Source organism: Oryza glaberrima, chromosome 12, assembly GCF_000147395.1.
Source record: "Oryza glaberrima chromosome 12, OglaRS2, whole genome shotgun sequence".
NCBI lineage: Eukaryota > Viridiplantae > Streptophyta > Magnoliopsida > Poales > Poaceae > Oryza > Oryza glaberrima.
Genome location: NC_068337.1, coordinates 13,061,861 through 13,133,949, shown reverse-complemented (window position 1 = coordinate 13,133,949; position 72,089 = coordinate 13,061,861). Strand labels below are relative to the sequence as shown.

Sequence of the window (72,089 nt, the reverse complement as noted above, 5' to 3'; positions counted from 1 at the left end):
TCGCCGGCGACGAGTTCTTGATGGTGAAAAATTTGCCGTCACCCTACTGCAGATACTGGGCCGGTTTCTTGTATTTCGCCGGCGTCAACTTCGGCCTGACGTTCGTCGCCGCCATGCTCTGCGTCGTCTTCGCCCCGACCGCCGCCGGCCCCGGCATCCCGGAGATCAAGGCCTACCTCAACGGCGTCGACACGCCCAATATGTTCGGCGCGCCGCAGCTCATTGTCAAGGTCACAAAAAAAAAATGTCACACTTCTCCAACGTGTCGGAACAACATTTTTTTTTCGATTACACGGCAGACGCACACACACTGACGAGTAGAAAAAAATGTATGATCATCGCAGATCATCGGTAGCATCTGCGCGGTGTCGTCGGGGCTGGATCTCGGGAAGGAAGGGCCACTGGTGCACATCGGCGCGTGCCTGGCGAACTTGCTGAGCCAGGGCGGCTCCGGCCGGCACCGCCTCCGGTGGCGGTGGCTGCGCTACTTCGACAACGACCGCGACCGGCGCGACCTGATCACCTGCGGCGCGTCGTCGGGCGTGTGCGCGGCGTTCCGGGCGCCCGTCGGCGGCGTGCTGTTCGCGCTGGAGGAGGTGGCGACGTGGTGGCGGAGCGCGCTGCTGTGGCGCACCTTCTTCAGCACGGCCACCGTCGTCGTCGTCCTCCGCGGGTTCATCGAGGTGTGCAGGAACGGGCGGTGCGGTCTGTTCGGCGAGGGCGGGCTCATCCTGTTCGACGTCGGCGACGTCGCCGTCCGGTACCACGCCGGCGACCTCCTCCCGGTGACCATCGTCGGCGTGCTTGGCGGCGTCCTCGGCGCGCTGTACAACCACGTCCTCCACAAGGTGCTCCGCGTGTACAACCTCATCAACGAGAAGGGCCGCGCCGCGAAGCTCGCCCTGGCGCTCGCCGTGTGCGCGCTCACGTCGGCGCTGCTGTACGTGACGCCGTTCGCCGTGCCGTGCACGCCGTGCGACCCGGCGTTCGGCGGCGCGTGCCCGACGCTGGGGAAGAGCGGCAACTTCAAGCGGTTCAACTGCCCCGAGGGCCACTACAACGACCTCGCCACCCTCCTCCACGCCACCAACGTCGACGCGACGCGGAACATCTTCTCCACGGGCACCGCCGGCGAGTTCAGGCTCGACTCGCTGCTCATCTTCTTCGCCGTCTACTGCGTCCTGGGCCTCTTCACCTTCGGCATCGCCGTCCCCTCGGGGCTCTTCCTCCCCATCATCCTCATGGGCTCCGCCTACGGCCGCGTCACGGCGCTCGTGCTGTCGCGGTTCGCGCGCATCGACCACGGCCTATACGCCGTGCTCGGCGCGGCGGCGCTCATGTCGGGGTCCATGCGGATGACCGTGTCGCTCGTCGTCATCTTCCTCGAGCTCACCAACAACCTCCTCCTCCTCCCAATCACCATGTTCGTCCTCCTCATCGCCAAGACCGTCGGCGACGCGTTCAACCCCAGCATCTACGAGATCATACTCGACCTCAAGGGCCTCCCGTTCCTGGAGGCGAAGCCGGAGCCGTGGATGAAGGACCTCACCGTCGGCGAGCTCGCCGCCGCCAAGCCCCGCGCCGTGGCGCTCCAGGTGGTGGAGCGCGTGTCCACGGTGGTGGAGGCGCTCCGGGCGACGCGGCACAACGGGTTCCCGGTGCTGGACCGGCCGCGGCCCGGGGTGTCGGAGCTGCACGGGCTGGTGCTCCGGTCGCACCTCGTCGCCGCGCTGAGGAAGCGGTGGTTCCTGCCGGAGAGGAGGAGGACGGAGGAGTGGGAGGCCCGCGAGATGTTCAGCTCGGCGGAGCTCGCGGACAAGTGCGGCGGCGTGGACGAGCTGGAGATCTCGCCGGAGGAGATGGGGATGTACGTGGACCTCCACCCGCTGACGAACACGACGCCGTACACCGTGGTGGAGACCATGTCGGTGGCGAAGGCCGTCGTGCTGTTCCGCTCCGTCGCGCTCCGCCACATGCTCATCATGCCCAAGTTCCAAGGACCCGAGGTCAGCGCCAAAACACAGACTGAATTTTACTCCCTGGTTACAAGACGATCCAAGTCTTTTAAGTTTGATCAAAGTTTATAGAAAAAATAATAATAACATTTTCAACCAATACAAATTTATTATAAATATATATTCAATTATTGATTTGATGAAACTTATTTAGTATTATAAATATTATCATATTTGTCTATGAATTTAGTCAAACTTGAAACAGTTTAACTTTGATTAAAGTCAAAGCGTCTTATAATCTGAAACAGAGTAAGTATTTGTTTATTAATTTACTTATTATTTTCCAACTACATTCCTGGATCATAATGCAAGTAAATGTTGTTCTAAGATCACAATAATCTCTGGATTCTGTATGTGCTTGATAAATCAGATATGTGCAGAATCTGTGTTCTGTCCTGGTCTTTTGTTACAGAACTGGGGATTTAGTGTCTTATCAGTGTCTTATCATTTCTAGAATTTTGCTTTGCTTTGTAGAATACGGGTTAGTGATCATTTGTTGAACTCAATTTGTGCATAGTTCGGTGATGAAACTTATGTTTTTTTTTTTAATTTCAGATATCTCCAATTGTGGGGATCTTGACAAGGCAGGACCTGATAGCACACAACATCCTCGGTGCATTTCCACACCTTGCAAGCAAGAGGAAAACACATTGAGAGGAACCATTTTTGAGAGTTAATCCATCTTTATTGTCTTGAAGCCAAATATCAGAGTCACCTGCATATACAGCTTTTATGAGGCTTTGAGTTTTTTTTCTTTTTTTTTTCAGTTATCCTCTTCTCTGTAAGTAGATTCAGGATTATTATTTGCTGCTCTTCTGAGAGTGCTTGAATAATTGCTGCCAATGTAAAATCACACATGTAACTATGCCAGATGTAATCAAAAGGGACACAACCATGATGCAATAGAGCAATTCTTTTTTAAAGAGATATTTCAAATCCTTGTTACATGGATCTCTATTTGTCTAGTTTTCATTTTATCGTGTGTGTTGATTTGTTTTCAGATATGACTTAACGTATGAAAACCATCGTTTAACCTGTACGGTCACGTTGAAATACAGAATATTCTATTTCAGCCTTTTATTTATACTGTTTGGGTTTGATCACTCTGTGTTGATTCAAAAAGACGAAACTGAATTTAATTTTTTTGTTTTCCTTATTTTTCATGGATTTGAATTGAAGATGGTTTCACTTCATTTTCAAAGATCCAAAAGAAATTGGGCAAGTCGCATTGTAGGTTGAAACATTAGTACAATCCTAATATGGCAAGTTGACATAGTGGTATCTATACTAGTTTAAAAAAGTAATAGTGGTGGTGGTGAATGATGAATCTACCACAATCACCACAAACTCCCTGCCTTATTGGAGTGAACAAAGGACATATGGGGCCAAATGGTCCACATGTCAACCGCACCATCACCATCTCTATTTTTTGTGGCAAGGAAAATGATATTTGTGAGAGGCTATATGACTCATATGCTAATTATAAATATGTACTTTCTCTGTCTTATATATAAGATTTGTGTCTAGATTCATTAACATCTATATAAATATGGGCAATGCTATAAAGTCTTATAACCTGAAACGAATGGAGTAGAATTTAAGAGACGATGTATACCGAAAATAATGATAATAGCAGATTAATAATCATTTTCATCGATTAAAATCCTGTCACAACGCACAGGCAATATGCTAGTGTAAGAAAAACACACCAATTGAGCATGATCTCAGATCAAGATGGAGCCCCTTCAGTTGAGGAACAAAATAATTAAAAGTGCGATCTAGTGGCCGCTCTACTGCACACGTCCGTCCTAATAATGCAGGCGTGTTATGCAAGACAGCACGAGTATAGTTGAATTGTCCAAAATTCGTGCATAATCCGGGGTCTTAGTGTTTTTTTTCTTGCTTCTCTTTCTGAGGCTGCTGGAATAATCGATACCCATGTAAAATCACACATCTAGCTATGCCTGATGTAATCAACCAAGGGACACGCATCAAGATTGCAACGGAGTAATTGTTTTCTTTTACACGTTTCAGTTCCTTGTTGCCTAGATCTCTGTTTTTTTTCTTTCTTTTCCATTTTTTTGTCTATTTGTTGATTTCGGGCCTGTTTAAATTATAGCCAAAATAAACCTTATCAAGTTTTGGCTATGCCAAAATTTTGGCAAGATGGCAATATCTATCTATCTATCTATCTAACTTCTATCTACCTATCTATTATATACTAAAATTCATTAAACTTTCTACAAACGCTCTTAAGCCGTCACGTGGTGCTCCTACAAATAATACTCCTAGGCCGCCACGTGGCTCTATCAAATCTAACCGCCCATTTTCACTTAAATTGGTGGACCCGAGATTTTAGACTATTAGATTAAATTTAAATCCCACCCCACCCTTACCCCACCACCTCCTATGTACGTACCTACCTACCTACGTACGTCCGTCCACCCCATACCCTCCTCTCCTATTCTCTATTCCTAATTTTAAGCAATCAATTTCAGATAAAAGGAATCAACAGTTAGATAAGTTCAAATTAATTGCTATAATTTTTAATTCATATATCTACTTGATTCTATGGTTTTGAATGGTTTGAGTCTAGAGTTTATTTGTTCTGAAGGTCTTTACAACACAAATATATACAACCATCTTAAAAAATAAAGTCCTAAATAAAACTTTTAAGAGAAAGGTCAAAATCTTAAAAAAATCGTCCTAAATATTACGTATTTATGTATATGGGAAAAACTTACGTAGGTACAACTGAAGAAACCAATGAAGCTTACCTACTGTTCGCGTCGGAAAAAACGACGCACGGAATTACCATAAAATCAATAAGAAAAAAAATGATGATATTTAAAATAGGATTTACTATTATTTAATGATAAAACATATTACTCTATAAATTAATATAAATATCACCGTCTATTTTCATTTAAATTGGTGGACCTGATTAATGTTTTAGAACATCAGATTAGATGTCTAAAAGTCCATTAAATTTCCCAAAAATGCTCCTAATTCGCCATATGACATCCTACAAACGCTCCTAAGTTGCCATGTGATGCTTCAATAAATTAGTGAAATTCTTAAAAGTTCTAAAATAACAAAACATATTTTCATTAAATTTGGTGGAACAATTATTTACAACCATTAGATTAATTTTCAAGAAAAAATTCCTCTCCTAAACCCGGGCCCACCTAAGCCTGTATGTATAAGTTTCTTTTTTTTTTACAAAAACAAACGTATGTATGTACCCTCTTCCTTCAATTCATTTCTTCACTTTTCACCTATTCCTTCTCCTATTTCATGGCTTATTAGTTAGATAAGCAATAATTTTGTGTTAAACAATTAAGCTTCTAAATCATACAACTAATTTCTGATCCGCGTAAATCTTTAGATTATTTATAACTAAATTTACAGTTGAAGACCATATTTCACTACAATTTAGCTTTTAAAAAATGCCATTTTGGTTTAGATTTCCTGACTTTTGCGTGCCATTCAAGTAATTATAAAAACATATAAAATAATGATAATAATATAGATTTTATCATCATATATAACTTCATAATAATTAAATTAGGTCTACAATCATAAAAGTAAAATGAATATACTATGAGTAATGTTTCCAAAATATGTTAGTTAGAAAGCAAAACTTATGCAAAAAATAAGGAACTATAACATCTAACCCACACAACTAATATTTCATGAACTCATGAACTTATTTTACATTTTGACATTATTATTTTACATATCCACTGTAATATCAACTTTGAGAAGAAATATGTCACTTTGGGGCTATAATTTTCTGATTTTTATGTTCCATTTGAACAATTATAAAATTATAGAAAGATAATGGTACATATTTTGTCACCATATATGACTTTGGAATAATTAAATTAGATCTATGTGGATAAAAGTAAAATGAACCTAACTCTGAGGAATGCTTTAAAAAGCTACTCCCCCATTATAATATTAGAATAAGCCAAAATAACATTATTAGATTATAGTTCCTATTTTTAATATCTACTGTGAATATACTAGAGAAGACAAGTAAAAAGGAAAGATTTTAATCAATCAATAAATTGTTTTTCAATTTTTAGTTAAAAAGTAATTGCAACTAAAACACTACAACCCGGTAAAAATAATTATTACAATTATATGCACGCACGATCTCTTCCCTTCAACTCTCTCTTCCTCTCCTCACTCATTTAATTTCTTTGTCTCCTAATTTTTAACTAAGTAAAAGGATCAATAATTAGAAAGCCAAATGATTATAATTCTTATGTTAAATCATAATGTTAGTTTATTTTAATTTTTCCTTTATTTATAATTAAATAGATAATATATCCATGTTACCCTTATTTCACTTTATAAAAATGAAAATACGTGATTTATTAGACACCGTTCCTTTGCATGGTAACCAAATAGAAAAAAGACATACCATAATACTAAATGAAAATAAGTATTACATTATTATAAATCATTGTACATCCTCTGAGCGCACTTAAGGCGTCATGTGTTACGCCTTAAATAAAAATAAAACTTTACAAATTGGAAGAAATATCATCTGACCATCAGTTTCAACTTAAATAGGTAGATCCATTATTTTCAACCAATAGATATACTTTTTAGAAAATCTTACGCCGCAATGTGTTACGTCTTAAAAATTAAAAAAATAACAAAAAAATTGAGAAAAAAATAAATCATCGGTTTTACTTAAATCATTTAGATAAAATAGAAAAAAAACAGCCCTCCAGTTTGCCCTCCTCCCAAACATACACACAACACGGCATTACTCAACCCATACCTTCTCGGCTTGAGCTCCCCACTCTACCCCTTCCTGTTTATATAGCCAAAAGTAATAAAAAATATCAAAACATGCATAAATTTCAAGATATGCATTCTAATCTAAATATTGTTGTATATATTTATAATTAAAACAATGATTTAAAGATCCAAAAAGCCTATATTTTGATCTGGTATAAAATATAAAATAAAGCAGGTAATAAAAAATGCAATAAGTTCGTAAAAAAAAAGGGTTTTTACATTTCACTAAAATTGAACCAACCATTGTATGTTCCATTTTCATAACAATTTTAAAATGCTTAGACATTAATGGCCTTACATCTATCCTATATCATATTATTATGAGTTTCTCCACATATTATTACATATATAAACCGCACTATGGTTCGCAGTATATAGTTCTTTGAAAAGTTATATTTGTTACTATTAAATTTAAAATTTTGGATTCATGTTAACTAGGTATATTCTTTTGAAAAATATAGTATAGATCGCACAGATCAGAAGGAAGCGAGGCATATGATATGTCTTTATTAATTTATATGTAAGTATGTAACAACTTGCATCAACTTAAACGTACTAGAAGGAGAACTACATGATGGTACAAATAAAACATATTTATTAACAATATAGTTCTTTAAAATTTGTAAAAAAAAAAGCAAGTAAACATTCTATTAAAAAAAGGGCCAAACACCTTACTTCTAATCTACACTTGATTTGTTAGACATGTTTTCCAAACAAACTAAATCGAACTTCCTTCTATATAATAAAGAGATCATAGATAATTATTTATACAGATGTATTAAATATGATATATTTTTAAACCTAACAAACATCTTGGAAAAATTATCAAAGCAAAATGCCGAAGAACAGCGTAGGCTTCACCTGATGTGTCGTATTCAAATAACAAAAGTACTTTTAAACATGGGAGGTGTCAGCCGATTTATATTTTGTTTATATATATATTTCAAACGCAATGTACAATCAGGGTTGGAAAATTCGGTCATTTCAGACCCCTCCGATATGATATTATTTCTGCCGAATTTTTTTTTTCATGAATTTTGGTAATATTTGTTCAAATTCAACTAAATTTTGTCCAAAATTTCGGACCAAAATTTCGGAAATTTCGAAGATACCCGATCAAATTGGCTAAACCGAAAAGTTTAATCCTCTGTACAATACATGCCCGCGCGAATGCGCGGGTTACCTTCCTAGTTATATACTAAAAGTCCATTAATCTTCCTATAAACGCTCCTAAACCGCCATGTGGCGCTCCTACAAACGCTCCTAGATCGCCACGTGGCATTTTATAATCTCACCGTTGATTTTCATTTAAATTGGTGGACCCATTATTTTAAAAATCTATTTGCTTCCTCTTAATATTAAAGGACACAATTAATTAACGTTAGTCATGTCAAAATCACTTATATAGGACATTGTACATATTACTTCCACCATCCAGCAGTTGAAATTCCCATCCAAATAGTATTATTTTACGGTTCTCGTGCTTCATGCAGAAACAAAGTCAACAACACTGTGGAATCATCTTTGTCAACAAATTCCAATTTGGTGAGACATAGTACATATTTCTTTTTCGAAACGAACATCATACAGATTTCATATGAATATGACATCCAATACGTTTTTTTCTTAAAACTCTGTGCTCACAGCACTATAGTAATTTCAGACAACAATGACAATTATACGACGGCGGGTTGTATTTTCAGAAAATTCTATTTTGGAAATTAAGCTTGAAAGACTCGTTCATATTGTCGCATTGTTTGCAACAATTACATATCCCTGACCTTCAAAGCTCAAACTATATAGCTGATGCCAAAGTAGGTTTAGCTTGCGTGATCAAGATATTTTAGTATGCAACATGGATAAGCACCAACGACCTTGGAATAAACCACTTGCAATATATGTTTTTTTTCAATACAGATAACTAAACTGACTTCAAGAAATTGGCTATCACCATCTTGTGTCAAGTTTTATATGTGCCATGATCGACGATGACGCGACGTGTACTATATAGTACTACGTGCTAACTGTAATAAGCAATGTTCGACATTGCATGCACTCTAGTTGCTGGTTTATTTATTAATGTCAGCATGATCGAGATGCAGATTTGGAGGGGTTGAATTGTTTTTATGAGGGTGGGTGATTGATATCAAGCTGCTGATATGCGCTGATCTTTTGCCGGAAAATATCTGCAATTTTGAATTAGGGAGATCACTTTCAGTTTCAGTAGGGGACAGCAGACAAGCGTTCCAGTGAAAAAAAAAAGTTATAATTTACAGCGGTTACTTGGTGGCATTGCCGACCTGTTCGCATCGTAATAGTTTGTAAATATATATACATTATGAAAAAAAATCAAAATGTCCATGTACAGGCAAAGAAAATTCACATTGTATGTCTCTTTTTTCTTCACAAAAAGTATCATACATATAGGAGATTTTTTACCGTCCAACGGTACCGGACGGTACCAAGGCGGTACTGAATGTTGGCCATTGGATCTGGCCTGATCCAACGGCTGGGATTGTTTGGTACCGCCCGGTACCAAGAATGTCCCTGATGCGGTACCGCCCAGACAAATTGGTTGGAAGGGTATTATTGTAACCTCGCGTTGCTGCTGGATGGATCAGGAGGGATGGATCGGGGCTGGCGGCTCGCTCGAACCCTAGTATTTGCTCTCCTTGCCTTTCACTCCCATGTTGCTCTGCCGCCACCACCGCCGTTATCCTCTGCGCCGTTGTCGCCGTGTTCATGCTCCTGCACCGCGAGTTCGAGTTGAACCCTTGCGCCGAGGAGCGACGAAGGACGACACAAACAATGATATGGGGGGTTAGGGTTGGGCGGTGTTGGGCAGCAGCGGAGAAGGAGAAATCAATTTTGCTGAAGAAATCTCTCCATAGCAATTCGAACATTAATCAATTTCCGGCGTTGGGCTGCGGAGGGAAGCGTGTGGGGGCGGAAGGAAGCGCGTGGGGACGATGAATTGAGGGCGCAGGCGCGGCTGTGGAAGGAGAAGGACCGAGCGAGCGCCGAGCGAATTTCTACTCCCCATCCTACCCATACTGGAATGAACAGCCAGATGTGTACTGGTACCGAGCGGTACCAGTACCGGCCGGTACTCTTTGCTGGACCACAAAGATGCTCTACATATAGTACAAGGAAGAACGATAGTAAAATTTTGTATCGCTAAGACATATTGATACCGTATCAGGATAAGGCTAAGACAATCCAAATTAGGACGAAAATGACATATTTATAATGGGACGGAAATTATGCAAAACTGTTTCAGTGAAGGTTGCATGACCGGTGCCAAATCAAGATCGTACTCCTCTGCTATGTCTCATTCAAAGGATTTCGTATCAATATTTTTTTAAGATAATGGAAGTATTCAGGTCTATGCTTCAAAGAAACTACAGTTTCTTATCAACTTGTTTGGCTTACAATGGATTATCTCTTGGCACTTCAGTTTTAGCTTGCTGTGCATGGTTGTGTTCAATCAAGCATCAGAGAAGCAAAGCAAAGCAAAGCAGAGGCTTAGACAGAGAGATCAAAATCCGTAGTCAGTAGTCTGCATGTACTATTAAACTGCCACTAGTGATACATTTTGTCTCTTCAGAACATGCAGAGAGTTGAATGCAATTCCATTAGAAGGAAGGTTTGATATAGATTACCTGATCCCCAACATCAGGGCCAAATCAAACCCAGACAGCACATATACAAGTTAATTGCAGATCAGTGACCTGAGTTGACAGTGAAACTGCCCTACCACTTGTGCAGCTTAAATTTCAAAACACAAAATTTAATCTTCAGATAGGACAGTGTCACACCGAGCAGCACCAGCTGAAAACAACCTGAAGAATATATTACCACACGAGATATTTTCCCTCCCGGAGTTAAATATAACAACGTTTTACGGAGTGCTAAAGTATGAAATGTAAGTTGATTCCTGTGTATTCGAGGAAAAAAAAAGTATGAGTTGACTTGATTTCTTGTTGGCCGTCGCTGATCGAGTTGCTGACTTGTGGGTACCAGTTGCTGCTAAACTAACTAATGATCTCCATCAAGCCTCTCTCTGAAAATAACAAGTGGTACTAGTGTTTGAGACCGGATAAAAATAGCATTATATTACTTACAACGAAACAAGTATAACTGACACATGCACGGATTTGTCCAGTGATTTTTCTGATATTCATTACTGGCAACGTAGGCCATAAAGAACTGAGCCATTTTTCAAGAAGCACACTACGTACACATCTACCCCTAAGAGTACTAGGGCTGAACTAGTCAACTAGAGCCCTTTTGAAGTACGGACAACGCACAAAGTGGTTCTTGAAGGCCCGTTTGGCACAGCGTCAGCTCTATCTCCTCTTAGACGGAATCCCAACCAAACGGTTTAAACTCCATCCGAAATGAGAGTGAAATTGAGTGATGTGCTCTTTAAAAATGAACTAGACGTGAAGTTAGACAGCTCCACGACTCTATTCCGGAATCAACTCTTAGAGTTAAATTTAGAAGTTGGAGCCCGATCGATCAAACGGGGGTCCTATATTTGAACCTGAAATTGAAGAAGCCGAGGAAGGAGCTGACTGCTGATGAGAAGCCCGGCCACCTGTGACCGGCGTTGAGGTAGCCGACCGGCTGAGTGGCAGGTGACTGAGGTGTTGGGCTGGCGACCGTGGTGGCCATGTTAGATAGATCTCCCATCCGTCGGGCCCAACGGCACAACGGACCTTGACCGCGCCGTGGTCGGGGGCGCCAAGCCCAATGGCTGGTGGGCCCCATCACACTACGCCATATGAAAGGGGGTGGAGGCCGGGGCGGCACACGGTACGAGGTTCGTCGCCGCCGCCACTCCACCCCACAAACCCTAACCGATCGAGAGGGGGCGCAGCCAGTGACGGGAAACACCACCGCCGCGCCACGCCTCATCGCCGGGACATCTACGACCGCCACTGCCGCAGTCGTCATCGCCGACGACCTCACCAGCGCTGCATCCGCGACAACCGCGCGACGATGACGACGATGGCCGATGCTTCTTCATCCTCCAACACCTCAACCGGTCGGTCTATCTAAACCCTCTCCCTTTTCAATCTCTATTGTTCAAACATCTACCCAAATAGAACCACCCGACCTAGATCTAACCTAGGTGATCCTAGAGCAAAGTTTAACATTGGTATCAGAGCGTTCCTAGTGATTAGATCGGTTCGGGGAAAGAAATCAAAAGAAAGAAAAGCACAAGATCCGCACGGATCAAAAGAACCGAAAACCCTAACCCTAATCTTACCTCGTCGCCGGCTGTCGTCGACGTCGGCAACGGAGGGGGGGAGGGGCAAAGAGGCACCGCCGAAGAGCCACTCGACGGCCGTGCGCGCACCCGCGGGTGCACGCGCGCGCCGGCGAGGGGGCCCGCGGCGGCGCCGCCATCTCCATCGTCGTTGTTCTCTCTCTCTCACTTCACGTGGGTGGAGGGCGAGAGACGGTGGGGGGAGAAGAGAAGAGAAAAGCACGCCGGCCATGGCGCGCCGGCGCGAAGGTCACCGGCGACGGCGACGCCGCTCCATGCGGTCGCGCGAGAGAGAAGAGAAGAGAGGCTAGGGTTCGGCCGGCCGGCGGCTGGGGTCGGGGTTTTGTCCCTCCGATCTCGGCGCCCGGCCGTCGGATCTAAACCCTAGCCGATCGGACGGCCGACGGCGGCCGGGCTGAAAGCGGCCCAAGAGGGGCGCGCGCGCGGCGGTTTCCCAGCCCAGGCCCACGTTGCGGCCTGGGGGAAAAGGGGGAGCGCCCGCGCACGCCAAAAGGCCGTGGGCCGACCGAGAAAAGTCCGTTTGAGGTCCCTCGGGGGCCAAAAATGAAGAAAAGAGAACGGTAGCATTTTTCTTTTAAAATTTTGTCAATTTTCATGCAAATTTCAATAGAGTTTGAATAGTTTTATTTGCATGTTTTACCTCTGTTTAAATTTGAACCAACGGGAGAATTTTCACAGAGAGTAAATTACAGAGTTTTGCTACTGTTCATATGATTTTTATATAGATCTTCCGCTGCAAATAGATGAAATTGATGAAAATTAGTGTTTCTAAAATTAAATTTCAAACCAACGGGAGAATTTAATTTTAGGAACATTAATTATGTGCTATGATGTTGTAATTTTCTGACCAACGTTGATAATTGCAATGTTATAGTTATGGTTATATGTGTTATGTCTAATTCTGCCCAACGGTGATGTAGGCTTAATGCATAATATTTTAATGTTAATTTTGTTCTCACCGTACACGATTATTTCAGGTGGCTACTCCTTGATGGGTTGCATTAAAGATATTCCGACCCTAAAAGGAGATAACTACGCAGAATGGAAAAGAAAACTCGACCTTACTTTTATCTTGGGAGAGGTGGACTGGGTGTTGACTACCCCATGTCCTATAGAACCTGTTGAACTTATCAGAGGTGAAAATGAGTCAGATGCTGACTGGCAAAAGAGACAGAGGGACAATGCTCCTCTCGTCATGTCGTATGACATTGAACAAAAGAAATGGTCCTTAGCCAACAAGAAATGTTTGGCTGTGGTAAAGAACACGATTGAGCCCACAATATTGGGCTCAATTCCAGAGTGTGACGCTGTCTCAGAGTACCTTGAAAGAATAAAGAGTCAGTTTGCTGACTCTTCAAAAACTTATGCTACACAGCTGATCAAGCAGCTTGTGACAGAGAGGTACCATGGAGGTGGTGTTAGAGACCACATTCTTAGGATGAGCAACATGGCTTCCAAGTTGAAGCCAATGGATTTGGGCATAACAGATGACTTTCTGGTCCATCTGGTTATGGCCTCATTGCCAAAGCAGGTTGACAATTTTATTATCAACTACAACATAAGTCTAGAGAAATGGAACTTTGAAAAGCTCATCGCTAATTATGTGCAAGAGGAGGAGAGAATCAAAGAGTCAAATGGTGGTTCAATTAACTATGTTAAAGATAACAAGAAAAAGAACCACAAGTCTCCCGCCTCAAAAGCTAATCAGTCTCAGCATCTACCTCAGCAACAACAGTTCGCTGTTGAGAAAGATCAGTGTCTCCACTGCAAGAAGATAGGACATTACAAGAAAGACTGTCCTGACTTCTTGAAAATGATCATGGCAAGGAAAGATGAGAACATTATTACATTTGTAAATGAATCTCATTATGTTGGTTACTCTAGATCCACATGGTGGATTGATTCTGGAGCAACTATTCATGCTTGTAATTGTTTAAAGGCATTCCGTTCTACAAGGACTACGCAAAGAAGCGAAAGCTCCATTAGAGTTGCCAATGGAGTTGAAGAAAAAGTTGAAGCTGTTGGAGATCTTCCTCTAGAGCTCGCGAATGGCTTCACACTTTTACTTCGAAATGTCTTTTATGTTCCTTCTTTGCAAAGAAACTTAATAAGTGTATCAAAGTTGGATTTTGATGGATATGGTTGCCGCTTTGGAAGTGGCAAATGTGAACTATGGTATAATAATGCATGTATTGGTCTTGCTGTGTTGCGAGACGAGCTTTATTTGTTATCTCTTTCTGAGAATGTGAATGTTGTGTCCTCGTTGACAAAAGAAAACATGAAAAGAAAGCGAACTCCTGATGTCTCATCGAAATTATGGCACTGACGTTTGGGCCATATTTCGAGGGGGAGAATTGAGAGACTCGTTAAGAATGAAATTCTTCCTCCATTGGAGTTCTCAGACTTAGAACAATGCATAGAATGCATTAAAGGAAAATTTGTAAAGAGCATCAAAAAGGGTGCAAATCGAAGCGCAGGAATTTTAGAGATCATTCATACAGATATTTGTGGTCCATTTCCTGTGAAAAGTGTGGATGGCTATGACTCGTTCATAACATTCACAGATGATTACTCCCGCTATGGTTATATTTATCCAATTAAAGAGCGATTAGAAGCATTGGATAAATTTAAGATATTCAAAGTTGAAGTTGAAAATCAGCATGATATAAAGATTAAAGTGGTAAGATCTGACCGTGGGGAGGAGTACTATGGTCGACATATGCCTTATGGGCAAGTCCCTGGACCTTTTGCAAGGTTCTTGCTAGAGAATGGAATAGTAGCAGTATTCAACACCGGGCGAACCTCAATAGAATGGGGTAGCTGAAAGGCGTAACCGTACCCTTATGGATATGGTGCACAGTATGATGAGCTACTCCACACTACCACTGGGTTTATGGATGGAGGCGTAATAAACTGATCATGTTGAGAGGGAGCGGAAGATGGGATATATATAGATACATGGGTAGGTGAACTAGTGAATATGGCTATGTGAACGACTGATCGTTGATGCATCACATAAATGAGCTTCTGGAAAAAAAGATGTCTTCCATCACAACATTAATTTGTCCTTACAGGATTTTTTCAGAAAAGATGTTTCTTCCCATGAAAAAAAAAGACTAATATTATCGATAGAACATGGAAAATCTATATTAATGGCATAATATATGCAAAATCCAAAAATAAATTGGTGGAGACGGAGCTAAAGCTGAAGCTAGCCGTCTCTGCTAATGTCAATCCATGCTGGTGCTGCCATCTCTATTGTCACATGACTTTTCATGCCTGCGTCAATTGTCTGTATGCCCAGGATTTGGTTGGAATCTATTGCTGAATTCCTGTACCCGTTGATCTATTTTGATCACTGTCGATGCAATACTCACGCTTTGATCAATTGTTTTTGAGTTCTCGATCCCTGCTAGGCAATCATTTTTTTTTTTTGAAAATGCATGTTTCACTGGTAATCCATTTCCCAACGGCTAGATTACCAGGGATTTCCATTCCACTGGCATCTTTCTAGACAACGAAAATTATAGTTATACTTTAATTACGACGGTAGAGATATTGAGAATTCCCAAGCCGTCTCTCAGTCTGTAAGTTGAAATTGGATCTCCATTATTAAAATTATTTTCCTCCAATGTGATCCCTATGCATAGCAATGAAATTAACTATATAAGTTACCATAGTTCATAATGGACATACACTCATACAACTTCCATTATCTGCATTAATGGGATAAATTGTCTGCATGAAGGAATCCTTATCGAGTGAGGGTCTGATGGAGTGCACACCACATGGCATGAGTTGCAGGCTTGTCTCCTTAACCCATTGTAACTTATAAAAAACAGATAAAATTTCAAGATTAAACAAATTACATTAATTGAGTGTCACTCTTAGCCAATGTGTGGGCGCCCCTGCCCATGGCACTGAGGCACCGCTTCAAGAGATTGATGCAACAACTACATGAGCTCGATGTCTTAGAGGTTCAATCCCAGGTCCAGCACACTGAGGAGCCCTGGAAGGTCACTAAGCAGGCACGCGAAACAACACAAACGAAGTGAAACCACCATAGCAAGCTGTGCAGATAAACTATCACGGTGAAGACGTTTTCCTCATACAACTCATTCCTAGCCGACCTTTATTTTTTTCACTTATACTCATGTCGCTTTTGCATCACTCGGTATGAGACTGTGAATGTACTGATCATCATGTTGAGAGGGAGTGGAAGGTGGATATATATATAGATATATGCGAACACATGGTTAATTAGGTGAACCGGTGAAGGGTGCGCAGCTCAACTGGTTAGGTTTTTGTGACGGAACCCGTCCACCCAGGTTCAAATCCTAGATTTTACATGTGTGCTCGTATTTGCGGCTAATTATTCTTTCAGTGGTTCAAATCCTAGATGTTATATGTGTGCTCGTATTTACGGCTAATTATTCTTTCAGTGGTAAGCAACGTATCCGTTGACAACACTTGTAGTGACTTGGTCAATCTCAAGATATGCCGGCCCAATTTTTCAGAGGTACTCATATAGATAGGGTGTACATGTGTTTGTATTGTGTTTCTATTAAAAAAAGTGAACCATTGAATATGGTTATGTGATTGTGCATGGATGACATAAATATATATAATCAGCTTCATTGAAAAAGGTTGCGTATGTCCATCACTGCATTAATCGCTTTTTCGTGGCTAACACAAAATCACCTAATGATTTGCGGTGTAATCAACAGAGTCGCCAAAATCGATAGATCAAAACCGGCTAGCAAACCTGATTTTGAGATTAATTCACTTTCATAGAATAACATGACTAATTTACAAGTAAATTAGCAAAGATAAATATTGTACTTACATGATGATGAACGACTAGTTTCGGAGCAAATTAGCAAAGGATAACCTCCTCACTTTCGTGGAGAAACACGACCGTTTTTCAGCGCAAAACAGTAAAGATTAACTAAATTCTAGGGTTGTCAGAACTCAGCCATAAAAACAAAATAGAAAATAACAAAATAGTAGATTGATAATTTTTGGGGGTTCTCAATCTAATCAGCCATGCGCTATATATATAGCAGTCTGGTCTTTGGTGTCCTATCCAAATAATAGGAATATTAACATATCTGTAAAATACGTTGCCTACCGCGTGAAGATCCGCCTGGCGGTTTTTTGGTCTTCATCCTGGATGCAGTTTTACCAATCCGGTTGTATTCTCTGCACACAAATTCCAGACCATGTCTTCTGCTACGTTCTCATCGTCTCGTGCGATCAGCCCGTCAGATGTAACCAACACAATTCGTCGTCAACCACCACTGCCGCTCCGGCCGCATATAATCTACTTGCACACAACTGCATACCATCTACTTGCATCTCCATCGAGGCGTCAACTCCAGGCAAGGCATCGACTGCACCTTTGCATGCACAAAACACTGATGCGCTCCATCTCCAAGCAGAGTCAACTGCTGCAATAACCTAGTGGTTTGCACACACAATCTTCCAGTGCATTACTGATTCCTGCACCTGCACCCACACCCACACTAAATTTGACCTTTCAAGGAAACCACTCAAAAATACACCAGCTATTCAAAATAATCTGACCTACTAAAATAAAACTAACTCTTTGCCAAATTATGACACAAACAGCTACATTCTTACATATAAGATATTTCCTCCCATGGAAAAATTCGCACTATTATCGATAGAACATGGAAAGTGTGTATTATATATGTCATAATGTATGCACAAAATGTAAAAATAAATGAACCAAATATATTCTAAAAAAATATTTTCGTGAGTAAAAAATCTTGCAACAGTAATTAAACTAAGATAAAAAAGAAACCCCAAAAATGTAAAGAATAATGACATTTGTAACACCAGAATATATTGTAACCAGTAAAATAAACTCAAGGTACGTAAACTTAGGTGATGGGTGTAAACAAGTAGAACAACTTGTGTATTTAGTGAGAATGACGTATGCAAAATCAGATAACTTGTGTATTCTGTAATGTATGCAAAATCTAAAAATAAATTAAACGGTTTAATGCTGCAAATTATTAAACTTGCCAAGAACAGTAATTAAATAATGCAAAACATTAAATAATTGTGAATACACACATAAACAATACCATGTATAATAATGGAATATGACTATTTTGCTGTAAAACATAGGTTCCTTGAAATAAAATGAAACAAATGGTGTTTGTGTTACACAGATGCCTAAAAACCTCAGTTCTTACAAAATTTACACAAAACATAAATTTTATGGCCCGTGCGATGTACGGGTCATTGACTAGATAACCCTAACAATAATACCTACCAAACCACATGTTAAAAGGATTAGTCCATTTTATTCCTCTCAATTGTTGTGTTTGTCTAAAATACAACCCTCAACTATAAAATTGGATATTGAACCCTCTCAACTCTCAAATCCATTTAAATTCACTCCCTAAGAGCAAACATAGGTGACACTTTCCTACATGATGCTTAGGTGGCATCTACTCAGCAAAACGTGTTAAAATAAACAAGGACCCACTTGTCATCCTCCTCTCTCTTTTCCGCCCCTAGATCCCCAAGCTGTCCCCTTTCTCTCCCTCTCTCACTTGCTCGGATCGGAGATCGCTCTCATGGAAAATGCAGTTGCTGCAGGGAGGAGCCCGATGGCGGAAGCACTCAGAGGTTGAGGTGGTGGCGAGCACTTATATTTTTAGTCTCACTAATAGCACTAAAATTTAGTACTATTGATGAACACCTTAAACAAATTATGTTTACTCTATACAATAAATAAACTCAAGACACAAAAGAAAATTTTTTTTATCACCTTCATTTCTTTCACTCATTCCCTAAAGGATGCCAAGTGTAGATCTCAACTGGCTACATTGTAGTAATTATATAGGAGTATTCATTATTCAGTTAAGTTGGTCCGAGTAAGAGGTTATCATTGACAATAAAGCTTAACTGGCCTACTTGCTGATAAAATTATGCTCCACACTCATCTTGAGGAGCACGACTATATCAATGTGGGACCCATGAATCAAGGCACTAGAGAAAACTCCTTAGCGGCTAAGTTGGCTTCACCCGATCGTCAAAGGAGAATTCATATAAAAGTTTAATTATTTTTATCCTATTAATTGGTAGAAGCGGTATTTTTAAATATTTATATATAAATTTGGACGCCTGTGAGACATGGGCACTTGGTATGATGTGGAGATTATCTTCTTATGGTATTAATGATGTATAGGGTTTATTTTTGCATACAGCTGCAATTCCATCTGTTAAAAAGACACTCATATTTCAAGACAATAATAATAAGTTGTGGTGAATGATGAATTTATATATAACCAGGATAAAGTGATTTTTGGTTGGATATGATTGCTATTCTGATCATTTAGTATATATCAAAATCTATGGTCTATTTCTTATAGTGAATATAATCAGATATGGCTTCTTTTAGTATTCCTTTTATAGACAACTAGAAAGGAAGCCCACGCAGATGCACGGGCATCTTATTTATTGATTATATAAATAATTCTAAGAGAATTAAGTCATATCTCACCATATATATATAACAAATTATAGATTTTGCCTCATAGTAATAAAAAATTATGTTGTGAAATAGACCGTAGACTTTAATATAAATGATAAGAATGTCTCTTAGATTTAATCAAAATTCACTTTTGTCCAGGTAAGTGTAAACTCTCCTATTATCACCATTACTTATTATCATTGTTCTTAAAAGATAGATATGATTTTAATAAATGGAATTCCATCTAAACCACCAAAATAAGCCTAATACGTCATTAATACATAAAACTTTATTTCAATTATTTACCTAAATGTTTATGCCAACACTTATTTCTAAATCTACGGATAAGTATTCTAAAACTAACTCTTCTATTGGTTATTAGGATAGCACCGTTAAAAAATAGACATGCCCCTCTAATGGGGAAACCATCAAGATTCCTTCAAGCATGGGTCGACATAGTCGTGCCTCTCACAGCCTCACGACCATTGTGGAGCACAATTTTATTTAATTCTAGTTCACTATCGACACCCTTAAAGACGATTGCACCAGTAAGTAGGAAGTTGAACACTATTATTAATGGTGGCCTCCACTGAGCCTGCCTCAAGTCAACCATATGTGTGCCCCATGCTATAGTTATGGTATCCATGCTCGGTGCCCTATAGGGAAACAAAGAGAAGATGGATATGATGCAAATAGTTATTCGGTTCTTCCCATAAAATATAGTTTCTTTATGTTTTGTTTAGATGCAATTTTGTTTATGGTGTTAATCAAAACTGCTTAATTTTTATGGTACAAATACAATGTCATCTTTAGAAATGAGTGAAGTTGATCACTAAAAATATATATAGCTAAACAATCACGTGACCGTGACAATGTCCAGAGTATTATATCATTGTTTATATTTTGACAAAGATCTATATTTTAGCATCTTGTTTGTTTTCATCACCTATTGTCCATAATTGCATGAGACACCTTTACTAATTCTAAAATTGTATTTATTTCCCAAAATTATTTATAATAACTAATTTGTTGAGGTGCACTTATAGTATTATAGTTATGTCACTGTGGTTTATGGCATTACATTCATCAATTATCACTTATGACCATTACATTATAATTCCTCTACTATAAGAGAATATATCATGAATAGTTTCATGCTCATGTTATAGGATTGTTCATTTGTTATCAAACCTATTTGGCAAAGAAAAAACGTATATGACCATAATTCTTGTGATGGATTAAGGGGTCGTATTATAGCAAGATCATTGCCTGAGTATACCAATCCAATAGTTATGAAAAATAAAAAAAACTTTGAGAATCTCAATCACACACAAACAAAAATTAAATCAGATATAATTAAAAAACATAATGTTGTTTCATTTTTCATGCATGTAGATTTCAGTTAGTGTTATATAATTGTTAAGTGATATTTGACCATAAATTATGATGTGAAATTATTTTGAAGATTATCATGAGATTAATTATTATATGCCACCTAAATTATTTTAAAAAGTATTATGATATTGCTTATTATATGTTAGCTCCAGGTGCTATAATGTATTTAGTTATAATATAACTATGATATGTTATCAAGATTTGAATACACCTGATTATAAGTTGACTATAGAATTTAAAAATAATCTAAAAAACTTTGTGTGTAAACACATTTAATTTGTTTTTTATATTTATCTAGTTTAACTTGCATTTTTATTTTTGGAGTAATAAATTTTATTTTATCGTATAGAAAATCCTATTTTTAAAATCGTCTATATTTTTTCGATGGTTCTACCAACTTATATTAGTATTATTTGGGCTTTATAGCTTTATTATCATGTGTTCATATGTTTTCTTTGCTTTTTTCAATCGAACATCGCTAAATGGTTTCTCTCGTATGCATGAGATTAAAAGGAAGCGGGCTAATCAAATAATCCAAAATAATATATCCATCATTTTGAATGAAAATTGACAACAAAATTATAGAGTAACGTAGCATTCTAAGAGTGCTTGCTGAAATGCCACATGGTCATATTTGTGGAACGATAAATTATATTTTTATAGTATAGGAAATCCTATTTTAAAAAGACCATCTATTATGTACTTTTTTTAAGGGAACAGTATATCTAATTGTTTATTTTGTTTTATAGCTTTTTTAATCGTAGTACGTACTCTGATAAATATTTTTTTAGGCTTTATAACTTTATTATGGTATGTACGTATGGTTCTTTGTATTTGTTTTTCAATCAAACATCCAGTAAATGGTTTCTCTCGTATACATAGGAGATTAATAGTAAGCGTGCTAATTTAATTATCTAAAATAATGGATCCATCATTTTGAATGAAAATTGACAACGAAATTATAGAGTTCCACGTGGCATTCCAAGAGTGCTTGCAGAAACGCCACATGATCATATTTGTGGAGTAATAAATTTTATTTTTATAGTATAGAAAATCGTATTTATAAAAGACCGTCTATTTTTTCCTACCGACGTATATACATTTTTAGGGTCTTATGGCTTTTATTTTTACTCGTGTATCCATACGTAAGTAGGGAACAATATCTAAAGGTTTATTTTATTTTGTAGTTTTTTAGGCTTTATTATCGTATATATATATGTGTCTTTGTATTTTTTTTCAATAGAGCATTCGGTTGTATACCCAGGAAATTAAGAGGAAATGGGCTAATCTAATGATGTAAAATAACAGTCCGTCATTTTAAATGAAAATTGATAGCAAAATGTTAGAGGGCCATGTATGTGGCGATCTAAGAGTGCTCGTAGAAACACTAGATCACCTTATTTGAAGAGTAATAAATTTTGTTTTTATAGTATAGAAAATCTTATTTTAAAAAATGTCTATTTTCTTATACCGATGTAAATATATTTTTTATGTCATATATTTTTTAGGTCTCGTAGCTTTTATTATTTTTACTCGTGCATAATTTTTTTTCAAGTGAACAGTATCTTTCTTTAATAGCTATTTATCGTACGTGCGTACGCATGCTGAAGGGTTCGTTTGATCGTTTCTTTCCATAGTACGTACGTATGTTTTTCTGGTGTAAACGGTTTCACCCATATCTACATAATATTAAGAGGAAGGAATAGATCTAATCTAATGGTCTAAAATAATGGGCCCACTAATTTAAATGAAAATCAATGGTGAGATTATAAACTGCCACGTGGCAACCTAGGAGTGTTTTTAGGAGTGCCACTTGGCGGCTTAGGAGCGTTTGTTGGAAGTTTAATGGACTTTTAGTATATAATAGATAAATAAATTGCATGTGCATCTGCAAGGGCTTCCTTCCTATTTTTCAAATAAAAATCCATGGGAGAAGACCCATTAGGCCCATTGGAGTACTCCTATTGAGCCCACACATAGGAGATCATCAGCCCAACCAGGCCGATCAATGAGCACTCCTCCCTTCCCACTTCCACGGTGTCTACCAGTGTTCATTCGCCCTTCCGCTTGTTGATCTATTTTGATTATAATTTCTGATGCAATGCCCACACTTTGACAAACTGATCGAATTTAAGTTCTCTTTCCAGTTATCATGATCGCTTTTCTTTTTTCTGAAAATACATGTCTTCACCTGTAATTCATGCATCTCGCAAACAATCAATTTACCGAGGTTTTCTATCTTGCTGGTATTTTTCGATAACACAAAATTACAATTATCTTACACTGGCAACGAATGGCCGTCCCGTTCATCATCTAATCCCCATGACACTGCGGCACCACGTGAATTAAGCCTGACGCTGTGGCAATGTTAGCTCGTGGCGGTTTACGCCCCGTGTGCTGTCTACTGTTGAGCCCTGAAATTTCATCATGTGCAGGCGCGCGAAACAGCAATCAAGAGCTCTAACGATGGTGCTGAGCTGTGAAAACAAGCTACCATGGTCAAGACGTTTTCCTGAAGCAGCTCATTCTCATGCCCCTATTTCACACATACACACATAGTTTTGGCATCGAATTGGTCTTGCTCGATCGTCTCCGTGAGGTTAATTTGTGGGCATGGCTAGTATGAGAGACGAGTAATAAACCGATCATGTTGAGAGGGAGCAGAAGATGGGATATATATAGATACATGGGTAGGTGAACTAGTGAGAATATGGTTATGTGAACTAGTGAGAATGAGCTTCTGGGGAAAAATGATGTCTTCCATCACAACGTGAATTTGTCCTTACAGGATTTGTACATAAATGATATTTCTTCCCATGAAAAAAAAGAATAATATTATCGACATAGAACTTTGAAAATGTGTATTAATGGCATAAAATATATGCAAAATCTAAAAATAAATCAGTGGAGACGGAGCTGAAGCTGGAGCCGTCTCCGCCAATTTCAATCCATGCTGGTGCTGCCATCTCTATTGTCACATGACTTTTCATGCCAGCCTCAATTGTCGGTATGCCCATGATTTGGTTAGAATCTGTTGCTGAATTTTAGTACCCGTTGATCTATTTTTATCATTGTCAATGCAATACTCACGCTTTGACGAATTGATTTTGAGTTCTCCGTCATTGCTAGGCAATCATTTTTTTTTTTTTTGAAAATGCATGTTTCGCTGGTAATCCATTTCCCAAACGGCCAGTTTACCAGGGATTTCCATTCCACTGGTATCTTTGTAGACAACGAAAATCACAGTTGCACTTTAATTACTACGGTAAGATATACCGAATTCCCAAGCAGTCCCTCAGTCTTTAAGTTGAAATTGGATCTCCATTATTAAAATCATAACCCCCCCCCCCCCCCCCCCCCCCCAATGTGATCCCTATGCATAGCAGTGAAATTAACCATATAAGTTGGCACAGTTCAAAATGGACGTACACTCATACAGCTTCCATTATCTGCATTAATGGGACAAATTGTCTGCATCAAGGAATCCTGATCGAGTGAGGGTCTAGTGGGGTGCACACCAAATGGCTTGAGTTGTAGGTTTGTCACCTTAACCCCTTTTAATTAATTAAAAGAACAGATAAAATTTCAAGATTAAACAAATTACATCAATTAAGTGTAACTTTTAGCGTACAGCTACGTGACCTCGAGCCCTCCATGTCTTACAGGTTGCAATCCCATGCTCAGTTCACTGATGAGGCCTGGAAGGTCACTAAGCAGGCGCACGAAACAGCACAAACGAGGTGAAACCACCATAGCAAGCTGTGCAGAAAAACTATCACGGTGAAGACGTTTTCCTCATACAACTCATTCCTAGGCCGGCCTCTTTTTTTTCAACTTATACTCTTGTCGCTTTGGCATCACTCGGTATGAGAATGTGAATGTACTGATGATCATGTTGAAAGGGAGTGGATAGTGGATATATATAGATATATGTGTCCACAGGTGTACCATCGAAGGATGCGTAGCTTAACTGGTTTGGTTACTTGTGGTTGAATAAGTCCACCCATGTTCAAATCCAAAATTTAACATGGGTACTCGTATTTACGGTTAATTATGTCCATCATTGCATAATTTGTACTTGCTAGATTCCTAACAATAATACGTACCCAAACCATGGGTACTTGCTTACGTGGTGCTTAGGTTGCATCTACCCAGCAAAACATGTTAAAAAAAAACTAGGACCCACTTAGGGGTGGATAGCGAGCCAGCTCGGCTCGGCTCGGTCTAGCTCGTTAGGATAACGAACTGGCTCGGCTCGGCTCATTATCCTAACGAGCTAGAAACCAAGCTCGGCTCGGCTCGTTTGAAAGCTTGAGCTGGCTCGTTCGGCTTGCGAGCCAAACCAACAACCCAGCTCCATGGCAGACTCGCAGTAAGCAGCGGCGTGGATGGCGAGATGGCGGGTGGCGGCGGCGCAGAGAGTGGCGGGCGGTGGCGGTAGAGAGTGCTTGGTGCGGTGGGTGGTGGCGCTCCTGCGGCGGCGGCGCCGATGGCCATGGGGTTGGCGGCGTTGAGTTCCTTTGGTGGACAGTGACTGAGGAGTGGCCGGATGCGGCGGCGGAGGCCGGCAGGTGGCTGGTGGCGGCGGTGGTGGCTGGCGGCTGGCGGCGGAGCGTGGCGGCGGCGCTTGGCGGTGGTGGCTGGCGGGTGACGGTTGGTGGCGGCGCTTGGCGGTGGCAGTTGGCGGGTGGTGGCTGGCGGCGGGGAGGATGAGAACGAGAGAAGGGGATTGATCGGAATTGGCCACACCAGATCGGTATCGGGATCAGTCACTAGTGTTTTTTGCTGCCGAGTTGGGCTGTTGGGCCTCCATTCTCTGCCAAAATCCAATTCCAAAGGCCCACAGCTCATGTGCCCTGGCTCATTAAGGCTCGCGAGCGGCTCGTGATCCAGCTTGAGCTGGCTCGTTATCTCTAACGAGCTGAAATGCCAGCTCAGCTCGTTAGGAAAATCAAATGAGCCGAGTCGAGCTTGTCACGAGCTGAGCGAGCTAACAAGCCACGAGCTTCCTGTCCACCCCTAGACCCACTTGTCACCCACCTCTCTCATTTCCTCCCCTGGATCCCCGAGCTGTCCCCTTTCTCTCCCTCTCTCGCATGCTCGGATCGAAGATCGCTCTCGTGGCAAATGAAGTTGCAGTAGTGACAACGGAGGGAGAAGCCGGCGGAGAGGAGGGATGGACCCTCAAGGTGGAGCCCGTGGCGGAAGCACTTGGAGGTTGAGGTGGGGGCAAGCACTGATAGCCCAAGGTGGTGGCTGAGCACAAGTAATCCAACAGTGAGCTCGAGGTGGTGGAGCTCGTGGACACCCTTCTGTCCTCCGTCGCTGCTTGCACCACCCCCAAGGTTCACCTCTCCTTGGCCTTGGCCTCCACCTCACCTCTTCTGCCTTCCAAAGGACCACCGTTGCCTTGTGCTCCTCTCCTCCCCGGGAGCTACTGCCGCCGCTAGAGGGTGGTTGTGCCGTCAATCTAGGAAGGAGGCTTGGGCTTACTGATGAAGGTGGGATCAAGCTAGAGCCCCACAACTATCTACGTCTCTGGCTCGAGCTTGACCGAGATCAACCATTGACACTGTGTCCATTCTTCATCCTCTACCAGTCTTCTGTACGTACGTATTAATGCATCCTCGATGCGTCACCTGGTCTAGTTCAAGTCCAGCATGGCCTCCCGGGTGGATTTCGGTTGTGCTGGCTATGGCACGTCTATTCTCCATCCTCCACCCTCTCGCACCGCTCACAGCTTGAATTCCATTTGGGATATGAGGTGGTGGTGGAGTCCTAGGTTAACGTGCACCGGAGGTGGGAATGGAGATGTGATGAAATACATAGGTGGAGTCAAAATGAGGAGGCAACGAGCATGCCCGTGGAAAAGGTGGCAATGGGTACTGAGCTCACTGACCTAGTGCAAAGTTCTAGCTTGAGTGAGGATCCAATCCGATCCGCTCCGAATCAATCCGAAGTGAGGATATGAAAAGGGTTTGTAGATATCCGACGGATATGGATTCGGTTGTGAATATGTAGCTGGATGTGGTATTGGTAATATCCGGTAGATGTGGATTATCCGATAGACTGTTTTGTAGATAATCCGGTTTTTATTTGACTATGCGACCACTCTATTGGCACTACTTAACATCAGCTAGCAAATTGCGACTTATTAGTTCTAGTATTTTATTTGTCTATACAATTGGACATTATTTATGGATCTGCAATAGGGCTATGTGTCATATGATATTATGATATGTGATGTCCTGTGTGAATTAAGTGCTTCTTTTGGACAATAAACATGATAATCAGTTAATGTGATATTGTGATTTGTGCTGTCATTTGTCCCATGTTGTAGATGTGTCATGTGATTTTATTATTAAGGGCTTGTGAAATATTATATCGTTATTGTCTTGATGTATGTTGAATTGATGACTGAATGTTATATTGGTTTAATATACATGCCAAATCTAATGATTTGAATCTGTTTCCCAGCCAAGTCCGCACCGGCTTCACACCCTTTCCGACATGCAGAACAATCCATTTCGCATCTGCACCCGCTCCGAATCTGCTTTAATAATATGGTTTAGGATATAGTATGATAACTATCCATCCGAATTCTATCCATTTCGATGAAACAGAGAGGAGAGGAGGAAGAAGTGGCATTGACTGCCGCACAAACGAAACCACTTCGATACTGTGAAAACCACTTGTTTCTTCGTTGAGAGGGGTTGAATACCCTGTTTTGGAGTTGAAGGGTGTTAGCAGAGAGATGCAATAATTGAGGAGGGTAAAATGTACCTATTCCTATTCCCATGTAAAATGCTGCATTGTCACTACCATGCCTCCTCATGCCACCACCCATGTTATAAAGAAAAACCTTTAATTATAAAACTTTTCAAGATTATTTTTACAATGATAAACTAAAGGACTCTTTCAGACTAAATCCTGCGCACACTTGTTGGTTTGGCAACTCCACATCTTAGAGGGAATTTCATGAGGTACCAAGAGGTACCGAAATTTCCAAACTGAATTTCGGTAACTTCTAATACATACAAGGATCCAAATTTTAGAATTGAAATAGAAAATGTGATATGCCTCTTAGGTTCTCCTCGAGGATCATAAAATCACTCATCTTACTTTGGGACATTCTTACCCCTGTCCATGCCATGTGACACCAAATCGATCCCAGTGCATACTAAGCCCAACAGCAGCATCGAGATCATCATGCCTGATTGCCTGACATCGCACCCAAGAGGTGGTCTTTCCTATTTGGAGTATTTTGGTAGGTATCTCACTGTCACATCACATATATACATTTGATTTGGGCGGCTAATTAACGTCGTTGTACTGTAGTTGTTGTTACAATACACAAGCAGGTGGACTCTCTCTGAGACACTGCACATTCTGAACAATTATCATCCCAAAAACCACTTGATTTCTTTGCACACTCTCTCGATCGATCGCTTCTTCACCTGCGCTTCCTCCTCCCCTTCGCGTAGCTCACACTGGTAAGCGGGACGAAGCTCGGAATGCAGCAATGGCTCCACTGCTCGCCGTTGCCGGCGCCGCAGGAGGAGCCCGTCCGGGAGATGGCGCAGGCAGGGCCGTCGTAGCAGGTGAACGATTCTTGCCTCTCCCGGAGGAGGTCGGCGAGTCGCATTGTCGTCGCCGGCGACGGCGGCGTTGGTGGCGTCTCCTGCGGTGGTGGTGGCGGCCTCAGCGGCTCGGCCTTCAGGATGGCACCCAGTGTGGGCAGCTTGCGAGGTTCAGGTTGTATCGCATGGTTGCTGGAGTTCGTTCTGAATGATCTTGCAGGGGTGCCATCTGATGATGCACAAATCAGATGAAAATGAAATGTTATTTCATATTTGAACCAGGCTGAAATGAAGATTTGGTTGGGGGATGAAGTTGAATCAAATCAAAGACTAGATATGGATAAATATCTGATTGTTATGTTCAGGCAATGTAACACCCTGATTTCCATGCAACCATGAAAGCAACCGTTTCAGTAAATTGATTTCTGTCAAGTCAATCGTTTTATCCAAAAACCCAAAGGAAATGTCAGATTCGAGTTTTGAAGTTTGAGTATGCCTCCGTAGTAAAATTCATTCAAAAGCCCTACATACCACGACTCGCACAAACAATAAAATGCTATTGATATTTGAAACATGCAGAAGTAAATATTTGGTTGGGGTAAATCCTAGAATGGAAAAATATGTATCAGGATGAAGCTGAATCAAACCAAAGATTAGATATAGACAAAAATCTAACTGTTCTGTTTCTGAATTAACTTTTTCTTTCACACATGTAATTTTTTTCGTTACCTCCATTGATACTGTAGAATTCATCCTCGCAGTCAGACTCTAACCAAGGGCAAGCTTCAAAGAAAACCTCATCTCTGCTGCTAGCTGCACAGGTCAATCAAGAAGTTAATACTCTGAAAGCTACAGAGAACTAAACAGTGACCACCATTGAATCAGTCCAAGAACAATAATGTTCAAAACGTGAGCTGCTCAACTGCCCATTGGACCTGGATTGTGTGCCACTAAGGAAGGATGTGTGCATGCTTCCTGCCCTCTCTAACTAGAATCATCAAGAGATGCAGAGAAGTGTCAGCAACTGATCACCTCTCTCTGATTATATTTTTTTTCGGTGCTTGATTTCTTCAGGGGACCATATCATTTCTGGTGTGAAAGACATGGATGGAATGATCTCTCTTAACGAATTGCGTTTACATTAATTATGTCGTGTCCGTACTTTGGTACTGAAACACTCAAATCACAGGAAAACTGATAACTGAACTTCCATCGTCAAAATCACTCAAATCACAGGAAAACTGATAGCTGAACTTCCATCGTCAAAATGAATTTTGCAAGGGATTTCCATGTTCGTGATAGCTGAAATTGATGGATTGATAGATAATCTGATTTTTGTGATAGCTATTTGAGGGTAGAAATGTATGAATTAACTACTATAAAGTTGAAAAATGTTTCAGAAAAATATTCTCTGAATTTTTTCTATATAATTTTTTTTTTGCACGAAACGCGAAGATTGGAAAGCGTGCAAATAAAAGTTCAAAATCCAAAATCAGAAAAAGTAGTGGATTGTCGATCAGTACTGGATCATGTCTTTGCTGAAACTAGATAATCATACTTTCTCTTAAACAGGAAGAAAATAAAGTGCTTGGCAGCTTGTGCTTCAGGTTTGCTGATCATTGGCTAGTGTGTCAACCCAGACAGATAGCACTAAACTGGGCAATTAGTTTCCAGATTTACGCATAGATTGACTATCATCTTAATTCTTAATAATATATTTGGATATCATTAAAATTCAATGATACTTATCTACATATCATATGTCATTTCAGAGATCTTCCACTAAAACATTGAATTTGGCCATAACCACTTTGTAATGGAATTGACAGATGACATCGATTGAAAACGTATTGTGGTCATGGCCTTATCTTCTCTTTTGTGAAACAAAATCCAGTATATTTAAGGAAAGAAAAACATTCTACAATTGGGACATGATTATTTCAAGTCCCTCAGCATGCTCAAAGTGACACTGGGATAATTAATTACTGGAGTATCTTAGATGTAGAACTGTGATAAACTACTACTCGAGTTAATTTGCACCATCTTAGATATAGAACTGAACAAGCAAGCTGGCGGGGCTTTAACTTTATATATGTCCGAGCAACAGAAGCAAATCTGACATAAGAAACACCTGAATCAAAATACAGTGCAACCATTTGTAAGCCATTCAATCAACTTTTTGAAAATAAGATATTACCCTTTTCACAATAACGACAATACAGTATGATCGCTAACTCGAAAGCACAAGTACAGATCACTAAAGCCACCGAAACTATTGCAATAGCACAAACATATCATAAGATTCGCCAAACAACAACGACGACGATGACGACAACAACAACTGCAATAACAAGAATGCGAAGAACTCCAAGATCAGAACAGAACAAACGTAAGAAGAACAGAAGACATTTACCATAGCCAGCTTCTCCCAGGGGCATGTTATCATCAGGTGCCACTTGCCTGTTGTTGGAACCAGCAGCAACAGTCTCCACATTTGCAGCAATCTTCTCCTTGGATTGCAATGGAGTTGAAGAGCCCTTCTTGGCCTTGGAACTCTTTCCTCTCCCAATCAGCCTCATGCCTCCCCTGCAACTCCTATTCCTGGATGAATAGTAGCTACTGCTATTTTGCAAGGTCAAACCTGAACATGAGTTCAGAAATGAGATTGACAATTTGGAGGGGGGAGAGAGAGAGAGATGATTAGTTTAAGTGAGGAGAGAATATACTATGGGGTGGTGGAGTGGACTAATGGGGTGTATATAAAGCAAAGCAGCAGAAGAGACGGATCTTGACTTGGGGAATTGTGTAAAATCAAGGGAGAGAGAGAGAGAGATGCAAATTCAGATAATTGCTCTCATTTTGAGTGGCAGCTTGGAGAAGAGATGGGATGGATGGATGCAGGATATTTATGGTTGGGTAGCTTGCTTGAAAGCTAATCCTGTGGAGGCCAGCGACCTTGTAAGGTGGTGGTGCAGGTCTGTAAGAACTGGTGAAGAGGACAGCTGATGAAATTCAGGTTGGGTGATGATACATTGACGATGTTGCAATTGTGTGTAGGAAACTTCGTACTACCCCATCCCAAACTATAGTAACTTAACCATATATTTAGATATATGCTTGTCTATGTTTATTGCTAAAAGTTATTATATTTTGTGACAGCGGATACATCTTTCATGTGATATTTATTTTGTGGTATGTTGTTATATTTTTTTTCGTATTCCTGTTTGTGTACCATCATTTCTGCAAAGGTTGCCATCAGTCCATCGGCTCTGCCAAGCACACAACAAAGCACAGTACGTCCACATGTCCTACTGTGACTTTATATTAAAAGTAAAACAGTATAAGCTGCTACAGTGTACTACTTCTGTTTTACTTGTCATTTATGGCATTAACACGGTCATCCACACGTTTCTTTTGAAATCGTTTCTGTTCATATATGTATATAATCATTAAAAATATTAGCTATATGAAAGTATTTTTTTCATTAAAAATATATCAATGTTATTTACTCATATCGATTCTTAATATAACAATATTGTTTGACATATTAGTGATTTAAGGTCTTACCATTCTTTTGCTGTGAAGTAAACTGTTAAAGTCATATAATCTGACTTGACTGCTCAGTAGCGTATCAAGAAGAATATCTTAGTGGTCTGAACAAACTAGATAAAGATATAATTCTATTTACATGTATGTATGACAAAAAGTTTTAGTGAGAATTTCATAGGAGCTTCCATGATCCTATTGTCAGTAGTAGTGGAGGCTCGAGCTCCCGTCGCTCCTATGCTAGATCCACCCTGTGACGGCTTGTAGTCTAAAACTTAAAATAGAATGAAACTACTATGAGACAGTTATGTTCACTTGTCCCACTCTAAGTTTTGATGGTACAAATTTAGTTCTCCCTCTGTCGCATAAAAGCGTCATTTTTTTGCCATTGGTAAACAAAATAAGAGTGAGGGTAAAAGACCAAAATGTCAGCAATACCGCAGTGGTAAATAAAGGGAAATTAAGGGGTATTTAAAGGATAAAATTTGTCAATTTGTGAGCGAGAATAGGCGGTAGGAAGGTAGAAATAGACTATTTTTGTTACAAAGTAGAGGATTGCATGAAATGAATTCATCTTTCTTCAGATACTCGTACACTAATCATCTGTGACGTGCTAGATGATTGTCCTTTGTATAACCATTATTGCTTTCTGCATCCAAGGGGCCTGCCGCGAGGCCTTGGCTGTGGCAGCTGCGCAGCTGCGGCTACAATTGCAGCCAGTGCAGCCGAGCACCCCTTAAACATCTCAAAATGAAAGGAGCAATACTACCAAAGTATTGTAATCTACTCAAAAACTATATAAATAATTAAAAATAAAATATATGGACAAGAAAGGGCGAACTGCATAGCAAGAATAAAAGAAAAGCGTCATGCGAAAAGTCTGCAAGATGCAACAAAGAGAGAACTATGAAGTTCAATTAGTACTTGTATAGAAGAGAAGAGCACTGGTTACATCAAACATGGAACAAAACAGAAATTTTTGAATTAGGCAATAAGATGCAACCCTATAAATGAACTAAACAACACTAAACTTTGAGTAACAGTTCTCAGAGTCCACAGCACACTTAGCAGTGTAGTACAAGGAGTAGAATGGCAACACTGCCTTGCACAGCAACACTATTTCATAGCTGGTTGCTTTTGCTAAGCTGAGCTCACTGCTATGAGTGGCCAGAGGGGCAGAGCTAGGACATGGCAAGCACAGACCCTGCAGCCTAGCCAACTCTGTCTCAGAGGACAATGGGTTCTTGGAGACGAAGACCTCCTTCACGGATAGGCGACTTGGCAGCAAAATTTCCACTAAATCAGCAATGTAGCCAAGTCCATCACCCAACAATGACAGCCCCCCAATATCTCTCTGAAGAACCGTACACCAGAATTTAGGATCTGGATTTTCTTTCAGAATCGCCCCGATGATCTTTGCGCCGAAGAATGATCCGTTCAGCTTCGCGGCGATCGATTTTCCTGCTGCCACCAGCCTAGGGTTCTCCTGGACATCTGTGCCGGCGAAGGCATGCGCTTTGAAGAAGAACCAGTACTCTGGGCAGGGCAAAAACTTCAGTTTGATAGGCTGCACTGTTCCAATTGTAGTGACATGCTTGTTGCTGGTTGTGACTATGATCTTGCTACCTTGTTTGCCACAATTCAGGCTTTTCAGGAGCTCCTCAAGCATGTTCTTCCTGTGTATGTCAACATCCTCGAAAACAATCAAGAACCTCTTGTTGAAGAAACTCTGCTCCAGTTCATGTAGTGGATCATCTGAATTTCCAACATCTCCGATGACATGTTTAGGCCGTAGAACAGGCTTTGGTTCACACATCTCCATCTTGTAGGTGTGTGAGAAATTGAACAGCAAGATTGTTGTGAAGTGGCTGCGCACCCTAGCATCATCACAGGCATGCTGTACTAGGGTGGTCTTCCCGACCCCGATATCGCCAAGAATCGGAAGAACACCAAGTTTTCCTCTTGGTAGATCATCCTCATGCAGCAAGAAGTTGATGATCATCTCCTTGTCGACATGTCGGCCGAACATCTGCCCCTCGATGAAGATGTTGGTAGCTAGAGGCCGATGAATCGGCTGGCAGGCCTGAAGGAGCATCATGAACTCCTTGAGATCACCACACATGCTCTGCAAGCTCTCAACCACCCTATCAATCTCATCAACACCGATGTCGTGGCGAGACAGTATGTTCCTCACGGTGAAAGCCGCGACGCGCACACGCTTTGCAGGATTGAACTTGGACAAGGAGAAAGGCTTGGGATCTACCTCATCGCGATTCTTGTCATCAAGATCAGGCTCCCCGCATCCGATCGTGTCGAGCAAGTAACGGCCTTGGTATGCGCCATCGATGAGCTCCGAGAGCCACTCGAGGGTGCCATGGTTGGTGATCTGCCTCCCTTTGGCCTCCTCAACCACGCTATGGATCTTGATCAGCATGCGGCATATCCTCTGTAACTTGACTTCAGTGCTGTGATCTCCATTGAAATTACTGACAACAAGGGATATCACTCTGCTGATCACATCGCCAACAATTGCCGAGAAGATTGCTTCTGCCATCGGTGAAAGTGTTTAGCAGATGGTGTAGGAATCTCTTTGGAAGAAGCCAACGGATGTGTGATGTGTGTGGTTGAATGTCATAACTTTTGACGAATCTAAGCTGGTGATAAAAGTCAAGATGAGAACCAATAATATTATCAGCAGCTGGCACATAACAATATTGGCCTGAAAGAGACACAAAAGACTTGGGCGCGTGACTGCATGTCATAAGTCTTGCTTTAATTCAGAGTGGTTTTACAGTCCTAAGCAATGATGATATACTCCCTCGAGTCACAAATATGTATCATTTTAGACTGTAAAAAGTCAATAAGATGTAACTTTGATGACTTCATTCGTAGCATAAATCGAAAAATTGTTGCATAAGTTTAAAATTGTAAAATTTTTGTTACTTCAAATGTGATCATTTTCATATGCACAATACCTATATTCACAGAGTGATTATATTTGAAGTTAACTTATGTTAGAAGCCTACAAAATTAGTAGTAAAAAGTTTGGTATTCTAAACGACTCTAATATAATATCATAATCACGAAAGTAATTCCAAATATAATAGAGATTTTTTTTGATACATCATGAGCTGAGTGATGACTGGGTAGCCTAGGGAAAATTGATTTTTAGAACAAACTAAAATTCCCTTGGTTTATTGAAAGATAACAGCAGAAGGATAGTAATGGATTTTGGTCAGTTAAAAGCAGAGGACTGTAAAAAGTCCAGGACTTCCACAAGACAGCTGACACACTACGCTGCCCTAATAAATTAAGTTTTTAGCAACCGAATTGACCAGGAACCTTTTTTCCTCCCTAGAAACTGATTGCGACGAACATTCAATTAGGCATCAGTATTAGATTACAATGACAAAAGCAGGCAGCTGCGTAGATTTGTTGTCATCATTTTAGTAGAAGAGACCTAAAGGACAGCAACTTGGAAGTAACTGACAGGGCCACCACTAGTATAGTACCAGTCAATTTTTTTTATTTTTTTATTTTTTTGCCTTTCCATCTACATCTTGCTTTGTATACAAGCAAACCTGTCGCTTGCGAGCATTAATGTCTTTTAACCCCTTCGTTAAGTTTTTGGGGCTGTTATTTCTTCCCTGCTGCAAATGGTAACCAAAGATGGTGACAACCGGTGGTCTGAGTCGGAGCCAGCAAGAACGGATTACCTACCCTCCTTCCCATCGTGTTGTCCCTCTCAACCAGAAGAATTGGACCTTCATGTCGTGGCTGGAGATCTGTGTTGCAACCTTTCGATCTACTAACAGGAAATACTCCAGCAAGAAGGGCAAAGTAGGGATCTTAGAACTCCCATCGTCTTCTCCTAGCTGCCATAGCCAGCACTTTGTATCTTTTTTGCTATCCGTGATACGGCTTGCCCAAGCTGAACTTGTTGGTTCCTATTACCAGGGGTGGAGCTGGAACGAAAAGGGAAGGGGTATCATTCGCTTGCTTTACTCTATTTTAGATCAAGTTTAAGCTAATATGAGTACCTGAGTTTGAAGAGTGATGCTCCAGTGCAATATACTTGAAGTATTCTACTCCAAGCAGAATTAATCTGGACCGTATATTTTAAAGGACAGGTAAGTAATCTCCTAATATCCTGACGAGAGTGGTGGCCGTGACGTTCTGCATGACGCCGGTGGCGCGCCATGGCGCGACGGCCATGGCGGCGTTCCAGATCTGCGCCCAGGTCTGGCTCGCCACGTCGCTCCTCGCCGATGGCCTCGCCGTCGCCGGCCAGGTGAGCTAGCTAGCTACCTACCTACCTAGCTTAGCCTTCATTCCGATGATATATGCATGGCTGCTTAATTAACTTTGCTTAAATTGATCAATCAACCTCAGGCCTTGCTTGCCAACGCGTTTGCAAAGAAGGATCACTAAAGGTGGCGGTGACCACCGCCCGCGTGCTGCAGCTTGCCATCGTCCTCGGCGTCGGGCTGACGGCCTTCCTCGCCGCCGGCATGTGGTTTGGCGCCGGCGTTTTCACCAGCGACGCCGCCGTCATCAGCGCCATCCACAAAGGCGTTCCGGTACGATGGTCATCATAAGCAAGAACAGATTAATCTTCAGATATTAGTAAACATTTTTCTCATGAACATATCTGACGATTGTCTCCAAATCGATCAGTTCGTCGCTGGCACGCAGACGATAAGCACGCTGGCCTTCGTCTTCGACGGCAAATGGAGGGGACTGGCGTCAATTAGGATAGGATAGGGAGAGGGTGAACAGTTAGATAATGACAGTTTACGATAATACCCCTACGTGAATTATTATCGCTGGACAAATATAGCCCTCCACATTTCTACTCCAATAAAATCTGGTGGGAGTAGAACTAGATCTCAACCCTACGATTAAATATGATTAACGGCACGGATTAATTTCTACTCCAAGTAGAAAGCACCGGAGCGAGTCTCGAGTTTGAATTGAGGGGGTACCGGTGGACATATTGTGAACATAGATGAACTGTAGCTAAAAAATTTTTCTTAACTGGTTCCTGGGCACCCTCCCCCCTCCTACCTAGCTTTGCCCCTGCCTATTACATGTGGTCAATGATGTCATTGTAACAAGATAGCTTTCGTGGTTGGATCCAATGACAACATCAAGCTGAGAGGCTTTTACTTCCTGAATGCATTGCCTCGGAGAACCTATTCCATGAGGTGTAGGAAGAAAACATGTTGAGTTTGAGATGAATATGTGAATGTAGTCGATGAGCAGGACTTGTAGTTTTCATAAATGTTAGAATAGAATTATATTCGGACTCATATCATAAGCACTCCGATAAATAAAGAGGCAACACCTAACGTAAGTGCATAGGGACTATAGCATAGGCGAAGGAATGACTTCCTGGCAGCCTAACTGGTGAAATGTCCTAGTTGGGGATGAGCACTGTAATCAATACTGTAAAATTGTCTGGTCCTTATTCTGAGATGAACAATTGGCATTTTGATATTATTGGTTTTGATATTTAAAGATTATTAGCGAAGTGGTTTTGGAGATGATTGATTTGTAGGTGATGAACAGGAACTGCTGCTGACTGTTTGGACTGGTCAGATCGGAGCTATGCATGCAGTCAGACCGGCCAGCCCACGGTCTGACCAGCCAACTCTGTGTCGGTTTTGGTTTCGGATTGTTTCGTTGGATATCCGTGGATAATTCATGTTTATCACTTCTAGATGGGTACTATGCATATGCAATACTGTTGTTTGCTAATAATGAGTCAGGTTGGTGAGAACTTGTGCTCGAATATAGTTTCTTGGTTGATGCATGTATAGGTGGTTTTGATGCCTCGGGTGAGTGTTGCCGGTGATGGATCGGGAGTCAACTTGGGAGAAGATGACGTCCGGACGATCAGGATATCTTGCAGGATGCTTAGACTAAAGATCAATGCACGTGGTTGGTGAAGATTCCATATGGCATACGATGGAGATATTGTGTGCGTATGGGATGTGGAGTCGAATTTGAAAATAGTCCAAATTTGGTATAATTGGAGTATGTAAAGTTTGTTTCTTATACGGGAAGGTTTCCTATGGGATTAGGACTTCTAGTACATGGTTGGTTCGTGGCTTTAGGCTACCTATCTCAGGTATATAAAGAGAGGGAGGGTGTGTCCTCTTGGTATCGTTTTTGAGAGAGTAGAGTTGAGAGAAAAGTTAGGGTTTCGAGTGTAGTCGAGATTGTCGTGAGGAGTGTTGTTGTTGCACTTTGTAAACACAGAGAGAAGTAATAAAGTTTCAATCTATTTCGAGAGAGATCTTCGATTTGTGTTTGCTTGGGTTCGGCGGTCCAACCGACGGGACACCGACGGTCAGACTGACAGCTATTGGTATTTCTTAACGACATTACTAGAAATATGAATTCCCAGCAATGGTGTGGAAATGGCCCTGGTATAGTTATGGTTACAGAAGTAATCCGCAAGCGCACGGATATACCATTGTAGCATTTCACCCGGAAGTATTCCAAGGTATCGTATTTGTTTAATCCCAATGGAAGATTTATAAGAAAGAGAAATCTGCTAATAACTTATATATATATATATATATATATATATATATATATATATATGTATATATATCAAAGTCTAAACATGGGTTACTTTAATTATATGGTAGAGTGACACGAAGCAGAAGGACTTAGATTCTTTCATTTAAATAATTCTAGGCTAATGTGGAAGAAGAAATAGAAAAGTAATCATTCCTTTACTTCTAATATACACTCAACTTTAGTTTACATTTGCTAGTGTACAGTTTTATTGACCAATACCCCCTAACAGTGCCCTCCTAGGGCTTCGAGAGATCACCCCGGGTTGCCGAGTTTCTTACGATAACCTGTCATGGCCGTCCAACTGGGGCTAAATACAGAGCAGTACCCTCCCCAGGAAATTGTCTTAGGAATATATATTAACGTAGAGGAATGCCCGTACTGAGCTGTCATCATTAGCAGCCTACTTCTACTGTCCCGCATCATATATGCCCAATTAATGATATATAATAATCTAAGCACCATGCTTATATTGTCAAATATTACTCTGTATCCTCTAGAATAATATAGAGCAATCATTTGCATGAACATTAAACCCACACCATTGCACCTCTCTGGTAGGCTAGTCACACAACTATATCAGCACAAATACAAAGTAAAACCAGTACTCAGATAAAGTAAAGTACCAAAGGTATATAAAGAAGAATATTCTATTAATTCTGGAAGTCTTACAAAATAAGAAAGAAAAGCTACTAGAGTCATACCGAAATCTTCTGAAGACTCGAGGACTCCGAGAACTATCCTATTCTATTCCACTTAGCACTAGAGCACTAAACTAAACTTGAGATAGAGATCAAAGCTTCTTGCTTGAGTGTGTGATGGAATGAAGAAGTGACCCCTTTATATAGCCTCCCAATGACGGTTATGGCAGTTGGAATTGTCAGAAATGCCCCGCAATAGTCATTGGGAGTGCATCTGAAGCGTCCACGTGGAGGGACGAACTAAACGGCCGCTGTCAGGGTTCAGCCGAACCTGGGCCGGCCCAGTAGACCTCCAGATTTGGTAGAGGGGTTGACAGGTAAGTCCTCATGGTGTTTATGACAGTTATGGCGGTATCTAGGATGGTTGCACCTGACATGTGGGCCCCTTTATCCTTGAGCTTGCTTAGGAGTGAGTTTTTCTTCATTTCTTCTTCATTTATGTGCTAATCTCTGCAAACAAATAATACTCCAAGTACAAGTGGAAATAAATTATTCTAAAATAAATATGCATTGCAAGCATAGCTAGTTCTCCTTTATTTTTAGTTATATTGACGATCGAAACTGGTCTATAACGACCGTCAACAAATCCGCCCAAGCTTGAAACTTTGCTTGTCCCGAGTAAATGACTCAGAAAAATAAACTTGGTTGTTGATCAGGAGTTTCTACCATGATGTATATCTCAAATGTACAAGTGCAAAGTTTGAGTACTCTCTCTCATATTAGTAAGTAGGCACGGTGGCTTACCCATAAGCCCAATCCCCGTGGAACACATGCTTCTCGTCACTGTTGACGGTCGTTATCGATCAATTTCGCCCGTCAATATTACTAAAATAAAGGAGAACTAGTTATGCTTGCAATGCGTATTTGTGTTAGAATAAGATATTTTCCACTAGCACTAGGCTTTCAAACCTTTTGTAGAGAATAAACATAAAATGGAGGAGAATCGACAATAATTGGACGATCAATCAATCGGACGTTATCGAGAATCAAACATATGGATGGATGGGCCAAGAACTCAGAAATGACATGACCAACTGAGCCAAAATTCACGAGTCTGAAGTGAGGAACAGAAAAGGAGGCCATCGACCAAATTGTGGGCCGGTTGGGCCACCCCAAGGTTCGGCCGAACCAGCCGTAGCGCCAATCGATTCAGGTTTTGACTAGACGGCTCAGATGGACTCCTTATGACGGTTGGAGGGTATTAACGACCTTTCCAACCGTCATAACTCAGCTATAAAAGGCATTCACCTCACTCCCTCCAACACACACCTCAAGTAAGAAGAATCAAGCTCTCTCTCTAGTTTACTAGTGTTCTAAAGTTAGTGGAGTAGGAATAGAATAAGAGCCTTAGTCCTAGAAGTCTTCGGAAGGATTCAGGTATGGTTCTAGTAGCTCTACTCTCTTTTGTAAGACTTGTACTTTTATTAGAATATTCTTCTTTATAATACTTTGGTATTGTATTACTTTCCAAGTATATGAATACCAACTTTATTATATATCCAAATTATATTGATTATGATGCTAGCTTATCTAGGAAATGTAATGGTGTGGGTATAATGATCGTGTATACGATTACTCCATGTCATGACGATGATATTATAGTAGTATTTGGTAATTTAAGCGTGGTGTTTAGATTGCTGGATATTATTATTTGGGGTTATATAATGCGAATTTGTCGAGGTGGACTGCTAATGGTGACAGCTCAGTATGAGTATTCCTCCACGCGTATATATAATCCTAAGTTACTTTCCTGGGGAGGGTACTCCTCCGTATTTAGCCCCGGTTGGATGATCATGACGGGTTGTTCGTAAGAAACTTGGCAATCAGTGCTAGCTTCTCGAAGCACCAGGAGGGCGTTGGAAAGAGGGTATTAGCTAAGTAATCGTATAACTAGGATGTGTATATAATGTGTATGTATATTAGAAGTGCAGGAATAGATTCTTTCTACTTTCTTTCCACTTAGCTCAGATGATTTATTCTGAGAGTATATAATTCTCTTGTTGTGTGTCACTCTACCCTATCCATTATCTTAACCACTGCTTAGACTTTGATTATTACAAGTAAAATATAAGATATTAGTATAGTTCTCTCTATTATAATCTTCCCACGGGATTAAACAAATACGATACCCTTGGAATACTCTTAGGTGAAATGCTACAATGATATATCCGTGCGCTTGCGGATGAATTATGTAACCATAATATACCATGAGTATTTCTGCGTTATTGCTAGAAATTACACTTCTAGTAATGTCGTTAACAAATACCAACAGTCGCCTTGGATGGTTGGAGACAGAACAGATCATAGAGTATCATTCTCTCATTCTTTGCTTAACTCTTATTCCAAAAGTTTTCAAATGATTTTGCAAATAAAATCCAAGTTCCTCAAATGATTCTCTCAATCACTCGAAGTGTATATTTATTCCTCGCCAAGATATTGCCTTGAGCTTTCTTAGGAGTGAGTTTTACTTCATTTCTTATTCATTTATGTGCTAATCTCTGCAAACAAATAATACTCCAAGTACAAGTGGAAATATATTATTCTAAAATAAATATGCATTGCAAGCATATTGACGGTCGAAACTAGTCTATAACGACCGTCAACAACGGCATCGCACCGATTAGACCGACGGGAACATGTCGGTCAGACCGGCGGCAGCGACAGGAGGCAGAGGCGATCGCAGGGCGGTTCGGCTGGGAGATCAACACCGGTTAGACCAGCGGCATAGGCGCGGTCAGACCGGCGGATCAACCCCGGCCAGACCGATCTACATCGGATTCTAGGGTAACTTTTAATTCCATTAAAAGTTTAGATTTTCGGCTAGCTTAGTTCTTGCTATTCGATCCTACAAATGCTTCAGGAATGTAGGTTTAAGATGAACCTCGTAACAAAAAAACCGTATTATATTATATTTATTTATTTATAAATAAATGCATGTGCGAGATGGTGATGAGCTAGGGCAACATTTTTTTCCTATTGATTAGGGGTTAGGCAGGGCAGAGAGTGTGGGTGGGGCGTGGGATTTGGCAAGCGAAGGGGAGAAATGTGGTGGGGGAAGGGGAGGCAATCTCACCCGTTCGATCTGTTATAGATTAATATTGATCGTTGGATATGATGAATGAGAGGAATGTATCATGTTTGTGAAGAAGAAGAAGAAGAAGAAGAAGAAGAAGAAGAAGAGATAGAAAACAATTAAACCGTTTATTGCATGCCATATAGAGAGGATAGGCTAAGGTCACTGACAAGAGGGACCCACATGTCATAGAGAGGATGCAATGGGTCTACCATGGATCTAGTCCATAGAGGAGGTCCACTATGGTCCATAGAGATGGATGCCTAAGATAAATTGGCCACTGTTGACCGAAATAATCTAACTATTCAGATCAATTCTGATCTAGTGATGCAGAGAGGTGCCACGTGGAGCCTGGGTGGCAGCCACAGAGGACGGATTAGCTGATAAAATGCTGATGTGGCAACCATGTTGGATCAACAAAGGCAGACCCAGGAGCAGCGGCACACGGCGAACAAAGGAGCGAGACACTGAGGACAGCAATGGACAGGGAATGGTGAGGCGACACTTAACAACACTTTGGCAACCACTGATGAGGATGAACGGTGGCCAGCGACGGGCTTCAAGGGTCAACGACAATGACAGTGCTCTAACAAGACTTGAGAAAGAAGAGGTGGTGACCGAGTTTCCCTGTGTCCTTCAGATGCCGATGGCGGCTTCGGCGGGGATCATCGGCGCAGCTCGGCTAGAGACGACGGGCAGTAGGAGCACTTGGAACTTTCGGTGGTCTTAGTCTTCCGGAAAGTGGAGGCCGGTCGCACGGCTGCTGCAGTGCCGAAGGAGGAGGTGGCATTGACTGATGATTACCGGGGCAATGATACTGCTCGGCCGGAGCGGCGCCGATGGTGGAGGAGAGAGAATGAGCATGCGGGAAGGCGGCTGGGGTATGGGACGAGCTCGGACAAGGGGATGCTATTTATTAGCCAAGGAGGAAGTGACCGGTGGGGATTTGATAGCTAGAGGCAGCGAAGAAACTAGCGTTTATCTCGAGTTGACCAAGATGGAACAGCGACAAAATCAGTGGGATTCCCTTTGAGATTTTTGGAGATTTATTAGGAGAAAAGATAGAGGAGGATTTATTTAGTAAAATTAAACCATATTTCATTTATGAAGTTTCCATTAAAAAAATTTAAGCGAATAAATATGAATGTGAATTTTCAAAATTAGGCAAATTTGAAAAAGGGATGTGACACAACCCTTGGACGAGCAACCTCCTCCCTTCCTCAATTCACCACCGCATTAGTCCAGTAATTAATAGGAGAGGGGGGAATAGGAGACAGATGGTGGTCACTGACATATGGGCCTTACATGGGTCTAGCTATATCTTTTTTACTTTTTCCTTAGAACTGCCATGTAGTCGTCACATCGGTCAAAAATCAAGTCAATGTGCCATGCATGTGGGCACTTTGTAGGACGAAACATACATGCAAACTGCTCGATAAGACAAAACACTGGTGGAGAAACCATCTTTGGTCGGTCGACCAAAATCTACAATAGTTCCGGTTCCACTAAAAACCGGGAATAAAAATCATCTTTTAGTCTTGGTTGGTGGCTACAGTGGGCATATTTAATCTTTAGTCCCGATTCGTATGTTGTTAGGGGCTGTCAGGCCCTCCCGTGATCTTTAGTCCTGGTTGGTAACAATCCTAACTTTAGTCCCAGTTGGTGTTACCAACCGGGAGTAAAGATCCCGTGATCTTTACTCCCGGTTGGTAAAGTTAGGATTTTTAGTCCCAGTTGTTAAACAACCGGTAAAACAAAGCCTCTATCCATGCGCGCGCATGCAAGTCTCCTATTAATTCCATCCTTATCTCCTCCTCTCCCATCCAGCCATCCTCTCCATCTTATCTTCTTCTCTCCTCCTCTCCTCCCATCCTTCTCTTCCTTCTTCTCTCACCCCATCTCCTCCTCCCCTCTCCTCCCCCTCCTCCCCTCCCTTCCCCTCCAGCGGGGCGGCGTGATGGAGGCCGGCCACAGCGGCCCCGGACGGGGCGATGGGATGGAGGCCGCCGCCGCCGGCCCGGCGCGGGGCGGCGGCCGGCTGCGTCGGGCGGGAGGCGGCGGCCGACGCAGGTCGGGAAGGCAGCGGCCGGCTGCGTCGGGCGCGGGGTGGCGAGATGGGGGCGGCTGGCGCCGGTCGAGGGGGCGGCGGCGGGCGGCGGGCCGCCCAGCTGGCCGCAGGCGGCAGGGAGCGCGGCCGCGAGCGGCGTTGGCGGCGGGCCGCGGGCGGCAGGGAGCGCGGCAGTGGCGGGAGCTGGCGGCCGGTGGCGCCCTCTCCTCTGCCGGAGAGGGGAGGCGGCAGCGAAGCACAATTTTCTTTTTTTTTCCTGAATTTGTGATACATTTAGATCTAAGAACTTGTGATTCATTGGATCTATGATGTTTGGATCTGTGATGTATATGATGCGTGATGTATTTGATGTGTGGATCTGTGATGTATTTCTTTAAGAATTTGAGTTGTATTTTTTTGAGAATTTGTGATGTGAATGATTCATTGATTTGGGATGATACTTTGATTTTGGGATATTTGGGGAGATTTGGGAAGGAGCAACTCTTTGGAAAGAAACAATGAAAATAAAAAAAAAAGAAAAAAATGGTGACCAACCGGGACTGTGCTGCTATCTTTAGTCCCGGTTGGTAACACCAACCAGTTACCAACCGGGACTACAGATGGATTTTTAGTCCCGGTTATTTAAACCGGGACTAAAGATAGTGATCTTTAGTCCCGGATTCGTAGTCCTGGCTGGAAAACCGGGACTACAAAGGGGTTACCAACCGGGACTACAAACCATCTCTCCACCAGTGAAACAATCTGGTATTGATAGGCGAGCGAGGCTTTCTATCTGGTTTTGCGGTTGAGAGATGTGAACAAGCCGGGCCTATGGTTGGGGGAAACAAAATGGATTCTTTTCCCTTCAATACGTCCCTATGTTTGACAACTTAGGCCCAAGTTGTAATTAAGGGCTTCGATTAGCCCCCACCTCCATCTAGCTCGTTTTGAATCGTCAAGAAAGTAAGTTTCTTCCTCTAAAGAAATGGATAAGGTTTTGCAATATGGAAGGAACTAATTGCATATCTCCAAAGAGAGAAGAAGTGATCAGAACAAGAAGAAAGCTGGTATGGAAACTGTTCGAGATAAGCACTTAGGCACGGAATCTATACATTTAGCAGAGCTTTGATGGTCCATTTGAAAATCGTGTATCTACAATGAGCTCCAATCGATACATTTAGCAGAGCTTCATGAATTCGATGAAGTAGCGTTTTGCTCAAATTAGGATAGAATTAATCTATTAAACGCCCCTCTAAATTTATGCATATCAACGTTAGCAGGAAATGAATTCTTGCCTTGGCATGCAAACGACTCCTCGCTTATATAAACGAGTATATCTCGTCGTCACTCGCCACTCGGTCTCCTCAACCATTCCCATTTCCAAATTTACATCATTCAACAGCGTAATATCCATCGAATCAGCAATGGCGAACTACTGCAGGAGGATGACCTCCCCTCTCTCGAGCTTCGTCCCCGTCCTCCTCCTCATCGTCGTCGCCGTGCAATCCCAAGGTATATATTCTAAGCTCGACCTGGATTCATCTCTGAACTTGTAATGTAATTCTTGACGGATTACACATTTAATTTACCACGGTGTGTGTGCGTGTATCAATCAACTAGCATGGGCGCTGGATGCCCAGGTTGCGGACGACATGGTGCCGATGAAGCCGGCGAAGCCGGTGGTGGTGGCCATCGGTGGCGGCGGCGTAGTAGGGACGTTGGCGGCGCCGTTGTGCCTGCAGTGCCGGTGCTGCTCGAAGACGAACCCGAGCAACTGCGAGCTCACTAGCTGTAGCTCCACCTTCAACTGCGACCCCGCCGGCAAGTGTACCCTCGTTCAGCAGCGCTGCGGCTGCTAGCTGCAAGCCTAGCTACTGATGCTGATGCATGAACTGATGCATGGTTACCCATGGATAGTTCGTGTTGAAAGCATAAGCTTGTATAGATTTGATTCATCTCATCAATAAATCTTGGCATTAAACAAACGATAGCAAACCCATAGCAATGGATGGTTAGATTTGATTCCTACTACGCTACTACCAAAAACCCAGTGGGGTTTATGGTAAATTGGCCCTATGTCTATACGAGAATTCCATGGATCGATCCCCTAGAGTTTTAAACTGTTCCCTAGAGCTGCTAAAGCAACCCAAGGGAAGTAAAATATCCCTGGGTGTAGGACATAGTATAGACAGGTGTTCTGCTGCCAAGAAGTGGCAGCAACGACGTCTCCTAGCGAAGGGAAGGATTGAGAAGACGGCAAAGGAGCACGAGCTCTCGTAGATGGTGGTGGCGCAAGAAATGCAATGGCGATCATGCGGTGAAGCTTGCCACCCAATGACGACGCTGAGGGCACCACTCACCCGCAGTTGAGGGAGCTCCCAACGAGAAGACGACACAATGTGGACCAGACCAGTGAACGGCGATGGCAGGCTAGCGTTGGTGCTCACCGATCTATAAGGGTGTAAGTAGCTAACCTGCGAAACACACTTACTGATCAAATAAAACACGAACCAGTTTATTTTGATATATAAGCGGGTTCACGGTTTACCCACTTACACCCCTACTCACCAACCTACGTGAAAGGAAACAGAAGAGCGACAGCACCGGTATTTATACATAGCGAGGGAGGTGGACAGCCGAAAGAGGAGGGGTCATAGCCTCATAGGAATTGGAAAAACGGATCAAAGCTCATCAAGTTTATTCAGTTTCGATCTGGTATTTGAAGAGAGAGAATTATGAGGGAGAGGAAGAGAGATTAGTGGGGATTGATGCAAGGAACTTCATGACAAAGCAGAAACCGACGTAACTTGAGGACGAAAAGAAACAACGTGGTGCTTTGGTTTGTGGCAGGCGGCAGCGTGCGTCAAGGTGGGTCGCATGGTGGCTTTGAATTTGAAAACGGACTTGGGTGATTATTATGATTCAATTTTTGATGTTGAAGGAGTGAAAATGTGAAATTGACGGGGAGAGGAAGACATTAGTGATGGGAAATAAAAGAATAGCTGGTCCGAAATAGAAATGTTTCGTATGTGTGTGTCCAGGGTTGGAAAGTTCGGACCCCCTCCGATACGATATTACTTCGGCCGAAATTTTAAATTTTTTCATGAATTTTGGTAATATTTGTTCAAATTCAACTAAATTTTGTTCAAAATTTTGAAAATTTCGGACCAAAATTTTCAAAATTTCAGCATTTCGGTGAGGCCCCATCAAATCAGCCTAACCGATAGAATTAACCCTGTGTGTGTCGGGGGGGGGGGGGGGAGAGGGGTGAGGAGAATGAAAGAACAACAGAAGAACAGGACGTATTGGGAGGAAGCAGAAGGAAAGATGAGGAACAGGATTTCTCTGGAAATTTCAAATTTTGGAGGATTTGGAATCGTTGAGTAATTGTTCTCGAATGTGAAATTTTAGTCAAATAACTCCAATTAACAAAAGAAAGAATACTAGCACGGCATTAATTAATTTATTTAGTAATTAGGCCATTTTTATGAAGTTTTCTTTAAGCTATTTTACATGAATAAACACGAATTTGAATTTCTAAAATTAGGCAAATTTAAAAATTTAAAGAACGGGACGTGACACAACAAGTCGGATCAGCAACCGCCTCCCTCACCCGATCCACCACCGCATCGCAAGAGAGAGGGGAGAGAGGCAAGGTAAGGATAGGCAAAACTAAGGATTTGTTTTTTCTAGAACTTAGAATTAATAGATATACGAAGTATTTATAATCTTGATTAAACATAAATAAGTTCAACTAGAAGAAAGATCAAAATGATTTATAATATAAAATTAATTTGATTTAAAATTCTAAACTGATAATTGCAAATTGTAATTGATAGCATTGAGTCTTGTTTTCAACCTAAACCCTATAGGTCGTAAATAATTTTGAATTCATAAATATGAGTTTCATAAATTAATAGCTCCCTATTAATTTAATTCTAAAATTAATAATTTGAAAGTTATAAATGAAATGAAATCTTTTTTATCCTAAGCCGCTATAAATAACCAACATATTTAACTAATAATAATAACAATAACAATAATTATTATTATTATTATTATTAAAGCTCCTGAAAAGTGTATAATTAATATAGGTGTGTGTGTGTGTGTGTATAGGTATAGATAGATTTACAGCCCTCTAAATGTATGCATATGGACGTTAGGAATTATATTGTTCCCTCGGCATGCAACATGTCGTCGCTATATATAAACGAGCACATCTCGTCGTCCCTCGCCATTCGATCTCCTCAAGCGTTGGCATTCCCAAGTTGTTATCATTCAACAGCCTGGTATATATAGGGATCGACCGAAACAGCCATGGCGAACTGCCGCAGGAGGATGACCTCCCCTCTCTCGAGTTTGGTCGCCGTCCTCCTCATCGTCGTCGCCGTGCAGTCCCGAGGTATTCTAAGCTCAATCTGGTTTCTTCTATGAACTTGTACTGTATTTTCTGACGGATCGGATGACATTTAACTGACTATGTTGTGTGTATGCATGTATATCGATCAATTAACTAGCATGGGCGTTGGATCAGCTGGATGACATGGTGCCGATGAAGACGGCGAAGCCGGTGGTGGTGGCCATCGCCGGCGGCGGCGGCAGCGGCGTAGTAGGGACGTTGGCGGCGCCGTTGTGCCTGCAGTGCCGGTGCTGCTCGAAGGCGAACCCGAGCAACTGCCAGCTCACTAGCTGCAGCTCCACCTTCAACTGCGACCCTGCCGGCAAGTGCACCCTCGTCCAGCAGCGCTGCGGCTGCTAGCTGCATTCCTAGCTAGCCGGCGAGCCGAGCGTGAGCTAATGCATTGGATGCCAAAGATAGTTCTTGCTGAAAGTATAAGCATGTATATAGAGATTTAATTTATGTCATCAATAAATCTTGGCGTTAAACAAAGACATACTGATTAAAAAAATGTGGAACTTAATATAATAAATGCGTACAGGTGGTTCTGTTCTGGATGATCTCTGGACTCCAGTAAGGACGTGTTTGGTTCGTGGTGAAGGTTGGATAGGATATAGCCATCCATATTTACAGAGATATGGTGGTCCAGTTTTTTATTTGGTTGAGTGAATATCATAATCCAGTTTTTTTTCGTTAGGTACATGAGAATGGATTGAATGAAAAACAATAACATATTAATTAATAGTAAAATATGTTAATTATCATGACTATAGCCATTCTTTATACTAATTAACAACAAAATAAACTAATTATATCTAATCAACACTAATTTTGATAAGTTAATTACTAATTAACAACAAAATACATTAATTATTGTTAATCAATTACTAATGATCAAGATTAGCAAAGGTGGATATCCTCATCCGGCCGATACACTTATCTAGCATCTTCGTGGAATATTTCCTTTTCAGGTCGCCCTATCCACCCTTGTCCACCAACCAAACACACTCAAAAACTGGATCGTCATCTCCCATCTAGGGATATTCCTCCAACCAAATACACCCTAATAGGCGCACCAGGTATCACATGGACAGCTCACTGTATAGGATGTTGGACGATACGCCACGGGTGAGCAACATGGGCCGTGGTGAATGGACAGTGAGAAATCACGCGTAGTGCTTCCCAAAAATCTCATTCACCATTCACCCTTCTAGGACTTCAAAAGCGATAGTTCGATAGACCTGATCTCCTGATTACCAGTGCACGCCGACGAGTGAAATAGACTATAAATGATGATGAAATACAGAGATATCAGGGTATGTGATCAGAACACCGTCACGGTCTCCACAACTCGTATCTGAACCAGATAAGTCGCACATAATCATACCAAATTTTATGCCACTCTAATGCATGCACTGGGCAATCCGATGCACTCGCTAGACATTTCATTCGTTTCTACTACAAAACGAAGCCACGTATGTGTGAGCACAAAGAGTCAATTATTTTTTATGAGGCAAAGCTATCGAGCGCTCACTCCTTCCTAAACAATGTATATTCCCCATGTGTTAGTGTGTATGTGCAATAGGAAGCAGATCCTCTGACTTAACTGCACATGCAGTTGAGTCACTGATATATGGGTCCCACTTTGCTATGGCCCACATGTCAGTGATTCAACTGCACAGCAGTTAAGTCAGAGGATCCCTTTCCATGTGCAATGATATAGCAAAATACACCAAACTAGTACGCTAACCGCCTTTATTATTTACAAGCAAAGTGTCAGTGCATTCCAATAAAAAATACGAAAAAAGGTAGGAAAAGAAATAGAGCGTGGTTAGAAAACGGTCGAGACGAGGTGATTGTTGGGAAAATTGACTCTCAGTATGGAAACCGGGAGACAATCACACACGTTGCTTTTCCACCCATTACCCATGCGAGATTAACGCGATTAATTCATAGTTATTTCCATAATAACGCATTAACGTGATTGGTCATGCATGAACATTCCTTTTGGGATTACCCCCGATACCCACAGCGCCATATAAAAAGGGAACGCCAGCGTCGTGTCATGGTGACGATCGCTACACGATCATCTCGTTCTCGATAAACACTAACTAATCTCGATCCTTTACTAAGTGCTGAAGGGCCATCAAACGGCGGTACCATGCCAGTGCAGGTGGCACCCCGAAGGACGTCGCCATCTTGCAATTGATCGCCGGCAATCCCTACAGGATCAAGCCGGTGACCTTACCTACCCCGCTGCTACGACTACTTCCTCTACACTGAACACCGGAGCGGTTCGAGGAACTGCTATCTCTACATCCACTCCGGCCATCGGCAACCTTAGGACAACTACGGCATCCATGGCTTCCAATAATGGTCAGTCACCCTAAGTTTCTGTATTATGGTGATCATGTTAGGCTAAGCACTTATGATTTAGCCTCATGATCCCATCATCCCATTTAGAAGCCATAAGATGCATCTAAGCCTCTATTGAGTGTCGGTTTGATGCAAAATTTGGTTTCGATTTATGTTAGTTAGTCCTTAATTATCATCAGATTATGATTAGTTAGGTTCGATTAGGTTTTAATTTCGTGATGCCCATGACTAATTAAATTTGTGTCAACATTTTAAGATCGATTACTGCTTGCGTAGAAATTAGGAGGAGAATTGCAGCGGATAACCAAAATCTCTAATTTTCACAAATGCTAATTCGAGAAAATCCCCAAATTAGAACCCAAAAATTCCCCACAATCCCTGCAAATCCCTAAGAGGATAAGATTGATGTCTTACCGATTCCTCGAATCATAACGCGAGCACATCATCAGTACCGCTGTGCACGCAACCCGCCGTTGTCATGGATCGGCCTTGCGCCTACTCTCATGGGCCATGCAAGGTTGAGGCTCACCGTCATGTTTTGCCGCACGTGGACGACAATCGAGATTGCACTGTTGCGCTAGCATTAGCCTTGCTACGCACTCACCGTCACGATATTTGACCGGGGCTCCTACGGCATCAGTGTGTTGCACGAGCAACGGGTAACTCGGCCGGCCACGACCCCTTCGTTGCACGCTGCTGGGCACCACCATCACCGCGTCGCACATCGCCGGCACTCCGATGCCTCACCCGATTCGCCGCTGTTGTCGCCATTAGGAGTAGAAGAAAGGGGATTGGAAGAAAGGAAATGGGTTTTAGGGCTAGGGTTTTGGCCAATCGGCCATTTTGCTCAATCCAATATTATCTTTCATTTTGCTCTATGATGAAGTTTTACTCCTTGTCTGGAAATAATGATGTTTTAATTTATTTACATAGACAATATGCATAGCTTAAAGTGAAGAGAAACATTGTGGATAGAAGCACCACAAAACATAATCTCAAGAGACACACGACAAAGTCCAGTCGATACAAAGACTTGAACTATCTTCACAATCGCACACAATGATTATGAAGGATATAGCTTGAGAATGGCAAAACTCTCGCACAAAAGTTCCCATGTAGGAATTGGAAGATGAGAAAAGCATACTCACCACCAAAGCATGTGAGATTAATGTCCACACTAAGAAATCTAGGCTAAAGTAGACTATTTCATAGCCAACTTCTCTTGAAATTTAGAATCTTACAAATGAACATAGTACAAACAATCTCACATCGTCTGTTGGAACACAACAATGGCATATTTGTCGCGCGCACTGTCTGAGCGCCTCGCGCCAAACTTGTGCCATGCATCGGCATGAACCATGACGCGCGCAAGGGCCGCTACTAGCATCGCACACTAGATGTCATACTATGCACTGACTCGCAAACCCGCTATACCGAGCACTGGACGAATCATGCTACGCTAGCAACGTGCCATGCTACTTCGACCATGCGCCATAATTGCATCGGTTGTATACCTTGTGGTCGCTCCGACCATGCGCCATAATTGCATCGGTTGTATACCTTGTGGTCGCTTTGGTCGCGCATACCACCGAACCTTCGATGTGCATCAAACTGAGCATTACATTAATTCCCACATATCTTGAAAGGTATGCTCGAAAAAGAAACTGTAATACTCACATACATATTTAGTCCTTTGAAAGGATCATCCGATACATAATGCGCTTATGAAATAGCTGCAATTGTGTCTATTTGACACTACGCTCTTCCCAAACCAATCTAGCAAGATCACACATATTGGCACCTGCACAATGAGAAAAAGCACTAGGTACTGGAAATTGGTAATGAAACCTATTATGGGCAATATTCTCTTCATACAACAAAAGCTCATTGGCATTGACCTATGGTTGAAAATCAACCCGCAAGTTGACCTATAGTTGATAATGAATGGCTAAAGATATTTTTGGATTGAGCATTCGCATACAAGTATTAAAAGCCCCAAACCAAGATGATGATCCGAATATCATCATATAAAAAATAAAAGCTCACTCTTTTGGAACGAGTTTGAGATAAAATTGGGAGAAACCTATGTTGCTTAGGCCTGTAAGCCTACAACATGTGAAGAGTGAACCATACTATGTTAGAATATGAAAATACATAAGTTCCATGGACATAGTTCGCCATTTCTAGCAAGTAACATGGTTCTAACTTTGTCCAAACCCCAAAATCATTATTAAGAAGATAATGATATGTGTGTCGCATCAGCACTGATAGACTATACAAACTCTACAAGTCATAGACATGCAAGATTTGACCGTTGGAACATCACTCGCACTATGTCTGAAAAAAAATGATACACGCAACGAGTTTTGATGGTTCACACTTAAAAGAGATGCAAAATATAGGGGGATATTTTGCATGTCTATTAACAAAAGCTTGATCTGAATAATCAAGTACCCAAAACCAATTACAAAAATCAAAGCAATAATTTGGATAGATTGTACTCTTTTTCTCTTGGATAAGTTTTCCTGTAGTTTCTTATCAAGGGTTTTAATGAGGCAATTCGTGCGACATACTCCCTTCGTACTCGTAAAGGAAGTTGTTTTAGACAGCGACATGGTCTATAGAACACAACTTTGACTTCTTGTTTCTATAAAAATATTTATTGAAAAGTGATATATGTATACTTTTATGAAGGTATTTTTCAAGATAAATCTATCGATATAATTTTTACATTTTCAAACTCAATAACTTGAGAGTTATTTATGATTTATATTCCTAAGGTTTGACTTAAACATTGTACTAAATGACTTCCTTTACGAGTACGGAGGGAGTATATGCGTACGCTATGTACTGTTTCTCCAATTTTTCCGACTGGGTTTTTTTAAAGCTTTAATAGGGCATAGACATCACACGGTGAGTGTCAAGGGGGAGTCCATGAAGGCCTAGTCCAAATACACTAATTGGACCCATTACCGAACCTTGCATATTTGCGAATGCATTATATAAAAAGAGGAGGGGCCAGTCATTTGTACACTTGGTGAATGGATTGAATAAGACGAGAGTCTCACCTCTAGACTTTGTATCTCCACTTTATACACTAAATTATACAACCTTGTTGGACTACTCTGTAGCATGGGGTTATATAATATGTTGAAAAAAGGAAAAAATAGATGAAATTATTAAATTAAATGGATAATAGTTGTACTTATTTAAGACAAACGGTACGTGAAAAAAAATAAATCTACGCCGAAAATAGCTACTCCCTCATTGCTTTCTACTACGCCGTTTGCGCCGTTGCATACTCTCCTTCACGTCCCTCCCTGTCTCCCTATTTGCCAATTTGCCACAGCATACAAAACTCGAACCACGACGAGAGACCGACCAGTGGGCCCCACACGAAAACCAGAGAGCCACGTCACCGATCCGCCGTCTCCGTCTTCGCGCGCACCTCCCTCCCTCCCTCCCAAACCGAAAACTCCGCCCGTCTTCCCGCCGCTTCCGGATCCACCGAAATCCCCGACGCGCATCCTCCGCCGTCCGTCCCATCGCATCCGACGGCCCACGTCCACGATCCGCGTGATCGCCTCCCATTGGCTAGCCACCCGCACCCACCCCCCAAAACCAACCCTATATATATCTCTCTCTCTCGCCCCCGACCACCAACATCGTCTCATCCGCCGCCTCCCCTCGCCTCGCCGCGCGCTTCCTCCGCCTCCGCCGCCGCGTCGATCTCGCTCGCGCAGCCGGTTTCTTCTCTCGTTGGTGGGTGGGGGATAGGATGGCGGGACGCGGGAAGGCAATCGGCGCCGGGGCCGCGAAGAAGGCGACATCGAGGAGCTCCAAGGCCGGGCTGCAGTTCCCCGTCGGGAGGATCGCCAGGTTCCTCAAGGCCGGCAAGTACGCCGAGCGCGTCGGCGCCGGCGCCCCCGTCTACCTCGCCGCCGTCCTCGAGTACCTCGCCGCCGAGGTATTCGCTCCTGTACCCACCCGTTATCGGATTGGATCTGATTTGATGGCGATTGATTTGGGGATCTAGGTCGCCATTGCCTCCGTGTTCTTGGATCCGTTCGATATGCGATATTGCCGCGAATCCGTGGGGATTGGGTCTCTTGTGGGGATCGAATTTGTGATACACTAGATTAAATTTGGCCTTGTGGTGGTGTTCGTCAGGTGCTGGAGCTCGCCGGGAACGCGGCGAGGGACAACAAGAAGACCCGCATTGTGCCGCGCCACATCCAGCTCGCGGTGCGCAACGACGAGGAGCTCACCAAGCTGCTCGGCGGCGCCACCATCGCCAGCGGCGGCGTCATGCCCAACATCCACCAGCACCTCCTCCCCAAGAAGGCCGGGTCATCCAAGGCGTCCCACGCCGACGACGACGACAACTGAGCCCCCTTCCTCCGCCGCCGCCGCCTGCATTCGTCATCTTGTCTTATGCACTAGTAGGATATTTAGCTGTTTATTTTGGATTCACCAAGGTGTGTTGTTGCGTTAAGCAGTAGGAAGAAACAAGAAAAAAATTGCTTAGTTCTTGGTTTGTTTTGGTGGCCTGATTGATGGCTGTGAATATGGTGAAATTTTTGGCTATTTATCTCAGATGTAATCCCGGCGATGATCTTGCTGTGTTTGGCACTTGAGTGGTTGAAGAAACGAGGAACAAACTGAAACTAAAACTTTGAATCGTCATCATCTGAGCATTGACCACTGAGTTCTTGTTGCGCTTAACATCCTATTTGCTTGGGTGTTTTGAGCGATCTGTTAAATGTTTTCTTAACATTGGACAGGGATTAGTTTCTCTGCATCTGTTATGTTATCAATCCCTGCCATGGCCATCTGTTATTTTGCGCTCCATTGTAGTTTTGTTAGGATTGCGCTGTGTTTATGTCATCCTTTTGATGATTTTGTCAAAAATCTGATGTTGAAATTTCCGGTTTGATTTGAACTGATTTTCTCCGAATTGAGGGGCAGAAGTTGTTTGAGTCTTGTCCTGACTGATATTGGATTGAAGTCAGACTAATTTGATTTGGTTGTCAATTTCGTGTCTTCGTTCGAGTGTGCCATGAAAAAAACATGACCCAGTTCATGAATTGTGGGTCATGTTGAATTCAGCTATCCCATTTTTGGTGGAAACGCTCCATGTTTGGGCAGCTGTTCCTATAAGGTAACCCAGCTTGGGCAGCTGTTCTTGTATGTTGTATCCATTTTTTGGGATAAGTACAAGTTTGCGCGGGCAGTGGCGAAATTTTTATGATGACGAAGAGAGTGCCAAGGCGGAAAGATGAAGTTTTCAATGAATATAAACGGCTGAAAAATTTCATACTTTTTTATACAAACTTGCCATCCCATTTATACATATATTATGATCGGGATGGCTGTTCGATTATTTCTTCAAACTCCTTGCACACTTTTGTAGCATTAGAAGGAAAAGAAGCTTATGGCAGTAGGCCGCGGGCCGCCTCACTGAAACAGGCGGAAGCCCAGGATGCAGCCCAATAGTACTCGCGCAGCAGGCCTCACGGTACAAGGTACGGCTGGCTGACGTGGCGTGCGATCACACGGTTCGCCATTTTTCCGGCCCACCCATTGCTTCTGCTTTTCATTTTGGAATAAGTTCAGTTTAGTTCTCTCAATTTGTCCTTCAGACTGAAATTTGTCATGCTGGTATTTCTATCATGAATACCTGGTATTGTGACATCCCTTAACTCACAAAACCATGTCAACTTGATCTCTCGAAAATATTGTGACCGGTTTTAGCTAACATAACAAGTGTGACCCACGTGGATCTCACATGTCAGTGGGCCATCTATTCTTCATCCTGGGCCGAGGCTAGTCGGGCCAGCACGACCCGACCTACATACCGGGCTGGGCCGTGCTTGCATACGGGTTGCACGCATGACCCAATAAGTCTCGGGTCGTGCTGGGCCAGCCCGAAGGCACAATAGTCCATCGTGCTTCTTCATATAATAAGTCTATTTTTCTGTCCTCATCTCTTTATGTTGTGTCTTATGTGGCTGGAATAAGTCTATTTTGTATCCCTCTCTTTATGCCATCCCTTATATATTTTATTTGAGTCTATTTTGGATCCGTCAACTATTTTTCTCGACTGTGCCGTGCCGTGCCGGGCCAGCCCAAAGGCACGATAGTCCATCGTGCTCCTCCATATAATAAGTCTATTTTTTGTCCTCATCTCTTTATGTTGTGTCTCATGTGGCTAGAATAAGTCTATTTTTTATCCCTCTCTTTAGGCCATGCCTTACATATTTGATTTGAGTCTATTTTGGGTCCCTTAACTATTTTTCTTCGACCGTGCCATGCCGTGCCGAGCCAACCCACCCTGCCAAGGCATCGGCTCAAGCACGGGTCCAACACCAATCGTGCCATGCCGTGCTTGGGCTAGGCTAAATGGCTGTTCGTGGGCTGGGCGTCGGGCCTCGGATTTTATAGCCTTCTAAACCATCCTCTGCCTCTCCCTCTTCGCTCTCTCTTCCCCATCTCTCGAGAACACGGTGAGGAGATGGGTAGCGACCGACGCGCGGTGGCTGGCGAAGGCAACGACGAATCGTCCTGCGCTCAACATGTCGGTGAGGGTGGGTTTTTGCAAGACGAGGAGGGAATCCACGGCATATCGGACAGACGGCGTGGTCACCACACCCGCGACACGGTGCCGTGGTGGATGTCCATGCACAGCTCCCGCCACACCAGCTCGAGCGTTTGGAGCGCGACCACGACGGTGGATGTCCGCGGCGGACCCCGACCTCGATTGCTTGATCCTTACAGCACATCGTCGGCGACGATACCTCCCCCATCCTCACAGCCAAGCCCATCACCACGGTCTCCAAAGGGTTGGTTGGTTAATTGGTGGTAGTAGCAAAGCCCATGGCCGCCGGTGATCAGCTTGTTCAAGCTCATGCTCGTGGTGTGCCTCTGTGTGCAGCACTGGCACGACGCAGGGGAAGGGCAAAGTACCTGTTAGAATATGGTAGTTGAGTCATATTAGAATATGTTAGAATATGGTAGTTGAGTCATATTAGAATATGATTGATTTGTGTTGACTCTTTCCATATCTCTAGTCCTTCCTTATCTCCTCCCTATATACTCCTATATATCCCTAAGACTCAATATAATTGTTCCACGTTACGCAATATATCTCTCATAAATTATCTAACCTGGTATCAGAGCGGGCGACCTAGGGCCGCTGCTCATCGCTTCCGCCGCCGTCGCCCTTGGGAGGCGATCTCACTCCCGGGGTCGGCCACCTGGGATCGATTTTGATCTCGGCCGGGGCCTCCTTCGTCGAGCGTGCATCGGTGTCGTCATCATCCTAGGGGAGATCGATCTCCTCAGGCGTTTTCGTCGTCTTCGTGTCATCATGTATGCAGCAGCTAGCAGATCGCATCTACCTCCATGGCCGAGCACCGTCGTCCACGTCGTCAACAGGAGCCAGCGTCGACCCCCCCACTGGGGGGATGGGCCCCTCGCCGGCGCCCGCCTCTCCACCAGCCGGCCTCGAGCTCCTCAGACACGGCCGGCGCCGCCGGTCGCCGGATCTCCTTCGCGCCTCGGCAACTCCACCCTCCGCCGCCGGCGCGCCTCCTCGTCCCCATCTCGGGTCGCTGCCAGCAGGGGCCCGTGCTCTTCCACAACCTCCGTGTGTGGCGCTGGTCGTCGTCGGGTCGCCGGCGCTGCCCTGCGGTCATCCGCGTCGCGCGCTGGATCCCCCGCTCTTCACGGCGCCGAGGTCCACGGGCTGCCGTCCACCGGGTTCCCCCTGTAGACGCCGGTGTCCTAACATGGGGGGCCCACGGCCGTCACCGCCCGCTGCCGGAGGGAGTGCGCGGCTGAACCAGAGATCCCGTCGGGCCAGCACGCCATCCGGCCTAGGGTCTCTCGTCACTACTCGCTCTCTCTGCAGTCTGCCCATCTGTTTCTCTTTCCTGTCATCTTGCACATGGTTAGCAAACAGAAGAGAGAGAAAGAGATACAAGATGGGTGCAGACTGTAGAGGGCTCGTTGGCCGGCATGCATTGAGGGTTCTGGTCTTCTAGACATGGTGTTACCGTGCTGTTGCTGCTGCTGTACCTTTTTTTCCCCTCCCGTTCAGAGAGCGGGTTCGCGTCGCTCACCGCCTCGTCGACATCTGCGCGTCTCTGACATCGGCATCGACTCTGCTTCGACTACATCGTTCCGCCCCGTGCATCGACGGACTGATCACCCGTTCAATCGCCCGGCTACGACGACACCTTGCAACCGATCGTCATCGAGCACGTGTCTACGCCATCAAGCTTCGGGTTGCCGCTGTGTCGCCCCCTTGGGCTACAGTGCCGCCGCCCGTGGTCCACCTCCACTGGTTGTTGGAACGCTGAGAGGCGCCCTACTCAGTGTGGCCTCACCGCCGATGGAGTTCTCGCCGCTGCATCGACATGGAGATGTAGCTGTGTTGTCCTCTTGACCGCAGTTTCGCCGCTCTCGTCGTCTTCCTCGCCGTTCGTGCATCGACAACCTCGTTGTCTGCACTGGTCATCGTCAGCTGCTTAGGGTCTTCTTCCTCTACTTCGAGCATCGCTGCCACATCTCCAAGCTGCCACTGTCACCGCTCTAGGCCTGTGGTCCAGCTACCTCTACATGGCTACCAACATCGCCGTCTAGGCCGTTAGTCCCGCTACTTCGCCTTCTACTTCGTCCAGCATGACTCATTGCCAGCGTTGCCGTATCTTCTTCGACTACACTTTGCTCTTCTCCGGCAACCGCGTATTGCTCCGGCAATTCTCCTTCTACGCCGTTCTCTTCCCGGAGGCCTTCTCTGCTAGTCTCCTCCGACATTGGCGTCTGATTTATGGTGGTCCCCTACCTTGCCCGCACGGTATTGGCAACACCGTTGCGCGCGTTTGTCTCGAGTTGTCCCGGGGTCTGGCAAACCCTGTGGGATGTCTCGTCCTTCACGGTTCGACTACATCAGCTCTTCGGCGTCATCTACCCCAACGACTGCCGCGATCGCGTCACCATCATCGTCTCCAGCGTGTCCTCGCGCACCTTGGTCCACGACGCCCTCCCGTGCGTCCACGACCACTCTACGGCGCCCCATGCACGCTCTACGGCTCGGCTACCTCGACATCAGCTTCCCGACTTCGGCTACATTGACCACGGCTACTCTACACACGGCTTCATCGACCACGGCTCCCTCGCACCCTTCGTTTTGGCTTTGTCACAATGGCACAAAGGGCTATCATCCGTATTGAGCACTCTTGCCAGTTTCTTCTTCAGTCCAAGTGTCCGCGTTGCTTACGCTTAGACTGCGGGGGGATGTTAGAGTATATGGTACCTGAGTCATATTAGGATATGATTGATTTGTGTTGACTCCTTCCATATCTGTAGTCTTTCCTTATCTTCTCCCCATGTACTCCTATATATACTAGCCCCCTGAGACTCAATATAATTGTCGCACGTTACCCAGTATATCTCTTATATATTATCCAACAGTACCTGCTGTTAAATGACGAGCTCGTCTGATCGTTGATGTGGTTTTACCGAACATCCACCATCTTGTTCATGAACAGGTGGGTACCACACATCTCGCCAGCCGGTGACGACCATGGGCAGCCTCACGGCCGTGGCGATGTCGATCAACCTGCTCCGCAGTGAGGAGTTGACGGCGACGGTGCGTGGTGGCTCACGGTTGCAAATCTGCAGCCCCACAAGGTGGTCCTCTCCAACTTCGAGGATCGAGTCGCTCTACAGCCTCGGTTCCACCTACTGTATGGCTTGCTCTTCGCTGACGAGGTTAATAAGCTTGTGTCCTCCTAGTAAGTGCACACCGTTGTGGCCGCGCTCCAGACGCTCGAGCTGGTGTGGCGGGAGCTGTGCGCGGACATCCTCCACCCGGGCGATGCAGAATCAGGTCGGGCGGTGGCCGGGGCCGGCCGGCACCAACCAGGGCCGGTCCTGACTTTTCAGGGCCCAGCGCAAAACTAAATTTAGAGGCCCTTATCATATTATATAATAATATTCAATAGATACATATACTGAATTAATGCTGGATTTAAATTGCAGTCAGAAATAATATTTATATTAACAGGTAAAATCCAATGGCTATTTACATATTAACAACACATACGACTATACATCAATGCACGGGCACATGGCTATTTACATATTAACAGATAAAATCACAAAGGTACAATATTTCAATTTTTCATTTGACGATTGGTTAACTGCCAAAGCTTGTATAGCAAACTCTCTAATCTGACTATACATAACGGAAGCAGGCAAAGCTAATCCAGCTGCTATACCATGTAAATGCACAAGTGCATAGGATCCAAGCTAATAGTAATACCTGAAACAGGAGGCGGCAGGCGGCTGCAGCAGTGGCTGCGGCGCCGGGCCCTCACGGAGTCACGGCTGCACCTTGTGCCCTACTGCCATCGACCATCGTGCGGAGCAGTGGAAGGAAAATGGGAAGCCGGCCACCGTTGTGCTGATGCGTGGCCTTGCGCCATTGCGCCGCGTGAATTCGACGCCGTGAGGAGGAGAAGATCAGAAGACGTGGGCGGTGGCAATCGCGACATCGTGTTCTATTCGCCTTCCGCTTGTGGCTTTCGCGCACAACGCGTTTGTTCGCCTTTGTGCTGGGCCTGAGGATGCCTGGGGTTCGGGACGGGAGGCCCCCCCACCCCAGAAGGGGGGGGGGGGGGTGCTCTGGGGTGGCCATGCTGTGGTATGCATATGATGTTTGTCTTGACGTACAAACATAGGTTTAAAGACCACGCCTTTCCTGTTTCGTAGTCAATAAGAAGTAGCTAAGCAATTACTAAAATTTCGAATTCACTTCTATATTATGTCAAAAGGCCTGATACAGGCATGTAATTTCACCCAAAACTATCTACAATACACAAACTGCTACTTTGATATTGATACATTCTTTCTTAAAAAACGGTAATCTTCGAGTTACACACAAATGTACAGTGCTCATTGATTTCAAAAGCAAGTAGAAGTTTTGCATTCCACTTTCTAAGTAGAACCTTAATATTATTTTTTTAGATAATGGAATATAATATTCCGGCCTTTGCTCAAAAAGAACTACAGCCAATTATTACAAAGATCCACTCCAGAAGAGAGTGTAGTTCAAGACAAGTTGAACACACCAAACAAGAGAAGAGAGGACCCAAGCTGAGAAAAGCAAAACAAAATGTGGAGCTAGAAGGCCTCGTCCAGGCCTAGGACTGAAGTTCGAAGCCAATGCATAGACCAATGACAATATCCTTGCACGAAGAGATTTCTCCAAAGCGGTGCCCCCAAGGAGGATGTGACGTGGATCGCCGCCACCGCTCGTTCGGAACCGAAGCAAGGTTTTCACCCGGAGAATATGGTAGGGAAAGGAAAGGGGTATGCTAAAACAACGCCTCCAAGGAGGGGAACGACGCCAAACGGCGTCGCCGTTGTCAGCCGGCCAAATGGCTCGGCAAGGCTTTCGTCCACGATTCCCTGTCCAAACCCACACCACTAATCCGCACAAGAAGGATTGTCGTCGGTCAACAACATTGTCCCTTCAGCGATTCGGCCAAGGCCACCGCCCACAATTGTTTCCGCCGTCGACGGCGCGCCCGCACCCGGACTCCTCCTTCCCCGTCGCCAGACCCCTTCCCCGCCTCCACATACTGCCGCCGCCGACGACGCACCGTCAGCCGGATGATGGCCTTCAACCATCGCCGCCATAGGTACCATCGTCGACAGCCGCCACCGCCACTGCCACAGCCACCACCGTCGCCAGCTGCCACCGTCAGCCACCATCGCCACCGCCACCGCCACCGCCACGGACACCCCCGTTTAGCCACCACCGTCCAACCGCCACCGTCGCTAGCTAGCACCGCCAGACGCCAGCCGTCCAGATCCGACCGGGGTGGCGCGGATCGGACGTGCAGCGCGAAGCGCGGGTCGCCGGCATCATGGAGGAAGGTGTCACGGGCACGGCGTTCACAACCGGAGCATTGACGAGGGCGCCGCGCCTCCCTCGTGGCGGCGAGGTTCTTGACGAGGGCCGGCGTCGCGGCACGTGCCGCAGTCCGCTGCCGTCTTCGCTAACTTCGTCGCCGCCACATCCGCCACCATCGCCGCCGCTAGCCACCCCCCTGCCAGGTCCGCGGAGTGGCGCCGGCGTCGACCGAGCCCATCGCCGATCACCCCGGCCAAGCGGGGAGACCAAATCTGGCGACGCCGTCGCCCGTCGCTAGAGCCGCGGAGAGCCGACCGAGCACCCCACCGCCGCGCCCAACGCCGCGCCATTCCCTCGCCACGACCTCGCCGTCCCGCCGCCATCGTCGCCACGCCCGCGCGGGGGCGAGGTGGAGCCGAGGAGGATGGCCCCGCCGCCGCCATCCCAGTGCGTCGCCTGGCTTTGCCGGCGATGAGCTCCGGCGGCGGCGAAGCACGGAGGAGGGAGGAGGAGGGGCGGCGGCGGAGGCTAGGGTCTTTCCGCTATTCGCTAATTTGATATAATGGAGTAAAACTCTGGTTATTATTACTGAAAATTAATTTAGATCCTAGATAATAAGTGATTATAAATGTTGTATTGCATATGTCATATCTTCTTGGTTCTAGTATTTTTTTCCATGGTCAGCACTCAGCAGATGCGAGGGCTTACTATTAAGAAGACCAAGCATTAAGCATTACTACGTGCTTACTACGAGCACATAGTGAAACAATTTAAGAACCTGAAGATCTTCAACAACCATTTAACTTAAAAATGTATATTTATTTCTATAGGCCTAAACTCGTGATAAATGTTACATTGTTTTGCATGATCGACAGGTACAAAACCGGACATCTCAATCGGGCTATCCGTGACGGAGGCGAGCGGCCTGCTGAAACATGAAGGAGCACAATGACTCAATTAAAGTGGCACGTGAGAAGATGAACATACTGAAAGATTTTAACAGCGAGTGGTCGAATCCAAATTAACAATGTATTCAACTTCGACAAGGACGAAGGAATTCATGTACAACCGGCTGTGTTTAGTTCAGCGCAAAGTTTAAATTTTGGTTGAAATTGGAGATGATGTGACTGAAAAGTTGTTTGTGTATGACAGGTTAATGTGATGGAAAAGGACTGAAGTTTTGATCTAAACTTTAAATCTAAACACAGCCAAGAGGACAACTTCACAAATTGCCGCAATCTCAAGGATACCATCCATTCGTTGCTGACAGAGCCATTCATGGTCCACATTTAGTATTGGCAATTAACAATTAGTTGTATGTCCAGTTGATAGTATAATGTGATATTAGCTCATCCTTATGAACCCATGGGGTATTTTAGTTAGTGTGTATATAGTAATTTTGGTTGGGTTGATGAGCCTGAATGGGAGATGGCCGCTTGATTTTCTGTGTTGTTTGGTTGGATGGCATGGTGGATGGGGCGGCCCAGAATAGGTAATATTACCTTAATATGCTAGATGAGTGTATCCGGTCGATTTGGCTGGATGAAGCCATCCAGTTTTGATCTGGGTGATGTGTCCTGTTTTGATTGGCTGTGGTTGGTTTGATTTTCTGTTAAGCAAGCTCCAAATGATTTTTTGTCCTAAACCGTTTATCTAATTTATAATTTGATTACACCATTATATTTGTTATAACTAAATCTTTAAAATAATATCTCGGATGATTATATTTTGATAAAAAATAATATATGACAAATAGGTCTCACTAACTTTTGGCTTTTTCCATCCATGCTACATCCTCCAATCAAACAAAAAATTGGATCGCCATATCCATATAAACCAAACAAAAAAATTGGATCGCTATATTCAATAAAATATGGATGGCCATATCCCATCTATGCATGCATGACCGTGAACCAAACCCACCCTAAGTGTCATATGGGGTATTCTTGAATATAATCTCCATTTTGGATATCAACTACTGTGTATTTTAGTAATTAATCATTGTCCTTGGTTGATCACATTATTGGATGTCCCTTTTTCTCATATAAATGAAGAGTAAATATTCTGACCTATATATATACATCCAGTATATATCCGACCATTATTAAAACAAAGGAACGCAATTGTTGTGTGAGAAACCAAACTGGTTTGTTGTTCGTGTGGACACTGGACAGAGCTGTTGACTGATCGATGGTGGTGCCATTTCAAACTTGGCAAAAGTAGGTGACACGGTAGTTGAATGTTTTGTACGTACTGGCCGGCTGCTGGGGCCATGAACGTGCCACTGCCACGCCATCATCAAACCCGTTTCTCTCATTTTCTTTTTGGAGGTTTCGTTTTCTCTTGGTCAACATTAATCCGCTCGATCGCCACGTGATCCTGTTGTCTTAATTACTCGAGGCTTTGATCAAACAGCTTGACCAGCAACGTAGATGTGGCATATGTATGCATGCTCGTAAACAGTCAGATCCACCTTGGCAAGCTATAATCCTGATCCAAACCTGCCTCTGGAACTCTATTATAAATACGTGCCTTGTATCGGTGCTCTCGGTGAACTCTACAAGTCATTTTGTCGCCATCAGCTTCTTTCATCACCAACTCTCGATCAGACCGTAAGTGGAGTACCTTTTAATTCCTCAGTTTATACTGCCTCTGTTTCCTTTTAAATAAACTAATTAACCAATGCAACACCGTTCATTAAAGAATGGAGGAAGTATATTTTGTTCTTGTGTGTGTATAAATAGCTAGAAGTTACTCCCTCCGTATTTTAATGTATGACGCTGTTGACTTTTTAATCAACGTTTGACCATTTATCTTATTCAAAAAATTTATGTTGTTATCATTTATTTTATCGTGACTTGATTTATTATCAATTGTTCTTTAAGCATGATATAAATATTTTTATATTTACATAAAAAATTTTGAATAAGACGAATGGTCAAACGTTGATTAAAAAGTCAATGGCGTCATACATTAAAAGACGGAGGGAGTATTTAACTACCTTTTAAGGCATTTAACTTATCTATCCACATGCAGGCAGAGACGAGGGGAAGATGAGCTCGTCGGCGGAACCGGAGTGTGCCGGCGGCAAGACGTCGTGGCCGGAGGTGGTTGGGCTGAGCATAGAGGAGGCCAAGAAGGTGATTCTCAAGGACAAGCCCGACGCCGACATCGTCGTGCTGCCATTCGGCACGGCTGTGCCAGAGGATTTTCGCTTCAACCGTGTCCGAATCTTCGTCGACACCGTCGCCGACACGCCCCGTGTGGGCTAGCTAGCAGAATATATATATAGCTTTAAATTAAATAAGCTATCATCGATGGTTATCCCAAGCCATCGGTGACACTTGCACTAATTTGAAATTAATTTCTTGCTCAGAATATCATGCATGCCATGGTCATGCTTCGTGTATGATGTATGTTTCCTGCAGTCTAAATTAAATAAGCAAGGGCATGGTTAGTAGCGATGCTGCTGTGCCCCGACCGTATCCTTTCTCTAAAATTGATATCATATATATGTATTATATGTGTGTAAATCATCAATCCTGGGATGAAAAAGATGAATCAGCTGTCAGGACCACTACATGGTCTTCTTGTACTCCTCTCAAACTTGTTCTTGCAACCCGTCTAAAAAACGAATTTCTAAAGAATGAATACGGACATAGCATATATCCACACTAGTACAGAACCGGGAATCACAATCAGGCTATCTGTGATGGAAATGAGCGACCCGTTACAAAGATAGTCATCTTTATCAAGCTGCAAAAAGCCTCATCGAAGATGGCCCAAGAGAGGTAGAATTTTAGTCCTCAGGATAGGCCCCTAACGGATAACCAACATTCGTATGGGGTGTGATTTGCCCGTTAAGGTCATTAGTGACGGCCCCCGTTACCGATGAGGGTCATCCGTGACAAGCGTAGTGTTAAGGCCGGATAAAGATGACTGTAAAGCCCATCACGGATGATCCTTAATCTTTGTTGGGGTTTGTTTGCGGCCCGTTACGGATAACTCATAGTATAAATACCCCCAAACTTTCGAAAGAATAGTATTCCTATATAGCAGCAGACTGTTCATAGTTCAGGAGGGAGGGCTAGAGGGGCAAATATTTGCTCTTCATTTGAAAAAAAAATTATTCCAAGTTAATAATAAATTACCAATATAACTTCGATGTAATAATTACTAGCTACATATACATAACATTAATTTCATTTCATACATTGCAGATGGATAGAAGATGGATGTATAAAACTGACCGATCTATCATAGAGTATTGAAGGGGCGTTGCCGATTTCATAAATGTTGTAGAGCAAGACAAGAGCAGAACAAACAATGAATGGCCGAATTGTCCATGCTTTGATGGTAAGAATGAGAAGATGCTTTAGAATAGTGCCAAAACACGCATGCATCTGATCTATCGAGGCTTCATGGATGGTTACTCATGTTGGACTAAGCATAGAGAGCAAGAGCTAGAGAATATTGGGGATAAAGCAGGCGGTGGTCTGAATAAGGAAGAACACAAACATGATATGTTTGTTCAATCCTCGTTGGCTGGTGATCGGGTGGATGTCAATAATGAGACTCTTCCAGTAATGTTGCGTGATGTTGTGGACCTAACTTACAATGAGAGGGACCATGAGAAGTTTACTCGGCTGATGAATGATTTCGAGACACCTCTGCAAGCCAAGATGTACAGCAAAGCATATGAAGTTATCTGCGACCTTGTGTCTGATGAAGCTTAAGGAGGTAATGGTTGGATAGACAAAAGTTTCACACAACTACTTGGATGTCACCTTTGAACCTTTGGCTGATTGAAATACTCCATTGTTAAATTCAAACTGGAGGAAAAAAAAAAGTAAAAATCCGGTCAAACTTGCGCACTGTTTTTTTCCTTTTTACATGTCTGTGCGTATATGCCCTATTAGCTGGTTTGGTTATTAGGTAAACATTTTTTTTCTATCTCTTGCGTGCGTGCGCTCTTACTTAGAGAGAGATATTAGCCGGTTGATTTAATATATGTAATCTAATGGTGGATAATAATGGGCCCATCAATTTAATGAAAATCGACGGTCGGATATTTTTCTTTTCTCCTAGAATTTATATGATTTAATCTAATTTATTAGAAAGCCACGTGGTGACGTAGGAGCGTTTGTAGAGTGCCACATGGTTGGCATGGGAGTGTTTTTAGGAAGTTTATTTAACTTTTAGTATATAATAACTAGGAAGGTAACCCGCACATATGCGCGGGCATGTGAGTAAAATTTTATTACGAATGTCCATATGTGGATGGTTTTATATCAAAAATATTCTTTTACTTTATCATAAAGTAAAATTTAACTTATTTAACGTGCTTTGAACATTGGCTACTTGCTAACATATAAATTGTGAACCAAAATTACTTCAAAACCGTGTTCTTTTAATTCATGAGAAAATTTTATATCGAAACAATTGATGTGTTTCCTATGAATGTCCAATTTTTTTTTTGTTAAATTCTGTTTGAAATTTTAAATATATTCATTTGATTAGTCCTGGTAAAATGTTTGGATATTTCTATTTAGAATGGGTTATAAACCCAATGAAAAGAAATTTAAAATTAGATAAATTTTGTTTAATTTTTATTTCTTTTTACCTTCATTTCTTTTTATCTTCATTTTTCTGGACAAATCCACTTTATGAAGCATCTTGAAATGCTTTGATCTATATAATTCGGAATGAAAATATAAGTGGGTTGATCCTAAAACCTAGCATAGGGTAAAGGCATCCATTCTAAATTATCTCGCTCCAATCAAGTAAGAAAATTTAAAAATAGTGGCTATAGTATTTTCTTGGCAAATTACCACTAAACTGGAGCGTCATGTAATAATTACACGTTTATAGATTGTTCTATGCTATGTCACAAATCCGTGATGTACTGTAGCAAGTTTTACCCGAAAAGTAAATGGATATGGTCTTTTAATTCCTATATGGAATTGGCTTATATATTGTTGAGGCCACATCATGGTTGTTTTACTCTTAAGATTCCTTGGTGCAACCAACGTGCTTAGTATGATTGGTATATATGTTGTTCAACTGGCCACGTGACTTCATAGATCATATATATATATATAATTTAGATGATATGACTATCTTAAGATTATTTATTTATCTCCTAAAATGATCATTTATTCATAAAAGCATCAATATGAAAATGTATGGGTAAATAGCTCCTGTATACACGCTGAGAATAAAATTAATTAAGTTGATAGAAAATTGTTAGATGTCTAACGGGATATAAGTAATGGGTCTACCAATTTTATAAAAAATTAAGGTGGGATACTTTGATTTTTAGTGAGCAATTTTAGTATTTTATTTTATTTAGGGTAAAATTTGCTACAGGACATTAAAAAATATAATTAGCTAGGGACACAGTAAGAATGCATTCTGTAGGACACCGAAAAAACTGGTATTTAGTTGCTGGACACCCGCAACATTATTTTATAATGTCCAACGGAAATGGAGAGAGAAACAATAACAAAAGTACAATTTTTCCCCTTGCCTACCAAGTCCGGCTCGCATACACCTCCGACGCGACAACCGCACCCGCCACCGGTGAGGTGGCTATCTAGAGGGGGGAGGGGGTTTCAAGGAGGGCCCGTGCGCCTGGGCCCGTAGCTCCATGTCGTTCCCGCACTCGTCGTCGCTGCAGCGCGAGGGCCATGCCGGTGTCGATGCTCCGCCACACACCGCGCTTGGGGGTGAGCACTACATGGAGCACCTCCTGATTTATGTCGAGCAGGGCGCCGCAGAGCGCAAGCTATTGTTATCGGTCTCGCAGCTGCGCCACACCACGCTGCCATATCCTCCACCGTCCATGTCGTGACTACAATGGCGTCAGACCTATATGCGAGCCACACATGACAGGAAGGGGCAAAATCATACTTTCGCGATTGTTTCTCTCTCCCTTTCCTTTGGATATAAAAAAATAATACCATGGGTATCCAACAGCTAATTACCATTTTTTTTCTGTGTCCCATAGCATATATATGTTCTTCCAGTGTCTCTCGACTAACTACACTTTTTTTATGTCTTGTAGTAAATTTTATCTTTATTAAGTAGAGGTTTCAATATGGATGTGGGTTTCATAAAGTAATTTTTTTAGCACTTAAATATAGTCAATATCGGTATTAAATTATTGTTTCCACTTAAAAAAAATAATTGCCGGCTAGACCTAATAGATGGAGATTCATTTATGGTCTTTTCTTTGCCCATAAAAATAATTTTAATTTTAATTATCATAGAGACGGAAAAAACAGAGAAAAGTAACGCCGCACACCGCATGGGAACGGGGATGGAGGTTTGGTATGTTTCTTTTTTTAGAAAAAAAATGATTGATCTGACGATATAAAATAATGTGTTGAAGTTTAAGCCAAAATCGATGGTTGGATATTATATTTTTTCTCAGACTTATTAGAATCTTTTATAATTTAAGTGAGACAATTAGCAGCTTGGCAAAACGCCATAGGGATGGAGACAAAGGGAAGATGGTTTGGGGTGTTCTTTTTTTTTAAAAAAAAGAAGATCCAATAACGATGTAAATTAACGTGTCCAGATTTAAGTGGAAACCAATGGATCGATGTTTCTCTAATGTCATACAACGATTTAGAAATATTTATAGAATGTTTAATGGACTTTAACGCCTATTTATGAGATTGTTTTTCATAATGCTAATTTTAATTTAAATTGTGATAGGGATAAAAAAAAGAGAAAGGAACAGGGAGCATGCAATTTGATCAGTACGTGCGTGGTGCACGGATATGGGAACGTGGGAGGTTTTGGTTTTCTATGATAGATCTAACGATATAGAATAATGGGTCTACCGGTTTAAATGAATATAGATATTTATTGAGTGACTTGAGATTATTTATAGGGTGCCATGTGACGGTTTGGGAGTGCTTGTAGAAAGTTTAATGGATTTTATTTAATATATAATAGATAGATAGATATAGATGGTACTACGTACGTATGGTTTTTTCGCTTTATCTTATACGGTAGAAAATTATATTCTATATTTTTCTTCCAATGATACTTTGTTTGTATTCTTTTTTTTTGCTTTATCTCTTTTTTAATACGGCCTGGCATTTTTTTTCTTCCGCGAACGGAACATCAGCGCTTTTTTCCCGAATCATACGTACTGGAGATACTTTATTTATTTTTGCCAACCGTACGTACTTTCACTTTTATACAGGAAAGATATTATATATAAACTAATGATTAGTCTAAAGTAATAGGTCCACCAATTTAATGAAAATCAACAATACATATATATTTAATCTAATAGTCTAAAATAACGGGTCCACCAATTAAATAAAAATCGATGGTGTGATTAGATAGTGCCACATGACGGTATAGGAGTGTTTAGAGTATTCTTTTTTTTTTCTTTATCTCTTTTATAACATGGCCGGGTAATTTTTTTTCTTTTTTTCCCCGAATTATACGTACCGGAGATACTTGATTTTTTTTTTGCCGACGTACGTATTTCACTTTTATAAAGGGAAGTATTATATATGGATATATACACTAATGTTTAGTCTAAGTAATGGGTCCACCAATTTAATAAAAATCAGATTTAATCTAATGATCTAAAATAGAGGGTCCACCAATTAAATGAAAATCGATTGTGAGATTAGATAGTGCCACGTGACGGCATAGAAGTGTTTATAGAGTGCAACGTAGCGGCTTGAGAGCGTTTTTAGGATGTTTAATGTTTAATGGACTTTTAGTATATAACTAGAAAGGAAGCCCGCGCAGATGCACGGGCATCTTATTTATTGATTATATAAATAATG

At 42.7% G+C, this 72,089-nt stretch overlaps 6 protein-coding genes and 1 pseudogene across 6 annotated transcripts in view; 5 read left to right on the top strand and 2 right to left on the bottom strand.

Moving 5' to 3' along the window:
* Positions 1–2,944, top strand: part of LOC127756206 (chloride channel protein CLC-a-like) — a 3,728-nt gene extending 784 nt beyond the window's left edge. Inside the window, exons 3-5 of the mRNA XM_052281601.1 lie at positions 53–230; positions 345–2,006; positions 2,571–2,944. Coding sequence (XP_052137561.1) covers positions 53–230; positions 345–2,006; positions 2,571–2,669 — 1,939 coding nt within the window. The 3' untranslated portion in view covers positions 2,670–2,944. The remainder of the gene's footprint in view (positions 1–52; positions 231–344; positions 2,007–2,570) is intronic.
* A 24,936-nt stretch (positions 2,945–27,880) lies between these two features.
* LOC127756446 (uncharacterized protein At3g27210-like) lies at positions 27,881–31,508 on the bottom strand. Its single transcript, XM_052281778.1, has 3 exons — positions 31,028–31,508; positions 29,344–29,427; positions 27,881–28,843 (listed from the first exon to the last, which is right to left on the bottom strand). Exons 1-3 carry the CDS (start codon positions 31,191–31,193, stop codon positions 28,488–28,490), a joined length of 606 nt encoding a protein of 201 aa, XP_052137738.1. The 5' UTR covers positions 31,194–31,508; the 3' UTR covers positions 27,881–28,487.
* Positions 31,509–33,069: 1,561 nt separating this feature from the next.
* LOC127756878 (disease resistance protein RGA2-like) lies at positions 33,070–34,878 on the bottom strand. Its single transcript, XM_052282260.1, has one exon. It carries the CDS (start codon positions 34,712–34,714, stop codon positions 33,176–33,178), a length of 1,539 nt encoding a protein of 512 aa, XP_052138220.1. The 5' UTR covers positions 34,715–34,878; the 3' UTR covers positions 33,070–33,175.
* Positions 34,879–36,220: 1,342 nt separating this feature from the next.
* On the top strand, positions 36,221–38,043 carry LOC127758162 (protein DETOXIFICATION 42-like; annotated as a pseudogene).
* Positions 38,044–45,993: 7,950 nt separating this feature from the next.
* On the top strand, positions 45,994–46,428 carry LOC127756966 (uncharacterized). The gene is made up of 2 exons (XM_052282358.1): positions 45,994–46,081; positions 46,190–46,428. Exons 1-2 carry the CDS (start codon positions 45,994–45,996, stop codon positions 46,426–46,428), a joined length of 327 nt encoding a protein of 108 aa, XP_052138318.1.
* A 2,458-nt stretch (positions 46,429–48,886) lies between these two features.
* On the top strand, positions 48,887–49,328 carry LOC127756981 (uncharacterized). The gene is made up of 2 exons (XM_052282369.1): positions 48,887–48,971; positions 49,087–49,328. Exons 1-2 carry the CDS (start codon positions 48,887–48,889, stop codon positions 49,326–49,328), a joined length of 327 nt encoding a protein of 108 aa, XP_052138329.1.
* A 5,679-nt stretch (positions 49,329–55,007) lies between these two features.
* On the top strand, positions 55,008–56,030 carry LOC127756188 (probable histone H2A.7). Its single transcript, XM_052281580.1, has 2 exons — positions 55,008–55,311; positions 55,515–56,030. Exons 1-2 carry the CDS (start codon positions 55,123–55,125, stop codon positions 55,731–55,733), a joined length of 408 nt encoding a protein of 135 aa, XP_052137540.1. The 5' UTR covers positions 55,008–55,122; the 3' UTR covers positions 55,734–56,030.
* Positions 56,031–72,089: the final 16,059 nt, after the last annotated feature.

What these genes read in the sequence shown, in the direction of transcription:
- LOC127756446 (XM_052281778.1), bottom strand. Translation starts at nt 31,193, where the DNA reads ATGAGGCTGATTGGGAGAGGAAAGAGTTCCAAGGCCAAGAAGGGCTCT. An exon ending in CCTGGGAGAAGCTGGCTATG is followed by an intron (nt 29,428 to 31,027) that starts GTAAATGTCTTC and finishes TGACCTGTGCAG; the next exon opens with CTAGCAGCAGAGATGAGGTT. An exon ending in ATTCTACAGTATCAATGGAG is followed by an intron (nt 28,844 to 29,343) that starts GTAACGAAAAAA and finishes GTGCATCATCAG; the next exon opens with ATGGCACCCCTGCAAGATCA.
- LOC127756966 (XM_052282358.1), top strand. Translation starts at nt 45,994, where the DNA reads ATGGCGAACTACTGCAGGAGGATGACCTCCCCTCTCTCGAGCTTCGTC. An exon ending in CGTCGCCGTGCAATCCCAAG is followed by an intron (nt 46,082 to 46,189) that starts GTATATATTCTA and finishes TCAATCAACTAG; the next exon opens with CATGGGCGCTGGATGCCCAG.
- LOC127756188 (XM_052281580.1), top strand. Translation starts at nt 55,123, where the DNA reads ATGGCGGGACGCGGGAAGGCAATCGGCGCCGGGGCCGCGAAGAAGGCG. An exon ending in TCGAGTACCTCGCCGCCGAG is followed by an intron (nt 55,312 to 55,514) that starts GTATTCGCTCCT and finishes GGTGTTCGTCAG; the next exon opens with GTGCTGGAGCTCGCCGGGAA.
- LOC127756878 (XM_052282260.1), bottom strand. Translation starts at nt 34,714, where the DNA reads ATGGCAGAAGCAATCTTCTCGGCAATTGTTGGCGATGTGATCAGCAGA.
- LOC127756981 (XM_052282369.1), top strand. Translation starts at nt 48,887, where the DNA reads ATGGCGAACTGCCGCAGGAGGATGACCTCCCCTCTCTCGAGTTTGGTC. An exon ending in CGTCGCCGTGCAGTCCCGAG is followed by an intron (nt 48,972 to 49,086) that starts GTATTCTAAGCT and finishes TCAATTAACTAG; the next exon opens with CATGGGCGTTGGATCAGCTG.